This window comes from Hypanus sabinus, chromosome 25, assembly GCF_030144855.1.
Source record: "Hypanus sabinus isolate sHypSab1 chromosome 25, sHypSab1.hap1, whole genome shotgun sequence".
NCBI lineage: Eukaryota > Metazoa > Chordata > Chondrichthyes > Myliobatiformes > Dasyatidae > Hypanus > Hypanus sabinus.
The window spans coordinates 2,400,331-2,472,419 of record NC_082730.1 but is presented as its reverse complement, the minus strand read 5'-3'; the positions used below and the strand labels follow the sequence as shown (position 1 = coordinate 2,472,419).

Here is a 72,089-nt window from a genome sequence, read left to right as displayed (position 1 = left end):
AATCTGAATCTGACTCTGATATGCTTTTTCTAAAGAGCTCTATCAAGCATGTATTTGCCTTGGTTACATTTTTAAGCGTCTTATTAACATATTGTCGCATCTGTAAATAGCAATAAACATCTTGTTTTTCTAATAAGTGTTTCTCTTTAAGCATTTCAAAACTGAACGGTGTTCCTTCTTTCATTAAGTTGCAAAGAACTGTTATTCCTTTAGCTGTCCAGTCCTTAAATCTAGCATCCAATTTATTTGGTGTAAAATCTGAGTCATATGCACACCATTTAAGAATTGCAATATCTCCCTCTAGATTATATTATTTTATAGTAGTTTCCCATATTTTAACAATCAATTTCACCCATGGGTTATCAATAGTATTTATGTACCTTTGCAGGTTGTTATCAGCCAAAATTCCTTGAATGGGGATGGGAAGTACCCGCTCCTCAATGTTTTTCCATTGAGCATCATATGATGGGTTGCACCAACATATCACAGCTCTCAACTGTGCTGCAAAATAAGAATCTCTAAGAGAAGGTAGGCCCCATCCCCCCTTTTCCATTGCTTATTGCAAAGTTTTGAGATGAACTCTAGGCCTTTTACCCTGCCAGATATACCTTGATAGCATCTTGTTCCATTCATTGAATTGATTTTGATTAATCTCTATTGGTAGGGTCTGAAAGAGATATAGCAGTCTGGGCAGTATATTCATTTTAATAGACTCAATCCTTGAACTGAGACTGAGAAAAGGAATCAGGTTCCATCTTGCCACATCTTCCTTAATTTTTTATGTAAAGGCTGATAATTACATTCTGACAATTTAGCCAAATCTCTTGGAATAATGATGCCCAAATATTTGAAAGACTCTGTGTGCCATGCCCAGGGGTATCGAATTTCAATTTCTCTTGGTGGGCTATAGTAATATGAAAGTAATTGAGTTTTATCTATGCTGATCTTGTATCCTGATAATTGACCATATTGTTCAAAGGATTGCATCAATTTAGGCAAAGAGTATGTTGGTTGTCCTAGATAGATCAAAATGTCATCCACATAACAAGCCAATTTATGCTCTGTCCCTTTAATAGTAATTCCCCTGACATCTTCATTTTCTCTGATGTATTGAGCTAATGGTTCCAGATATAACGTGAAGAATAGTGGTGACCATGCACAACCCTGTCTCGTGCCCCTTTCTAGGGTAAGACTATTTGATAAATATCCATTGATTTTAATCCTAGCGGTAGGATTGTCATATAGTGTCTGTATAGTTTTAATAATTGTGTCTTGGAAATTGTGTCTATGTAAAATTCCAATTAACCAAATCAAATGCTTTTTCAGCCTCCACGCTTATCACTATTGCTTTGATTTTATTGTTTTGTATATGATCCATAATGTGAAGTGTCCTTCGTATCTTGTCTTGTGTCTGGCGTTGTCGTATAAAACCTGTCTGATCGTTATGTATCGGTATGGGTAGAAACTCCTCTAATCATTTGGCCATGATGGAGGTAAATAACCTATACTCTACATTAAGAATGGATATGGTCTAAATTACCTGCCTTCCATTTTATCCTTGCCTTCTTTCGGTACCTTCCAACTGGGTGGCATTTGTGACTTTTTTAGAGCACAGTTCAGTGTGGGGGGTAAAACAGGAATTAACACATTTTTAAATTCTTTGTACCACTCTGCCGTACACCCATCTGATCCTGGTGACTTGCTTAATTTAAGCCTACTAATTGCAGCTTTTAATTCAACTTCAGTTATGTCAGCAGTCATCCTTCTATTTTGTTCTTCGCTTAATGTGGGTGACTCTACAGAATTCAAGAAGGTGTCAAATTGGGTTATGCTTCCTCCTGGAACTTTGGAATATAGACTTTTGTAAAACACTTCAAAAGCTTCTTGAATTTCTCTTAGCTTATTTTTTATCATTTTCGTTCTTGGGTCCCTAATTCTATGAATTGTATTTTCTGCTAACTTTTTTTTTCAGTTTCCATGCCAGTATTTTCATTGATTTCAATCCACTTTCATAATGGCTCTGTTTCAGAAACATTAAGTATTTCCTGATTTCTTGCATAGCTAAATTATTTATTTCATTCCTAATTCTTTTAATTTCCCCTAATGTATCCTGTGCCAAATTCAATTTGTGTTTTTGCTCTAGTTCTTTCAGTCTATTTTGTAATTCCTCTAATGTTTTATTCCTTATTTTTTCCTATATGAAGATATTGCTATAATTTTTCCTCTTAAGATTGCCTTCAGAGTATCCAATAAAATGGGAGGTGAAACCTTTCCATTATCATTAAATTCTAAGTAGAGACCAATTTCTTTTTTAGTTTGTTCCTTAAAGTACGGATCATTGAGTAGACTTGAATTTAGTTTCCAAATAGTATTCTTTGGTTGTAGGTCAAAATCAACAGATAAATATATAAGTGCATGGTCACTTACATCTATTGTCCCAATTCCACAGGTGTTTATTTTGTCTTTGTCTTTTCCAAATGCTATAAAATAGTCTATTCTTGTATATACAGAATGTGGAGCCAAATAATGAGTGTAATCCCTTCTGTCAGGGAAAAGGTCCCTCCATATATCAATTAAACCAACATCCTCAAAAAGTGTATTAACTTTCTTATGTAAATATTTTGTTTCTTAGGTTTTTCTATTGGAAGAGTCTAAGTTTGGTTGTAATTGTAAATTTCAGTCTCCCCCACATATCAGGAGACCTTCTGTTTCCATTACCATAATATCAGTAATTTTCTGAAAGAAACCAATATCACTTCCCGGGGATGTGTATATATTCAATAGAGTAACTGAATTGCCGTCTATACTCCCCCTTACCAGAATATATCTTCCTTCTTTATCTCCAATTTCGAATATTTTTTCAAAATTTAGCTTACTTGAGATAAGAATAGCAACTCCTCTCCTATGTCCTGATTTATATGAGGAGAAAAACAGATTAGTGAAGCCCATTCTCTTTAGTTTTTTATGCTCATTATCACTTAAATGTGTTTCCTGTAAATATACTACATGGGCTTGTTCTTTTTTCATTTTGGATAAAACTCTCTTACGTTTGATTGGATTTAATAGTCCATTTACATTAAAAGAAAAGAATTTTAGCTATCTGTATTTATCTGTCAATGTATCATTGAAATTAGAATAAAACTTAATCGATCTACTCCCTGAACAAATAAGAACCAAGAAACTCAAATAATAACAAAAAAGGACAACGAACGTGTGATTCCAAGGCTGAGGTCTCTAGTAAGCGACCCTCCATTGAGCTAGAGGAAATGTCTAGCTGTGGGGGATAACCCCTCCTATTTGTGAGTTGAGGGCCCCCATTGCAGCATTCATAAAAGTCAGTGAACAAATCCATTACACAGAAAAGATTTCCCTGTGTACTCCTCCTATATATATATACATACATACATACATACATATATATACACACACATATACACATATACATACACACACACATACACGCACACCTCACATCTATATATATATATATATACACACACACACATAGACATGTATGCACACATATACATATGTATATGTATATATATATTCTCATTTTGGTGGGGAAAAAGGACTAAGTGAGTGAATAAAGAATAACAACTAAGTAATATAAAATCCACATTATAATAAGAATTCCTCGATAGGTATATCAGCATGTACTTTTGCTTCTGTTTAGCTTCTCAGCATTTTTAAAGTTAGCCAAACCTTATGACTCTTCTGAAAGGGGTGAGGACTGTCATTGGGAAACTCCCGGTCTCTTCCTGATATGTTTCTCTCGGCTTCCTCCCATCTCCTGCCTTCTTGATTCTTGCACTATTTCCCAAGCTGAGTGAGACAATTCCTCAGCCAAGCTTTCTTTCGTTTTGGTCATGCTGTGGACAACCCTCTGGCCTTCATGTCTGTAGTCGCCTCTTCCACTGTCTGGTACAACTGCGTCCCGTTGTCGTAAAACACTCGAAGTTTAGCAAGGTATGGAGTTTGAAATCTAATCTTATTTTGCTTTAGTACTCATTTTACTTCGGAGTATTCTATGCATTTCTGGAGGACTGCGGGGGGGGGGGGTAATCTTGGTCGAAATATATTAATTTATCCTCTAAAAACACTCTCTTCTTACCGCAGACCCTTCATAGAATCTCCGCCTTGGTGCTGTACCGAAGGGGATGTACTTTCTGCGGCTCTTGAGGAAATATGGTCTGCCTCAGGAATTGCTGCTGCAGTTCTACACTGCAGTCATTGAGTCTGTCCTGTGCACCTCCATCACTGTGTTGTTTGGAGCCGCCACCAAGCAGGATAGAACCAGACTACAGCGCACAGTGAGGACTGCCGAGTACATCATTGGAGCCTCCCTGCCCTCTATTGTGGACTTGTACTCTTCCAGGTTGAAGAAGAGGGCAGGGAACATCATAAAGGACTCCTTCCATCCTGCACATGGACTGTTTGAACTGCTTCCATCTGGTAGGTGCTTCAGATCATCCAGACTAAGACTAATAGGCACTGGAGAAGTGTTTTTCCTACTGCGGTCACTTTGCTGAACAGTTAACTGTCGGCTAACTTTCTTTTTAAATCTTTTTATTAGTTTTAAACAAACATAAATGAAACATGAATACAAAATGTTTGAGAGTACATAATTAATAGTTTAAACAGACATTCAGATGTATAATAATAAAAATATATAACCTTTCAAATTCAGAACATTAATGGCAAAGAAGTAAAAAGATAAAAAAAAGAAAAACCCCAAAAGAAAGAGAGAAAAAAGAACAAAAAAAACACTAACCAACATGGGCCATTGAATAATATTAAGTACATATACAGTAGTGCCAATAACTCCGAACCTCCATCCAATTAATTAAGGATAATATAAGTAAGGTTTAGGAAAAGACAATTCAACTCATGTGAAAATGTTGAATAAAAGGTCTCCAAGTTTCTTCAAATTTAACTGAAGGATCAAAAACCACACTTCTAATTTTTTCTAAACTCAAACAAGAAATAGTTTGAGAAAACCACTGAAATACAGTTGGAGGATTAATTTCTTTCCAATTCAATAATATAGATCTTCTAGCCATTAATGTAACAAATGCAATCATTCATTGAGATAAACGATTATTATCCGTCACTGGTAAACCGAAAATTGCAATAAGAGGATGCGGTTGAAAATTAATATTTAAAACTCTTGAAATAATACTGAAAATATCTTTCCAATAATTTTGTAAACAAGGACAAGACCAGAACATATGAGTCAATGAAGCAACATCAGAATGACATCTATTGCAGGTTGAATTAAGATGAGAATAAAATCGAGCCAGTTTATCCTTAGACAGATGAGCTCTATGTACAACCTTAAATTGTATTAGGGCATGTTTAGCACAAATAGAGGACAAATTTACCAATAATAAATTTTTTTCCCATTGCTCAGTAGATATAGGACAATGCAACTCCTCTTGCCATTCCTTCTTAATTTTTTCTGATACATCTAACTGTAAATTCATGATCATCTTATAAATGATGGCTACTAAACCCTTTTGATAAGGATTAAGGGCTAAAATTCTATCTGTAATGTCCAATGGACATTCTTTCGAAAAAGACTGTAACTCATTATACAAAAAATTTCTAACTTGCAAATATCTAAAAAAATGGGTTTTAGGTAAATTATATTTATTAGATAGCTGTTCAAAGGACATAATGTTATCATCCAGAAACAGATCATGAAAACATGTTATACCTTTTGTTTTCCATAAAAGAAAAGCTTGATCCATAGATGAAGGCCGAAAAAAATAATTAGATATTACAGGACGTGATAAAATAAATTTATTCAAACCAAAACATTTACGAAATTGAAACCAAATTCGTAATGTATATCTGACTATAGGATTAGTTATCTGTTTATTCAATTTGAATAAAGAGAAATGAAGTGAAGATCCTAAGATTGAAATCAGTGAAAAATCTTGCACAGATTTACATTCCAAATTTACCCATTGTGGGCAAGTAGCTATAGTCCATTTTTGTGTCCAGAATATTAAATACCATATATTGACTGCCCAATAGTAAAATCTTAAGTTTGGTAAAGCCAAGCCGCCCTCCTTCTTAGGCTTCTGTAAATATTTTTTACCCAATCTAGGATTTTTGTTCTGCCACAAGTAAGAAGATATTTTAGAGTCAATAGTATCAAAAAAAGCTTTAGGAATAAAAATTGGTAATACTTGAAATAAATATAAGAATTTAAGTAGTATCATCATCTTAATAGCATTAACTCTACCAACCAATGACAAAGATAGTGGAGACCACCTAATAACAGGTTGCTTAATTTGATCAATTAAAGGTAAAAAGTTAACCTTAAATAAATCTTTATGTTTTTAGTAATTTTAATACCTAGGTAAGTAAAATAATCTGTAACAATTTTATATGGTAAATGTTTATAAATTGGAACTTGCATATTTAATGGAAATAGTTCACTCTTGTTAAAATTCAATTTATAACCAGAAAAGTTACTAAATTGAGCAAGCAAAGATGAAATAGCAGGGATAGATCTTTCAGGGTCAGATATATATAATAACAAATCATCAGCATATAATGATACTTTATACGTCCTCTCCCCACGGGTAATACCCAGAATATTAGGTGATTCACAAATAGCTATAGCCAACGGTTCTAAAGCGATGTCAAATAGTAAAGGACTTAAAGGGCAACCTTGCCTTGTACCACAAAATAGCTGAAAAAAGGGGATCTTTGATTATTGGTAAAAACCGAAGCTAAAGGTTTATGGTATATTAATTTAATCCATGATATAAATTTTGAACTAAAATTAAATTGTTGCATTGTAGTAAATAAATATGGCCATTCAACTCTATCAAATGCTTTTTCAGCATCTAAAGAAATAACACATTCTGGTATTTTAGATGAAGAAGTATAAATAATATTAATTAATTTTCTAATGTTAAAAAATGAATAGCGATTTTTAATAAATCCAGTCTGATCTTCAGAAATAATTCGAGGTAATATATTTTCTAATCTAATAGCCAAAATTTTACTGAAAATCTTAAAATCCATATTTAACAAGGATATAGGCCGATAGGATGCACATTCAGTAGGGGCTTTATCTTTTTTAAGAATTAAAGAAATAGAAGCTTCATAAAAAGATTGTGGTAATTTACCTACACTTAAGGCATCTTTAAAAATTTTACAAAGCCAAGGAGAAAGTATAGAAGAAAAAGATTTAAAAAATTCTACGGGAAAACCATCTGGACCAGAAGCTTTACCAGAATTCATTGAAAAAATAGCCTTTTCTATTTCAGACTCCGTAATAGGTGTATCTAAAATTTTGTTATCCTCAACAGTTACTTTTGGAATATTCAATTTCCTTAAAAATTCATTTATTATAAAAGAGTCCTTAGTGAATTCTGATTGATATAAAGAGTTATAAAAATCTTGAAAGGCTCTATTTATCTCTTTGTGGTTAATCGTCAGAATACCATCTTGTTTACGAATCCTAGTGATCTGTCATTTATCTGAAACAATTTTCAATTGATTAGCCAGTAATTTACCAGACTTATCTCCATGCATATAGAATTGAGTTTTTGATTTAATTAACTGACTTTCAGTCAAAGAGGATAATAATAAACTATGTTCCATTTGAAGTTCCACTCTTTCTTTATAAAGTTCTTTACTAGGGGTCATTGAATAAATCTTATCAATTGCTTTGATTTTATCAACTAATGTTAATATTTTAGAATTAGTTCGTTTCCTAACTCCAGCAGAGTATGAAATAATCTGTCCTCGAATATATGCTTTAAAAGTATCCCACAAAATTCCAATAGAGATCTCTGCTGTAGAATTTGTTGAGAAAAACAAATCAATTTGTTGTTTAATAAAGTTAACAAAGTCTAAATCCTGCAATAAAATAGGATTAAACCTCCAAAATTTAGCATTGATATATGAATCCATTATTTGAATAGATAACTTCAGAGGTGCATGATCAGATATGGTAATACAGTCATATTTACAATCAGTAACATCTGTGAGTAAATGGTGATCAATGAAAAAGTAATCAATTCTTGAGTAATTATGATAAACATGGGAAAAGTATGAAAACTCTTTGTCATTTGGGTGTAGAAAATGCCAAATTTCACAAATAGCTGAATCAATCATAAAAGAGATAATAAGAGAAGCCGATTTATTCGGAAGAGTTTGGGTGGGCTTGGATCTATCCATCACAGGGTTTAAACAACAGTTAAAATCCCCACCCATTATCAGTCTATATTGATTCAGATTAGGAAAGGATGTAAATAAGCATTGAAAAAATTCAGGACAATCAGTATTTGGAGCATAAACATTAAATGAAACAACTTTTTGATTAAAAAGTAGACCAGTAATAGGCAAAAATCTATCTTGTGGATCTGAAATTGTTTCATGATGTATAAAAGAAGTTGATGAGTCTATAAAAATAGAAACACCTCTTACTTTGGCTTGCGAATTTGCGTGATACTGTTGACCCTTCCAAAACCTAAAAAAACATTGACTATCCACCTTCCTTACATGAGTCTCCTGCACAAAAATAACATTGGCATTCATTCTATGGAATACTTTGAATATTTTTTTCCGTTTGATCGGATGATTTAAACCATTAGTATTCCAAGAAACAAAATTAATAATCCTATCCATATTGACAATATTTATTACAGTTAACACATAAGGTTAAAAAAAAGTGAACTCATGAACCCAGAAGAAGGAAGTGAGTTCAAGGAGATACCGGTAGTCACGGCACAGAAACCATTTTTGTAGTTTCATATAGGCCCATGAAATAAAACTGCAAAAAGCAAGCAAAAAGAGAAAAAAGAAAAAGAAAAATCCCCCTCCCTCTACCCTCAAAACCCCAGGAAAAAAGCCAAAAAGAGGCAAGCAGGCAATCTAATACTAAAATTACCCCCATGTCTCAGGATGGCAACTCAGACAAAAAAAAAATTGAAAAAAATATGAACAACCCATATTATAAGAAAGGGTTAATATAACAAAAGTTAAAATATAAAATTAGTATATATATTATACATATATATATATATATATAACATATATATATATAACAAAAGGATTTTAAAAAATTAAATTGATAAAACCCATAAATAAATAATACTAAATTAGTATTTTAAATGAGAGTTTAAAACTTTCAAACTCATCAAAACGGATATGACGTTCCAAGCACTAGAGTCTGTCGGGAAGAAGAAACACCATTTTATTGTTATTTTTTTTTAAATCTTAATATTTAAATGTTAAAAATATAAAAAAGCTTATACAAACTTAAAAAAGGAACCCTAATCAGTCATTTTCAAGATTAATAAATTAATAAAATATATAAAAAATAATAAAATCAGAATGAACCAAAAAAAGAGAACTTTTACAATATATAAAAAATACATGTCAGCCATACCTAAAAAAAACATCATTCTGTAAGAGATCGAAATTTATAGACTAATTATTACATTAGTCAACCGATAGAGTGTCATTGTTCCAAAAAACTTTGAGCGTCCACTGGAGATTTAAACAGCTGAACAGTTCCGTCTTCAGAAGTAACTCTCAGATGTGCTGGAAATAACAGTGCTTGCTTGTAGCCTTTCTGGTGAAATTTCGACATAACCGGTCTAAAAGCCATTCTTGCCCTTAAAACTTCAGGGCTATAATCTTCCAAAATACGAAATTTAAATTCTTGAAAGTTAATCATACCCTTTTTCTGAGCTGCCCGAATCAGACGCTCTTTGGTATGAGGGTAATGGATCCGGAGAATTACATGTCGAGGTTTATCTGAATCAGAATGATAGCGAGAGACAAGGTGTGCACGATCGATTATTGGAGGAGAGTCCAGAACTTCTGAACCGAAGACATCCAATAGAAGTTTAGAAAAGAAAGCAGTAAGATCATCGCTCTCAAATTTTTCTGGAATCCCAATTAGCCGAAGATTTTGTCTTCAAGAGCAATTTTCAAGATCAGTAATTTTAGATTTATAACGATCCATCTGTTGAGAAGTCGAAGCTTGCTCTTGTTGCAAAGTTTCGATAATATGTTCTTTCTTGCGAGCGGCTTCTTCAAGTACCAAAATACTTGCTTGTTGTTTTTGTAGTTCCAGTGTAAGTGTTTGAAGTTCTCCTTCGAATGATTTTAAATGCTCATCATACGCAAAAAGCTGTTTGGTTATTTTTCTCTCCAGACCTGCAAATTTATCTTCTATAAGCTTTACAATAGTTTTTAAAGTTATCGGTTCTTTCGTCTGTTTCGATTCTTTTGCTTTAGACATTTCAGCGAGTTGAAAATAGATCGAATAGTTAAAAAGAAAATTTTTTTATGTTTAAACCCCTTTAGAATAAGTATAAAAAGATAATTTAAGGGGTGTTTGTAGGTTAAAAAGACGTAAAGGTTTGGAGCAAAGCCAAAAGCGGTTTACTCCATAAATGCCATCTTGAGACCCCAACTGTCGGCTAACTATAACTTGGATTGCACTATCTGTATGTATAATCTATATTTTCATTTATATTTATCATTATTATTGTTATGAGCAGAGAGACAACATCTGCCGGAAGTAAATTCCTTGTATGTGTACAGGTACTTGGCAATTAAAGTCTGATTCTGATTGATCATGGCTTTCTATCCTGGGTAGGTTTTGGGACTAGCGCACGGTGCGTTCTCTCAATTTCCAGCTTCATAGGCGGGGGAAGATCCAGCATGGCCCGCAGTAACTTTCCGACAAGCTCCGTCATAGACGGGCCCTCCGCTCCTTCGGGAACATTGTAGATTCTGATATTTTTCCGCCGTGATCTTCCCTCCAGGTCAAGAAGTTTACCTTGTTGGTTATGTATGATTTTTATTCTCTTGCTCAGTATCCGTTCCACGTTTTGAATGCAATCTTCCACCTTCTCAATGTGAGTCTCTGCCACCGCTATTTTTTGATTAACGCTGGTGAGCTCTGCCTTAATATCATGGAGCTGCTGCTTTATATCTTTCTGGACCTCCATTATTTCTTTCAGGATTTCGAACATATTCGCCGCTTCATCTGAATGAGGCCCAGCGCCCACGCGGTCGGGTCGGAGAGCCGCTCGCTGCACTCCTCTTGGACGCAGGCTCCACAGTGCCGCTTTTTTTTTATTTCCATTCCTTTTCCCCATTCTTGGCCCTCTTTTCAGTTCAAATATTTTTTGAAAAATATTATATTTGACGGGTTAATGGGGCTTAATATGCATTCTTCCGGAGGAGCTAGTGACTTAAGCTGCCATTCTCGATGATGACATCACCAGAAACCCGAACTTTATGAATCTTAATATGAATAGAGGGTTAGTAATGAAGATTTTAAAAAGGGCCCAAGTCAAGTCAAAGTCACATTGGAGCTTATTCAGTAGTCCTTCTTCCACCATCGGTCTTCTCCAACCGTCGCCGACCTTCGGACCCGCAGATCCCAGTCCACACCGTCCTGTCTAGCAGATCTCTCCACGCACGTCTTCCCTCTTCATCTCTCCTCGATAAAAGACCGCAAAAAAATATCTTTCCAGACTCACAAGACACAGCAACAATCTCTTTACTGGCTAACATGTATCCTGTTATCTCCAGCCATAGCCCAAACATTGCTGCTACAGAGAAACCATTACCTCAGCAGTGAACATTACAAAGAAGCCATTACATTAGCAGTGAAAACTTACAGTGTGTTACACTCTCCCCCCACCAAATTTAGTCAAGATAATTTGCCAACCCTTCCTGCAAAACACAAAGCCCAATCCAGGTGCAAAAGGCAGTGACATAACTCCCCAAAACAGTAGAGATCATGCCCTGTTCTCCAGGTGCTACATAGGTCAACCTACCCGGTGGTCTCCTAATTCTGAAACCTCCGTACCTCCTCACTTAACTCTTCAGGCTCAGACGTTACTGAAGATACTTCAGGTCTGCTTGGCGAATCTTCCCTCGGTCTATCATGCATGCCCCCCTACAACTCTTAGCCCTCTGTCCCGTGTCCAGGCCCTGCTTCCTCTCCTTTGGGGTCCTGCTGTAAACCAGGCTACCCACAGATAGCCACACCATCCCCCACCCCCGCCACTTCACCGGATTCAGTGGGAGAAGGGCCAGGAGTCTCTTCCTCAATCAATGGGAGAGTTAGCGAAAGGCAGCACTTACCACACAGCAGGATCATCCTCCAAATCAATATCAATATCCACTTAGGGTGTGGCCGCCCAGCGGTCAGCCAACCTGTGCTTTCCAGGTGTCCCCAAATTTCTTATGAGGATTCGGTCTCCCAGCAGGAGTTGGGAGAACCTCACTTTTTGATCATAACTCATGCGGCATAGACCTCAACTTCTCGACTCCAAACATGCCCAGTAACTCATGGATGAGTCTGCTCTTGAAATCTCATCCCTGATCACAATGGATCCACCTGGAAAAGCCATAATGAATGAAATACTTCTCCCATAACACTTTTGCCATCGTAGACACCCTCTGGTCCTTGGTAGGAAAAGCCTGAGCATATCTGGTGCAGTGGTCTGTGATGACTAAGACATTCACCGTGTTGCTGGCATCTGGTTCTATGGACAGGAAATCCATACACACAAATCCAGGGGCCCTGCACTCTGCAAGTGGTACAAAGGAGCTGCCCGCGTAGGCAGCGTTTTCCACCATATACAGCAAATGTGCAACTTGCAGTATTGCCATAGAACACTACAACACAGTACAGGCCCTTCAGCCCTTCATGTTGTGCTGACCTATATAATCCTTAAAAAAAAGTACTAAACCCACACTACCCCATAACACTCCATTTTTCTTTCATCCATGTGCCTGTCCAAGAGGTTCTTAAATACCCCTAATGTCTTAGCATCCACCACCATCCCTGGCAAGTCATTCCAGGCACTCACCACCCTTTGTGAAAAAAATTTACCCCGATGTCTCCCCTAAACTCCCTTCCCTTAATTTTGTACATATGCCCTCTTCTGTTTGCTATTGGTGTCCTGGGAAACTGGTATTGACTATCCACCCTATCTATGCCTCTCAATCTTGTAGACCTCTATCAAGTCCCCTCTCATTCTACTACGCTCCAAAGAGAAAAGTCCCAGCTCTGCTAACCTTGCTTCATATGACTTGTTCTTCAATTAAGGCAACATCCTGGTAAATCTCCTCTGCACCCTCTCCATAGCTTCCACATCCTTCCTATAATGAGGTGACCAGAATTGATCTCAATACAACCCCTGTAGAATGTGATGAGGATGGGGGGAGGGAGATGGACTTTCCTCAGTCTTTGCAGAAAGTAGACACACTGCTGGGCTTTCTTTGCAATGGAGCTGTTGTTGAGGGACCAGGTGAGATTCTCTGCCAGGGGAACACCAAGAAATTTGGTGCTCTTAACGATCTCTACCGAGGAGCCATCGATGTTCAATGGGGAGTGGTCGCTCCGTGCCCTCCTGAAGTCAACAACCATCTCTTTTGTTTTGTTCACGTTCAGAGACAGGTTGTTGGCTCTGCACCAGTCCGTTAGCCGCTGTACCTCCTCTCTGTAAGCTGACTCCTCGTTCTTGCTGATGAGACCCTCCATGGTCATTTCATCGGCAAACGATGATGTGGTTCGAGCTGTGTGTTGCAGCACGGTCGTGGGTCAGCAGAGTGAACAGCAGTGGACTGAACACACAGCCCTGGGGAGCCCCCCTGCTCAGTGTGATGGTGTTGGAGATGCTGGTCCCGATCCGGACTGACTGAGGTCTCCCAGTCAGGAAGTCTAGGATCCAGTTGCAGAGGGAGGTGTTCAGGCTCAGTAGGCTCAGCTTTCCAATCAGTTTCTGAGGGATGATTGTGTTGAATGCTGAACTGAAGTCTATGAACAGCATTCGAAAATAGGTGTCTTTTTTGTCCAGGTGGGTTAGGGCCAGGTGGAGGGTGATGGCAATGGCATCATCTGTTGAGCGGTTGGGACGGTACGCAAACTGCAGGGGGTCCAGTGAGGGGGGCACCAGGGTCTTGATATGCCACTTGACGAGCTTCTCGAAACACTTCATGATGATGGATGTGAGTGCAACGGGATGGTAGTCATTTAGGCAGGACACTGAATACTTCTTCAGCACGGGGACGATGGTGGCGGCCTTGAAGCACGTGGGAACGGTGGCGCTGCTCAGGGAGATGTTGAAGATGTCAGTGAGAACATCTGCTAGCTGGTCAGCACATCCTCTGAGCACTCTACCAGGAATGTTGTCTGGTCCAGCAGCCTTCCGTGGGTTGACCCTGCACAGGGTTCTTCTCACGTCGGCCACAGTGAGACACAGCTCCCAGCCATTTGTAGGAGGGCGGACTTCCTCACTGCCACGTCATTTTCTGCCTCAAAACGGGTGTAGAATTTATTCAGCGCATCTGGGAGGAAGGCATTAGTCGATGTTTCAGGCCGAGACCCTTCATCAAGACCGTAATGGCATCAGGACCTTTCACAGCCAACAGGAAGTCTGGTGCTTGTCGATTTAGAAGAGCCACCATTTTGGCAGTAACGTCATTGATGGCCTGGCTCATATCATACAGCTCTAGACTCTTCAGTAGCCAATCCCTCTAGTAGCACCGAGGGCATACTGACGCACACATGAGCCAGTCTGACAGATCCCCAGAACGTGGATGCTATTAACCAGAAATGCTGTGTTTCTGTATTACCTTTGATAGCAGCCCCAAACAGTAGGATGTCGAGCAGGGGATCCCAACCTTCTTGATGCCATGGACCAATACCATTACGGAAGGGGTCTGTGGACCCTGGGTTGGGAACCTCTGGTGTAGACAGAACATAGATTGGGGGTACGTAGATCTGGTTCAGGTCTAATCTCCTATTTCAGAAGGTGTACTGCTGGCAGACAGTGTTAGTTCTGATGGTCACATGCCCAGTAAGAACCATTAATGGGATTTGGAGGATCACCAGTCATATAAACGTATTTCACATACTGTTACCGAAGCCTCGTCCCAGCTCTTGGTGGTTACAGTAGGGGGCTTCACCCTAATCCTCATGAAGCAGCTTCCGAGATAGGGGTTTATGCAGGAAGGTTGATTACATCCTTCGAAACACTTGACTGGCAGGTGTCATTCCTGTGGACAGTGCCATTGCATGCTCCCTTCGCAGCTCTGGTCTCATTATTAAAGAATCAAACTCACTTTGGTTCAGGGTTAGGCTGCATTAGCAGACCAGCATCCCCTATAGCACACCCAACAACCCATCAGGTTAGTTATTACGTGGCATATATTAGTAAATAAGATAAAATGCTAGGTGTCAGTGTTGTTCTGTATTTAGGCAGAAAACAAATATACAGATTACCTGAAAGTTACAATGCCTAGCTAGGTTTTAAAAAGCATAAATGTGGGTAGATTCCCAGGTCCTGTCCAAGTATGCCCAAAGGTATTGTGGGAAGCCAGAGAAGCAGGGGCCTTTGGAAAGATATTGGTGTTGTCGTTTGCAGATGTGAGGATCTGAAATACTGGATTGAGGCTAATTTTGTGCTTTTATCTCAAAAGGACTGCAGGGACACACCTAGGAACTGCGAAGCCTGATGTCAGTGCAGGGAATGTTATTGGAAGGGGTTGTTAGACTCGCGCAAGGTGAGGACTGATTAGGTGTGGCCACATGGCTCTGTGTTTGAGAAATCATGGCTCATAATTCTGGTTGAAGTTTTAAAAGATGTCACCAGAGGATTATTATATACCCCCAGGGTTCATTTTCTCGGTGACTATCACCTTGAAATGCCGAAAGAATGAGACTGATTTTTGGACACTATTGGATTTCTGCTGACTACAAAAAATTGCTCTGTTACTATGGTGAGCAGCTCGTGTTTACATTTCTCTGGACTTATACAAGACACTACAGAACTTCTGTCAGCTTCTGGGTTGCCATGGTTAGAGAGAGGAAGAGTTACATGATGGACAGCTGGTGCTCAGTGTGTGTGTATTTGAGGAAGGTCAAGTACACAGAGGAGACGCACGGAGACTTTTGATGAAAGAGTCACTGAACTCTTTGAGTGGGTGTGGATCGATCGGGAGAGGTCGATCAGTGGTCATCACAGTGTGTGTAAGGGTGACCCTGTGGGAACTACCGATGTGTCCAACCCTTGCCTGGGTTGGTAGTTAACCACTGCAAGATGGGACCCCTTTAATGTCGTCACGCTTGACCAACCTGAAGGATTCAGAGGACAATGGGAAGATCAATGACACCTGTTTGTTTGGATTACAAGTATCTCTCTGTCAGCACAAATTCCGTAGATTGGACTGAACAGAGCTTTCTTACACACCGTCGTAAGACTGTAAATCTTGCCACCTGAGCTTGAATAAGTTTGAGAACTTTTTTTTATGCCTATATATGCATAACACTGCTAACCCTTGGTTTACCTTGTTTAAGTTACTATATTACGTAGTTACTGTTAAAACAGTGTTTGTTAACAGCAAAACCAGACTCCAGGTGTGTTCTTTTGCTGCTGAAACTTTAGAGAGTTGCGTGCACGTAAGAGGTATTTTCCCCAGGGTTGTGTGTACATAACAGGATTAACGAGGCTATTGAGGTAGATGCTGTTTGCATGGACCTTAGCAATTGGTGGCAAAGTGGACAGTGAAAAGAATTATTGAGCTTGATCAGCCGGGGAAATGGGCTGATGAATCACGGATGGAGTTTAATTTGGATAAGTATGAAGAATTCCTTATTGTTAAGTCACACAGAGGCAGGGCATACACATCAAATGGTCAGCTCTAGAGTGTGTTATGGAACTGAGAGAACAAGGGGCACAGGTCCATAGTTCCCTGAAAGTGACAACACAGGTAGATGGGATGGTGAACATTGAATCAGATGTAAATTCAGATTTATTTGTTATTAATCACGTTTATTGAAACATACAGTGAAATGCACCATTTACAATTACAACCAACACAACGTGAGGATGTGCTGAGGGCAGCCAGCAAGTGTCACCACAAGCTCTGGTGACAACATAGCATGTCCATGATGTCTTGTAGAACAACATGTAACCAACACAGAACAGGGAAAAACAGCAAAAACCCCTTCCCAACCCCCACTCAGACACACAGACAGGGCTCCATCCCCCGGGCAGGCCAGCCCATGGCCCCAAACCTCCAGACTGTGTCCCCAGACTCTCTGACAACCAGACAGCACCCCCAGACTCTCAGACATGGGACCTCTGACCTCCAGACTCTCAGACATTGGAATTCTGACCTCCAGACTGTGCCCCCAGACTCTCAGACATGGGAACTCTGACCTCCAGACTGTGCCCCCAGACTCTCAGACATGGGAACTCTGACCTCCAGACTGTGCCCCCAGACTCTCAGAGATTGGAACTCTGACCTCCAGACTGTGACCCCAGACTCTCAGAGATTGGAACTCTGACCTCCAGACTGTGCCCCCAGACTCTCAGACATGAGAACTCTGACCTCCAGACTGTGCCCCCAGACTCTCAGAGATTGGAACTCTGACCTCCAGACTGTGCCCCCAGACTCTGAGACATGGGAACTCTGACCTCCAGACTGCGTCCCCAGACTCTCAGACGTTGGAACACTGACCTCCAGACTGTGCCCCCAGACTCTCAGACATGGGAACTCTGACCTCCAGACTGTGCCCCCAGACTCTCAGACGTTGGAACTCTGACCTCCAGACTGTGCCCCCAGACTCTCAGGCATGGGAACTCTGACCTCCAGACTGTGCCCCCAGACTCTCAGACATGGGAACTCTGACCTCCAGACTGCACCCCCAGACTCTCAGACATTCAGCTCTGACCTCTGGGCTTCAACACCAGGACTCACTGATCAAGAGCCGCTGACCTCAGGACTTGCTGACAGACCTTGGGCCTCCAGTCCGGGGACTCACTGACTTCAGGAATCACTGACCCTTGAACTCAGGGATTGCTAGCCTCTGACCTCGGAGCATCCCAAACTGATTGTCCAGTTCCTTCCCCTAGCTGCTCACTTACTGACCTTGACCTCTCACTCCCCTCATCCAGGTCATTACAGCTGATCTAACCCAAAACTTCCCACTCTGTCACCCTGCTATTCCTGCGAACCTAAACCACAAAGAGTCAGCCACATCACTGCTCGGTGCCATTTGTAAAAAATAATGAGAGCAGTCGTGATGCCATTTTCCACCTGGACAAGACGTAGGTGAGACCTTTTCCAGCCATAACTCCACATCCTGGGAGTGAACCAGTTTGGAGGGTTGTTTGCTTGAGGTGGGGTATCAGTGAGAAGATGGACACTGGCGACAAACTCAATTTTTCAATTAATCATATACTGCTGGATAAGTGGGTGTCAACAGGCCAATTTTGTACAAGGAGAGTTACAGACAAGGGAGATCATGGAAGTGGGTGCAGACGGTTCGATTACTGACTGGGTTGTGGGTTCAGACGTGTCGATTGTAGACGGGGTTGTGGGTTCAGACGGGTCGATTACTGACGGGGTTGTGGGTGCTGATGGTTCGATTACTGACGGGGTTGTGGGTTCAGATGGGTCGATTATGTACGGAGGAGTGGGCACACATTGGGGATTACGGACGGGGGAGTTTATACAGACAGATCTCACAATTAAAGCTGATAAACTAATATTCAACACTTACAAAGTCCAGCAGGAATGTGCAGACACACTGTTGTCCCATTAGTCCCACCACAAGCTTCAACTTCCCGACTCAAATCCCCAAAACCTTTCTACAACTTGGAAAACCTCGATTCCTATGGCACCGATACTGGCACACCAACATGCCAGCCAGTGGTGATCTGATCGAGGACCCCACCTCACTCCTCCCGGGCTTTACTGCAGCTACCTGAAAATACTGGGCAGCCACAAATAGACTCAGAAGTCGACATGCCAAAACAGCACAAACACTACAGCGATGGGGCATCCGACAAACCCCAGCTTGCCCCTGTGGTACCACAACCCAGGACACCCTCCACCTGGTCCCAACATGTCCTCTCAACAAGGTCCAAGATGGCTTTGCCATGGTCCATCGATGCGGCCATGAGCTGGAGGACTGGCTTGGCAGAAACCAGTTAGACGTGTGAAGAGAAAAACAGCTGCCAAACGAAACAACATCAACAAAACCACAACCACGGGACACAGTGGATCCCCTGTATCTCCCCACCCACCCTCGGCTCCCCTCGAGGGTCTGTGTCATCCTTGTGCCGGAGCGAAGGGAGGGCGGGTCCGTCCTAGACTGCGGGACGTTGTCTACGGGCTCCTTCCCCAGCCGATCCCGGTGGTGGTCGGGCATGGAACATGACTGCAGCGTACTCAGTGTGGGGAGTCTCGGGATGAACCTCAGGACCAGCAAACTGCAACAGAAGAAAAGCCTGTCAGTCTCACACCAGTTCAGGGTTACTCAGAGAAGGACATGGAGACGGGGACAGGGAGAGTCAGGAGATGGAACACCCAGAGGTAGGAGACACGGGACTGGACCTACGGAGACTGGACAGGGCACATGGGAGAAAAACAAATGCAGAGAAACACACAAAGGGACACAGACTCGATAGTTCCAGTCACTCACGCATCACCAATCACAAAGTTCAAACACAGACACTGACCCAACATCAACACAACTTTCAATCTGAACAAACTGCTGACCAGCACAAGCATTAAATACGAGTCTGATCATCAGAAAACACACATAACTGGACATTAACCCAGAAGATTCTGCAGATGCTGGAAATGCACAGCACCACACAGAAACTGCTGGACAATCTCAGCAGATCAGACAGTATCCATGGAAATGAATAAACAGTTGATGTTTCCATCTGAGACCCTTCATCAGGACTGAGGCATATATGGGGTGGAGGACAGTGTACCCAGTGACTGGGTGTGTGGTGGGACAGTGTACCCAGTGACTGGGTGTGGGGGGGACAGTGTATTCCAGTAACTGGATGTGTAGAGGACAGTGTATTCCAGTGATGGGGTGTGTGGGGGGCAGTGTACCTTGGTGACTGGGTGTCACGGGACAATGTACCCCAATGACTGGGTATGTTGAGGACAGTCTGTCCTGGTAAGTGGGTGTGTGGGGGACAGTGTATTCCAGTGACTGGGTGTGTGGGGGGACAGTGTATCCCAGTGACTAGGTGTGTGGAGGACTGTGTAATCCAATGACTGGGTGTGTGGGGGGCAGTGTATTCCAGTGACTGGGTGTATGGGGGACAGTGTATCCCAGTGACTGGGTGTGTGGGGGACAGTGTATCCCAGTGACTGGGTGCAGGGGGGACAGTGTACCCCAGTGACTAGGTGTGTGGGGGCAGTGTACCCCGGTGACTGGGTGTAGGGGCGTGGGGTATAGTGTATGCAAGCGACTGGGTGCACGAGGGGAGTTGTTGTGCCCTGACAACTGGGCATGTTGTCGGGGGGGGTTGTGTTTTGGGCACGTGGAGTGATTGGTTGGTAGGGCACGGTGACGGGTGCTGGTGATGCTGAGGAAGGTATCAGGGGCCTGAGTGGTTCAGGTAGCCTGTTCCCTTTCTCTGGCTTATCGTGTCTGCCATTACCCTCACATTCCCCTTGGGGGGCTGCTGGCCGGTGCGACGCTTTGCATTCCACTGAATATCTGCGTAAACAGTGTTCTCCGCTGCTGGGTCTGCGGGACAGAAAGCAGAGATGAGAGGCTCCATATGGAAACCCTTTCCCACTGTACCTTATCTCACCCCTGCCTCCAATCCCCATGTCATCATTTTCCCAGTCCTACCCTGCCCCACCCGCTGTCCCTCCCTCCCCCCAACCACCAGCCTCACGGATTGGATCCACTTGCCCTCAGTGCCTGAAGACGTTTCTTTTCCAGCGGCTCTTCTCCTCCATGTGACCAAGAGAAGCACAATGAGAGAGGAGATCAGGAGGGCACCCAGTACGGACAATCCGATCACCAGAGGCAGTCTCGAGGACACAGAACCTGCATCAGGGAGGCAGAGAGGATTCTGCGATTAATCCCAACCTCACATTCCCAAAGACACAGAACCAATGGATTCACTCCATCCCATCTCACGCCAGGTAATATTCCTCGTTTCCCAAAGACCGTACATCAATCCCCGTCTCATTCCCCTCGAATATCTCCTCAGTCCCCTGCTATCCCCCTCGCATCACTCCCCTCCAACCCCTCCTACACTATGGTGCTCCCATGATACACAAAGGGAGGAGATTTTAGACTAATTTGCCAGAACTTGTGACGGGGATTAAGGAAAAGGTCGAGGAATTACACAAGCTCTTGTCTGTATTCCTAAACAAAACCACAAAGTATCCCAGACACACTGGAGACCAGTGGCCTATTGATGTGGAAGCTCAAACACACCAATACCGCTTCTGGTGATCGCACGAAGATTTGTCTTGTCAGACGCACCCTCCAATCAATCCCATAATAATGTTCCAAAAAGTCGAAGAAATGTGTTTGGTCTTTTATTAACAACCCACAAAACATACACTCTTAGAGCAACATAATTAAATGCAGTCCCCAGCTAGAAACTGCTGATAACAAAGCATGAACACGAATTTAAACCTGTCATGTTTACCATACCCTTCCCATGTGAATAGATGCCATAACAAACATAATAACTGTGCAACACGGGCTACAGTGCCGATTGGAAACAGAAGCCTGGCTTCTACAGTATTAATACAGATGGATAAATACCGGGGTCACAACGATCTAATCCCAGAGCTGGGGAGAGGGATCTATTAGGATACTGAATGCCCTAGCTATCATCGTCCAAACATTTACAGGATCTGGAATGGTTCCCACAGACTGGATGCAGCAAATTTGATGCCACCGTTTCAGAAAGGAGAAGGAGACAGAGACAGAGAGGAAAAGAAACCAGGGAACTACTGACCTGTCAGACCGCTACTGGACGTTGAGGCAGTGCTGGAATCTGTAATACAGGACGTATAGAAAACATTTCCATGACTAGACAAAGATATTATGTTCTGTAAATTCAAAACATTAAATGAATTCTAAGAAACTCATGAGAGTCAGAAAATACGGCTATAACTTCACGTCTACTTGAAGTGAGGTGTACACGTATCACGTGGTAGTGCGATAATGTATGCAATTTACATTTTTACATATAATCTGTAATTACTTACATGAACAAGAATGCTTAATCAAACTACATACAAATACTAACACAAGATTATTCAAATATTACAGAAATATTAAATACACAGCACTCCTCCCTGCTTAGCTATAAACTTTAACTCAAATGAGAAGGCATTTCATCTGCACTCAAAAAATATTATATGATACAACTACTATATGCAGACATTAGCAGAGTAAAGTTTAAATTCTTTTATTCAGGCTTAAAGATTTGCTTGCTGTGGAGGATTCCTTATTCTTGTGGGATAATGTCTGTCCTGACAAGGGGGATCACTCTGCTTAACAGGTGAGACTCGTGGCTGTGAAGCAATCTCAGGTTCTGGGGCTCTCTCTGTGCTAGTTGTAGGAGTTGACTCTGGAACTGCAGGAAGTGGTTCTGATAGGTAACTTCCTTCTTTAACTATTGACTCTGCTCTCCTCAATCGATCGATATGTCATCTCCAGATGATATCTGACTCAATTTTCATTGTGTAGGAGAGTGAAACATAGAATCATAGAAAACCTACAGCACAATACAGGCCCTTTGGCCCACAATACTGGGCCTAACATGTACTTACCTTAGAAATTACCTAGGGTTACCCATAGCCCTCCAATTGTTCTAAGTTCCATGTGCCTATCCAGGAGTCTCTTAAAGGACCCTATCATATCCGCCACCACCACCGTCGCCAGCAGCCCATTCCACACACTCATCATCCTCTGCATAAAAAACTTGCCCCTGACATCTCCTCTGCATCTACTTCCAGGCACCTTAAAACAGTGCCCTCTCATGTTAGCCATTTCAGCCCTGAAGGACAGATCGTGCCTAACTAGCCTGATAGAGTTCTTTGAGGAGGCGATGAGGCATATAGATGACGGTAGTGCAGTGGATGTGTTCTACATGGATTTTAGTAAGGCATTTGACAAGGTTCCACATGGTAGGCTTATTCAGAAAGTCAGAAGGCATGGGATCCAGGGAAGTTTGGCCAGGTGGATTCAGAGTTGCATTGCCTGCAGAAGGCAGAGGGTCATGGTGGAGGGAGAACATTCAGATTGTAGGGTTGTGACTAGTGGTGTCCCACACGGATTTGTACTGGGACCTCTACTTTTTGTGATTTTTATTAACGTCCTGGATGTGGGGGTAGAATGGTGGTTTGGCAAGTTTGCAGATGACACAAGGGTTGGTGGTATTGTAGATAATGTAGAGGATTGTCGAAGATTGCAGAGAGACATTGATAGGATGCAGAAGTGGGCTGAGAAGTGGCAGGTGGAGTTCAACCCAGAGAAGTGTGAGGCGGTACACTTTGGAAGGACAAACTCCAAGGCAGAGTACAAAGTAAATGGCAGGATACTTGGTAGTGTAGAGGAGCAGAGAGATCTGGGGGTACATGTCTACAGATCCCTGAAAGTTGCCTCACAGATAGATAGGGTAGTTAAGAAACCTTATGGGGTGTTAGTTTTCATAAGTTGATGGATAGAGTTTAAGAGATGCGATGTAATGATGCAGCTCTATAAAACTTTAGTTAGGCCACACTTGGAGTACTGTGTCCAGTTCTGGTCGCCTCACTATAGGAAGGATGTGGAAGCATTGGAAAGGGTACATAGGAGATTTACCAGGATGCTGCCTGGTTTAGATAGTATGGATTATGATCAGAGATTAAGGGAGCTAGGGTGTACAAGATACAAAGAGGAATAGATAGAGTGGATAGCCAGCACCTCTTCCCCAGGGCACCACTGCTCAGTACAAGAGGACATGGTTTTAAGGTAAGGGGAGGGAGGTTCAAGGGGGATATTAGAGGAAGACTTTTCACTCAGAGAGTGGTTGGCGCATGGAATGCACTGCCTGAGTCAGTGGTGGAGGCAGATACACTAGTGAACTTCAGGAGACTACTAGACAGGTATATGGAGGAATTTAAGGTGGGGGATTATATCGGAGGCTGGATTTGAGGGTCGGCACAACACTGTGGGCTGAATGGCCTGTAATGTGCTGTACTATTCTATGTTCTATGTTCTAAAAGGCCAAGTTCACTCAACCTATTCTCATAAGGCATGCTCTCCAATCCAGGCAACATCCTTGTCAATATCCTCTGCAATCTTTCTACAGTTTCCACATCCTTGCTGTAGTGAGGTGAACAGAACTAAGCAGAGTACTCCAAGTGGGGTCTGACCAGGGTCCTATTATAGCTGCAACATTATCTCTTGGCTCCTAAATTCAATTCCATGATTGATGATGGCCAATGCACCATATGCCTTCTTAATCACAGAGTCAACCTGCGCAGCAGCTTTAAGTGTCCTATGGACTTCGACCCCAAGATCCCTCTGATCCTCCACACTGCCAGGGGTCTTATCATTAATACTATATTCTGCCATCATATTTGACCTACCAAAATGAAGCACCTTACACTTGATTGAAATCCATCTGCCACTTCTCAGCCCAGTTTTGCATCCTCTGACTGCCAACCACATTATCCACAACACCCAAAACCTTTGTGTCATCAGCAAAGTTACTAATCCATCCCTCCACTTCCTCATCAAGGTCGTTTATAAAAATCACAAAGAGAAAGGGTCCCAAAACGGATCCCTGAGGCACACCACTGGTCACCGACCTCCATGTATAATATGACCCGTCTACAACCTCCATGCATAATATGACCCATCTACAATCTCGATGCAGAATATGACCCGTCTACAACCTCCATGTATAATATGACCCGACTACAATCACCATGTATAATATGACCCATCTACAACCTCCATGTATAATATGACCCGTCTACAACCTCCATGCATAATATGACCCATCTACAACCTCCATGCATAATATGACCCGTCTACAACCACCATGTATAATATGACCCGACTACAACCTCCATGTATAATATGACCCGTCTACAACCACCATGCAGAATATGACCCGTCTACAACCTCCATGTATAATACGACCCGTCTACAACCTCCATGCAGAACATGACACATCTACAACCAAGTTCTGGAGTGGTCCAGTTCTGTCCTTAAACTTTCCGAGTATCCACTTTTGATCATCTCTGTAGCCCCACTTGTGCCAGGACCACTTGTCCAGGAGAGAAACATTGAACCTTCTTGTTTGAGGAGACTTCAATCTGTCTTAGCTGTTTGTCCTGCATCCTCCTCCTGAGATGAGTTTGAGAAGATCCAAGTGTGAATGCCTGGGATGATCCAGGAACAGTATGGCGGGTGAGTTGCTGGTTGTGCAGTGTTAGACATTACAATATCCGAGGAGGAAATTAGCGAGCTTCAGGTTCAGGGTTAGTGTAGAGCGATCTGCTGACATTGCTCGCCGTGTATTCTTTATACTCTGCACAAACTTTTCCGTCATGCCATTTGTAGCCGGATGATATGATGCAGATGCAACATGTCTTTCCATTCATTTTTAGGAATAACTGAAACTGTTCTCCCACAAACTGTGGCCCATTGTTGATGACTAAGTGTTCCGGAATACCAGTCATAGGGTCTTAGTGTCATGGAGAAGTACAGCACAAAAACAGGCCCTTCAGCCCATCTAGTCTATTCCAAAAACATTTAAACATCGATCTGTACTGGGATCCTAGTCCTCTCCACCCCTACCATCGACGTACCTATCCCAACTTCTCATAAACGTTCATATTGAGCTCACATGCACCACGTGCTGGCAGCTCATTCCACACACTCATGACCCTCCATGTGAAGAGGTTTCCCCTTATGTTCTCCTTAAACTTTTCACCTTACACCCTTCACCCATCACCTCTGGATGTATTCCCACCCAACCTCAATGGGACAAGCCTGCTTGCATTTACCCTATCTATACCCCTCATAATGTTATATATATAAGATGATGAGTGGCATGGATTGTGTGGATGGCCAGAGACTTTTTCCCAAGGTTGAAATGATTAGCACGAGGGGGCTTAGTTCAATGTTGTGCTGACCATGTAACCTACTCTAGAAACTGCCTTGAATTTGCTCACCGCATAGCCCTACAGTTTTCTAAGCTCCATGTACTTATCTAAGAATCTCTTAAATGACTCTATTGTATCCGCTTCAACCACCTTCACTGGCAGTGTCCAGGGGTGTCAAACTCAAATACACAGTGGGCCAAAATTAAAAAATCAGTACAAGTCAAGGGCTGGACTGGTTCAGTGTTTATTGCAAAACTTATTGAAATGAATTTATTGTACATATTAACCTGGAACTAACAAAGCTTAGGTTGTTGCCTACAAAAGCAATATTGAACATTAGATAAATAAAAAATCAGTTGCATTTATTTCTTATGGCTTTATCTGCAGCTTTTCCGGAGTGATTTCTAATGAAAACATTTTTTCCACAGGCCAACACTCTGTGATTCATATTAGTCTAAGCCAGATACTTGGCATCTCATCTTGGATGCAAGTTCATCAATGTTTGGAGTCAGGCTCTGAGCTGAGGAAATCCTCAGAATTGAGTGAAGGTGTTCATCAGAAAGACGACTCCTGTGTGATGTTTTGTTTATCTTCATCAAAGAGAACAGTTGTTCACACAGATATGTGCTGCCAAACATCGAGAGCATTTGAGCAGCTTGGGTACGCAGCTGGGGCATTGTGTCAGGAATGAAACATAGAAACTGTGCAGCGCCCACCGAGTCATACTTTGCCTTGAGTGTGTCACTACATTGGAGTTCAATCAGCTCCATTTGTATGTTGGTTGGTGCGCTTTCCACGTCAGCTGCAAATGGATTACTGAGCAGTTCAAACCTGCTTTTTTTGGCTTCAAAGTCAGCAAATCGCCGCGTGAAGTCGGCACCAAGTATGCTAAGTTTTTCAGCAAACTTTGAACGTGGGAACACTGCGGTAGAAACCTGCTCTTTCATAGTTTGGCAACACGGAAAATGGCTCATGTTTTCTTGCTGCATCTGCGTCTCCCACAGGCGCAGCTTGGTTTTAAAAGCCCTCACTGCAGCGTACATGTCTGTGATCACACGACCCCACCCCTGAAGCTGCAGGTTGAGCGCATTGAGATGGCTCGTGATGTCACACAGAAACGCCATTTCACAAAGCAACTTTTTATCCCGGAGCTCTGTTGTGTCTTTCCCTTTGCTTTCCATGAACTGACAGATCTCCTCACGCAACTCGAAACATCTTTTCAGCACTTTTCCTTGGCTTAACTATCGCACCTCTGTGTGATAGGGCAAATCATTATATTCTGAACCCAACTCCTTCAGAAACGACCTGAACTCGCGGTGATTTAAACCTTTGGCTCTTATGAAGTTAACTGCTCGTGTTATGGTGCTCATTATATGTTCCATTTTCAAGGCTTTGCCACACAACGATTCCTGGTGTATGATGCAGTGATAGCTCACCTGCGCCGTTTTCCTCCCGCATCTTCTCCCGGATCCTGCCCACCAATGCACTCTTTTGACCGCACATCGCGGGCGCTCCATCTGTCGTCAGTCCCACAAGTTTATCCCAAGGCAGCCTCATTATATTTACACATCTGGATACCTCTTCAAAGAGATCTTTTCCAGTAGTTGTGCCATGCATTGATCTTAATCCCAAAAGTTCCTCTGTTACACACAGACTTGAGTCCACTCCACGAATGAAAATTGACAATTGGGCAGTATCAGAAGTGTTCCTGCTCTCATCCACGGCAAGGGAATATGCGATGAAATCTCTTCCCTTCCCCACCAGCTGTCGTTGTAGATTGGTGGCAAGCTCACGTACACGCTCAGCAACGGTGTTTCTGCTCAGGCTCACATTTGAAAATGCTTGCCTTTTACCTGGGCACACGACGTCGCAAACTTTCATCATGCAGTTTTAAACAAATTCTCCCTCAGTAAAGGGCCGGGCTGATTTAGCGATCCCTGCTGCCACAATAAAACTAGCCTTTACAGCAGCCTCACTTTGTGTTTTGGCTTTTGTGAACATAGCCTGCTGTGATGCCAGACTTCTTTTCAACTCTTTTACCTTCTGGAGCTTCTGTTTCTTGTCCAGATGCTTGTATTTGTCGTGGTGTTTTGTTTCATAGTGTCGTCTTACGTTATATTCTTTAATTACAGCCGCACCGTCTCCGCACACAAGACAAACAGGTTTTCCCTTCATATCTGCGAACATATACTCTGCCTCCCACCTGCCTTGAAAACCCCTGTTTTCAAAGTCCACCTTTCGTTCAGCCGTTTTTGGGGTGAGGGATAGCTGAAAGTTGACCACACATGACTAGCACCATAAGGATGCTGATGAGAGAGTAAGGCAAGCGCGAGCAATGCACTGGCAGTGCATTGTGGGATTTGTAGTATTTGTGGTGCGTGCAATATACCGGCGGGCCAGCTCTAATAGAAAAAAAATATTCATTAATGATATTCAGGAAATAAACCAGGGAAACCGAATAAACACTAAAAACCCTGAAAACCTGGTACCTGAATAAACTCAGCATTAGCCATATCATACGCCATAGGTGCTTCGATTACTGGGGCCAGCTTTAATAGTAATTAGATATTATCTCGCGGGCCAAAGATAATTCCACCGCGTGCCGGATTTGGCCCACGGGCCTTGAGTTTGACATATATGCCATACACCCTCCACTCTTACTTACTTAGAAGTAAGTACAAGGGGGATGTCAGATTTAAGACTTTCACACACAGAGTGGAGGGTGTGTGGAATACACTGCCAGTGAAGGTGGTTGAAGCGGATACAATAGAGTCATTTAAGAGATTCTTAGATAAGTACTTGGAGCTTAGAAAACTGTAGGGCTATGCGGTGAGCAAATACAAGGCAGTCTCTAGAGTAGGTTACATGGTCGGCACAACATTGTGTGTCGAAGGGCCTGTAATGTGCTGTAGATTTCTATGTTCTATGTTCATGTTCTCTCTCAAATCACTTCTCAATCTTCTGTGTTCCAAGAACCTTTTTAATCTTTCCTTATAACTCAGGTCTACAGATCCAGCAACGTACTTGTAAATTTTCTCCGCACTCTTTCATACTTACTTAAAACTTTGCTATAGGTAGGTGACCAAATCTGCAGACAATACTCCGAATTAGGCCTCACCAATGTCTTAAACAACTGTAACATAACATCCCATATCCTGTACTCAATACTTTGATTTATGAAGGCCAATGTGCCAAAAGCTGGGATGCCTCTTTCAATGAATTATGAGCCTGTATTCCAAGAACCCTTTGTTCTATCACACTCCCCATTAGACTACAATACATTCTTTTAAGAGACTCTTAGATAGGTACATAGAGCTTAAAAAATATAGACATGACTTACCATGCACGAAGCCATGCCAACTATCCGTAATCAGTCCTTATCTATCCAAATATTTACATAACCAGTCCTTTAGAATACCTTCCAATAACTTTCCCACATCTGATGTCAGACTCACTGGCCTATAATTCCCTGGTATATGTCTAGTGCATTTCTTAAACAATGGAACAACATTGGCAATCTTCCTGTTCTCTGATGCCTCACCTGCTGCTAAACATGTTTCAGATATCTCTGCTGGGGCACCAGCAGTTTCTGCACTTGCCTCCTGTCAAGCCCAAGTGAACATTTTGTCAGTCTTTGTGAAGAGGCTTCTCAATAGAGTCTGTAGTGGAGGCTATTGGAAACATTTCTAGCCACATTGTAGCTGCATTTACCACTACCAAGAGATTAGTGCCCATGAGCGATCTGGCAAAATGCACATGAATCCACTGCAAGGAAAATGCAGGCCGTTCCCAAGGATGGAAGTGTGCTGTTCTGCTCTTGGCATCTTCTGGATATGTTGGCATCCTGTTCAGTCCACGGTTACCCATTCAATCTGCTGATGAATCCTCAACCACCAGACAACGATTTAAGCCAAGGCTTTCATTTTCACCACACCTAGATGACTGGAATGTATCTCTTCCAACACGTTAGCTCTCGGCTTTGATAGTACAACAACTCTCAATCCTCAATGGGAGCGGCCCATGGCATAAAAAATGTTAGTAACCCCTGCTCTACAGTACCCAGCCAGATAGTGTCGGAGAGCAGGATAGATTCAGACTGAAGGTCCTCTACTCTGTCCTGTCACTCCTGGGACAGAGTAACCACCATCCTCTCTAAATCCCAACATCTTCCTCTGATACTCACCAGGTGTGTGCGGTTTACAGATCTCCCGCAAACGGATCTGAGCTGTGTCCACACTGACGGGGTTCCCGGCTTCAGACCTGTACACAACGTCCTCACTCTCTGGTGTGTGATGAATCTCCAAGGTCTCTCCTTGTCCCCAGAGGTGATGGATGATGTTGTTCACCACAGCTTCTCTGCCCCTCAGCCATCTGAAGCTGGTGTTGTCACCCGAAGTCACCGAGCAGGTCAGGGTGAAGTTACAGTCTCCAGTATTGTTCTGAACCGTGATGTTTGTTCCTGACACAGGCTCCGTGACGGAGAGATGAAAGATGAGTAGGGGAGACTCTGCCTACTGTCTAATGGAGTGACACAGTCTGTGTGGCTGCAACTAATTCTTCCTTTTCCCCAGTTTAAACTTTGAATTTTTAACTTTTATTTGTTGGATCTTAGAGGGGAATAGTTGTTACTATGTCACAATCTTTCAGGAAAGCAGCTTCCTGAATCCAGCAATAGAAAAATCAGAGGACATGCCGGCTTGGGCTGAGTATCTAGAGCGTTCACTGATGGTTCTCGACAAGAAAATAGACAACAACACGGTAAAACCTGATGCTACCTCTTCTGAGATGAAGTTGTTACGACAGAGTTTTCAATTTGTGCATGAAAATATTATTTCCCTGAATTCTGAACTTAAAGAAGTGAAGCATCAAATAGCAGATATTTCAGCCTGCTTGGAAAAGTCTCAACATAAGATTATCGATTTGGAAGCAAGATCTTGTTGGAATAATATTTGAATTGTTGGACTGAAGGAAGGATCTGAGAGCGGGGATTCATTGGACTATTTCGCTAACTTGTTTCAATCTCTGTTTCCGGATATTTTACCTCAACCTCCTGATATCAAAAGAGTGTATAGAATTTTCCCTTTGAAATCTTGGGATCTGAATAAACCAAGGTCAGTTTTGATCTGCTTCCTTCATTTCAAATTAAAGACCAAATCATAAAATATGCAAGGAAACACAGAGTTTTTAAATTTAAAGGTTCTGAGATTCATTCTTATGAAGATTATCCATGGGAATTTTGGACCTGTGGTCTAAATTCGTTCCAACCATGAAGGTAGCCTATGTTAAGGGATTATTACCATGACTTCAATATCCAGCCCGATTGAAATTATTTCCCAAAGTTTCGACTCCACGTGTTTTTCTGGACCCTAAAGAGGCATTGGACTTCGTTAACTCTATTTCAGTTGCAGTCGAGGTTTGAATGGCTTTAGGTATGCTGAATAATTGTTATTTCAGAAAGAAGATAAGCTTTGAATATCTCTGATTGGCTTAAGATATCCTTTGATCGATCGGCCATTTAAAAAAGATGTGAACTTTTTGATGTGAATGATGGATGACTTTTCCGAAATCTGTTTGGTCTACTGAGCGAATTAACACAATGGACAAATTGTTTGATTATTTGTTTTAATCTTCCTTTTTTCATTAATGAGGTGATAGTTTTCAGAGTTCATAAGGACTTTCTCTTATATATACATAGTTGGGATTGCTTAGTAGATAGATACTTAGTTTTTTTTCTAAAAACAGTCTTTCCTTGGGTGTGTAAGTTAAATGGAAAATGGTGCTCATTTTTCTTCACTAGAGATTACATAAACATTTTTCTCTTTGATTAATTTTATTGCTTTGGTGTTTTTGAAGATTGTTTCTGCATTCCCCAGCCTGTTTTTAAGGATTAAATATAAACATTTTTTTCTCTGAATTTTTATGCTGGATATGGGGAGTCAGATGGTGTAGAACAATACAGCACAGTACAGGCCCTTTGGCCCATGATGTTCTGCTCACCTTTCAATCTACTTCATGATTAATCCAATTCTTCCGTCCTGTAGAGAATTCCATTCGTCTTTCATTATGAGCCTATCTAGGAGCCTCTCAAATGTCCTTACTGTGTCTGCCTCTATGACTACCCATGGCAGATCTTTCTACACACCCACTGGTCTATGACTAAAAATAAACATCTCTGAGATCCTTATACTTTCCTCTAATCATTGTAAAATTGTGCCCTATTGTATTAGCCATTTTTGCTGGGAATCTGTTTCATGTTTTAATGATTACTCAGCCTCACCAGAGTCCACTGTTCCAAAACAATAATAGTCTGTAAAGCAATGGAAGGCATAAAAGTAAATTGATATTTAAATTGCATATATATCAGTTAGAAGCAAGGCCTGTAAGTGGGCAGAACCAGTTAACATGACTTGATATGGTGGTGTGTTGCTTTGTATTGTTTAGCATTTTATATTTAGCAAAATATTTTTTTCCTCCGCAGGGCTTTTTCTATTTTAGGGCCATATGTTTTTTTTCTGTAACTGGGGGAGGAATTAAGGAAATCTTTTAAAACCACTGTTATAAAATGGGCAGCTTGCAGAGTCTCTCCCTTTTTTTACTCTATGAGGAGCCATTTCAGCTTTTTTTTGCCAAATTTCGAGCTTTTTGGGGTGGTGGAAGGATTGGGGTTAGTTTTGAGTTATAGGATTAACTGTAAGATTAATTTTAGTTTTCTTTTTTGTATTTTTCCCATTACAGAGTTCCAGAGCATGCATGTTTTGTATATGGTTATACTTATCACCGCCAGTTTTAATTAGCCCGTGCTGGTATGTGTGTATTTATGTGTAAAATAAAATAACAATTTTTATAGAAACTAAACAGATAACCCTTATAAATTGCAATGTACATAGTTGGAATCATCCTATTAAGTGAAAGAAGACTTTTAAAATCATTAATCAATTCCAACCCGATATAATTTTTGCTCAAGATATGCATATCAAAAAGGGTGATCAAAATAGATATTTTAAAATGTGGAAGGGCCTTCAATTTCACACTACTTGTCAAAATAAAACAAAGGGAATGTCTATTTTTATTAAATCTAATATTTTATTCATCTAAGAAGACATTGTGTCAGATATTAATGGTAGATTTTAAATTATTAAAGGAACAATTTGTAATAGAAAAAATGTTCTGGTTAACTTATATGGACCTAATGTAGATGATCTTTCTTTTTTTATAAAATGTATTTGCTTTATTGCCCAATTTAAATTAATATATGTTGTTAATGGCTAGTGATTTCAACTGTTGTTTAAATCCTTTGATTGACAAGAGTTCAACCAATCAGTGGCTTTCGAGTTGTTCTGTATCACTTATTAACTCTTTTTTAATTGATTTTGGCCTGGTTGAAATTTGGAGACATTTACACCCTAATGATAGAGATTATTCTTTATTTTCACATGTTCACAACATTTATTCAAGAATTGATTATTTTATAGCTGATCCCCAATTTTTGTCCAAAGTACAGAAATGTGAACATGATGCTATAGTTTTCTCGGATCATGCACCTTTAAGCTTAGCTATCAAATTGAATGATGTCGTTATTGTAAATTTGCCTGGATTTTTTCCAGAAAATTTATTACAAAGTTCAGATTTTGTCAAATTTATTGAGACTCAGATAAAAGATTTTTTTCTTTTTAATAATAGGGGAGATGTGTTGAAATTGATTATATAGGATTCATTTAAGGCATATTTGCATGGTCAGATAATCTCCTATGTTGATAAGCTTAAGAAACAGACAAAGAGTCAGATAAGATTTCCAAACAAATTAAAGACTTGAATAATATTTATGCTCCTCTCCAAACATTGATTTATTCAAACAAAGAGTTGAACTCCAATCACAATATAATTTATTATTAATTTATCCTATTGAAAGAAATTTGCTTAAATTGAAATGTCAGTTTTATGTGTTTAGAGATAAAAATAATAAGCTATTGGCATCTCAACTAAAAGCAGCTAGAGCTAAAAGACAAGTTTTAAAAACCCGTAAGGGAGATGATAGTTTAGCGTGTAATTATGAAGATATTAATAAAATTTTTCAAAACTTTTATATTGAACTTTATAAATCTCAGTTTCCAGTTGATTCTTCTAAAATGAATGCCTTTTTACAAAAGATTGATTTTCCTAGAATTTCTGTTCAAGATCAACAAACTCTTGATGCTCCTGTTACAGAAAATAAAATTCAGAAAGCTATTTTTTCAATGCAGTCTGGTAAAGCTTATGGACTGGATGGTTATTCTGTAGGATATTATAAAAAAATTGAAAAATTGCTTTCTTCATGTATGTTGGAAATGCTTAAAGCTTCATTTTTGATAGGTGAGTTACCTCCCTCATTTTATGAAGCTTCTATTTCTTTAATTCTTAAGAAATATAAAGACCCTACTGACTGTGCTTCATATAGACCCATTTCATTATTAAATGTGGATGATAAAATTCTTTCACAAATAATGGCTAATCAGCTGGAGAATTTCCTAACTAAAATTATCTCTCAAAACCAAAGAGGTTTTGTTAAGGGCCGTTATTCCTTCTTTAATGTTTGGAGACTGTTAAATGTTATATATTCATCTTTTTTTAAGACTCCCCAATGTGTTGTCTCTCTTGAAGCTGAAAAGGCATTTGACAGAGTCGAATAGAAATAATTATTTAATGGTTTAGAGGAATTCGGCTTTGGTATTAATTTTAATAAGTGGATCAGAATAATAGATAAAAGCCCTATTGCTATTGTTATTACTAAAAATTGCAGATCTATTTTTTTGGCTTTTGCGGGGTATAAGACAAGGATGTCTGTTAAGTCCTTTGTTATTTTATTAGAAGCTGAAACCCTTGGCTATTGCACTTCATGAAGCTAAAGGTATTCATGAAATTCTCATAAAAGGGACTGTTCATAACGTCTCCCTTTATGCTGACTTTCTCTCAGTTTATATTTCGAATCCTGAAGAATCCATTCCTAGTTTATTGAAACTATTAAACGATTTTGGAAAATTTTTGGGATATAAACTAAACCTTCATAAAAGTGAATTATTTCCCCTAAATGATTCTGCTTCTCTATATGATGACATTCCTTTTAGAGTTACAGACTCATTTAAATATTTATGTATTATTATTACTAAAAATCATAAAGCCCTTTATAAAGCTAATTTGGTTCCTTTAGTGAATTTTATGAAGCAATTATTTTGTAGATGGAATCCACTTACACTTTCATGAGCCAGCCGAATTCATGGTTAAAATGATGATTTTACCAAAATTTTTATATGTATTTCAAAATATCCCTTTTTTAACTAAGAAGTTTTTTGATCAGATTGATTCTATTATTTCATCTTTTGTTTGGAATAATAAGAGAAAGAATTAGTAAATATCACTTACAGAAATTAAAAGAAGTTGGAGGTCTTGCTCTGCCTAATTTAAGAATGTATTATTGGGCTGTTAATATGCGCTTTGGTTACATTGGGCTGATAAAAACGAACAACCTTGGGCTAATTTGGAATTGAATGCTATGAAACAGTTTCATTTAACCTCATTATTAGGAGCTTCTCTACCTGTACAACTGGCCAAAATTACTAGTTTAAATTTATACCCTGTGATTAAGCAGTCATTATGAATTTGGTTCCAGTTTCATAATCTTTTAATCTCAAAAAATTTAAACATTTAGTTCAATTTATCGAAATTATTTATTTAAACCTTCATTTAGTGATCCCACCTTTCTTCTTTGGAGGAATAAAGGAGTTTATTCCTTCATGGATCTGTTCCAAGATGGCCGATTGATGTCTTTTGAGAAATTAGTAACTAAATACCCTCTCTTGTATTCACATGTCCTGCAATATCTTCAGGCCAGCCACTTCTTACAATAATATTTAAGTAATTTTTCATATATACAGGATTCTAACTTGTTATATATTATTTTAAAAATGAATCCTTTAGTGAAGGGTTTTATTGGGAAAACTTATAATTTATGTTACAACAGCACAGTTACCCTTCACTTCAGATTAAGCAGGATTGGGAGAGAGAGCTTAACATGGCCTTGATAACAGAAGATTGGTTGCAGATTTTGAAGTTAGTTAACTCTTCTTTGATCTGTGCCACTCACTCTTTAATTCAATTTAAAATTGTACATTGTTACTAACTGGCAAAGGTGAGACTGTCTAAAATGTTTTCTAATGTTGATAGTCAGTGTGACAGATGTAAAACCGAAACAGCCACTTTGACACATATGTTTTGGTTATACTCTGTATTGAAACATATTTGGAAGTCTATCTTCCCTACAATTTCTAGTTTTAAAATTAAATTTACAACCTAATAAATTGACAGTTTTATTTGGTATAATCCCTCAATACATTCATGGTATTTTTCCATCAGACCAACATGTAGTTGCACTTGTTACATTATTGGCCAGAAGGGCTATTTTGTTGAAATGGAAAGATGCTTCTGCTCCTACTTTGGTAGAATTGTTTTCTCAGGTGATGTTATCTCTTAGTTTGGAAAAAATCAGAAGTTGAACTTTTGATCCTCGATTCGATTTTGAGAAAAGGTGGGGTTCATTCGCCCACTACTATCATGTGATTTGAGTTAATTAATATGGTTTCCTTCCGATTTTTCTTTAAATGGATCTGAGTTGGCGGATTGATGCTTTTCTTTTATGGAAGCTTGTGTGATGTATAACTCCGGGGTTGTGCTCCCAGTGGGGCTTTTTTCTGGCTTTTTTTTTCAGTTAGTAGTGTTTTATTCTTAGTTCATAAAGGTTCTTTATTTTCCTTATTTTTTTCTTTCAAAAAATATTCTTAAATCTTTATTTTTTCTTATTATTATCAATATATTGCTTAGCTTTGTTAATCAATTATTTACTAATTTAATTCTTCATTGTACATAATGACATACTGATTTAATGTATTTTTTGTTAATCTTCAATAATAATTAATAAAAAAGATTTAAAACGAAAGAAAAGAAAGATGAGTAAAGGAGATCCTCGTGGACCCCTTGAGGATCAAAGTAAACTTCAAACTGATCCCAGTTCATTTCCACCCACCAGTTTAACCTTTCCTTCACCCTTCAGTTCCTGCTGAAGAAAATTCCCACATGTGCCCTGCACATTTTTTGCTTTTGCCACTTTGGAACTGACTCAACAAAGAAGGTAAACATAAGTAACCTCGAAGTTAACCTTAATTGAATTCTGACTGCCAAATCTCTTTTCACCTCCAATGTCTGAAATCTCTCCCCAGGTCGAACCTGTGCTCTGGTAAAATTACTAAACCATTATGCAATGCTGAAGAAGACTGATTTCACAGTTTGAACTGTCCCTCCACCTATCTTGCTTTTGGATACAAACTTGGTGACAACGCCATCTTTTAAATACCATTGTGTTTCAGGGGAACACAAAGAGATGATTCTTCACATAAAGGGTGGAGAGAGTGTGGAATGAGCTGCCACCACTAGTGGTGGATACAATTTTGATCTGAATTTTGAAGAGAGATTTGGATAGGTACATGGATAGGAGAGGTGTGGAGGGCTATGGAGTCAGGGTCCGGTCCGGAATCAGCATTCCGGGTTTTGATCCGGTCCGAGGGCTCCGAACTCCGGGTCCTGCAGTTGATCCTCCCATCACCCGTGATCTAGTTAGGACCCTCCTGGCTCAAGGAGTCACACCTGTAACTCATTGAGCTGCAGGCGTTTATAAGGGGCCTTGGGACTGAGACCAGATGGGTGGTCATTTTGTTCTGTTTCCCCACCGGCTCTGAACTCTTCTCTGCATTCTGTTATCCTGCTATCCTGCCCAGGCTCAGATCTACTCTTCATCATGCTTCTCTGCCCCATACCAGTACTGCCAGGTTGGTCTGCTCCCCCACCTTTCTTCCCATGCGTTGGTCCCGCTTCTCCGCTCATTTGTTTTGTTCGTGCGATCGCGCTGTCTGCCGGCCATTTCCAATTTTCCTGTTATCATGACTGTTGTGTTGGTCATGCTGGACCTATGCCCGTTCCTACCCCTTGCCTCCATCGGGCAGGCCTGGCTGGTCTGCCACTGCCTGGCGGGGGTTCTGCCCCATCCTCCTCTTCTGCCCGAAACCTGGGATTGTGCCCCGCACCCGCCTAGGGGTCTGCGTCGTGCCCAGGCCTCCGGTTTTTCTGCCTGGGAGGCGAACCTACCCGGGACATATGCGACCCGCCCAGGGAAGGCTCATTTCTGCCCCGTCCTCTTCTGCCTGAAACCTCAGATTGTGCCCTGCACCCGCCTAGGGGTTCGTGTCATACCCAGGCCTCCGGTGTTTCCGACTGGGAGGCAGCTCTTCGCGGGATATATGTGGCCCGCCCAGGGAGGGCTCTCCGCCAGCCTATCTAGCCACCTAGACCTGTCTGCCTGCCTCAACCCCGGGGACCTGTCTGCCTGCCCGAACCCCGGGGACCTGTCTGCCTGCCCCAACCCCGGGGACCTGTCTGCCTGCCCGAACCCCGGGATCACGCTCCGCTCTGCCTGCCCGAACCCCGGGAGCCCGCTCCGCTCTGCCTGCCCGAACCACCTGAACCCCAGCTCTACCCTTAAGTGCCATGGCATCCCCATCCTGCCCTCCCCCTAATACTTCAGTGTCTGCGTCCTGCGTTTGGGTCCATCCAGCTGCGTTCCTGACATATGGTCTGGGTACAGGTCAAAGGGACCAGTCTGCTTTGTCATGGACTAGATGGGCTGAAGGGCTTCTTTCTGTTCTGTAGTGTTCTATGACTCCATGACTCTATTTCCTTCAAACATTTCATTCTAAAGTGAAAAGTCTTCATGTCTAAAGTGAAAATTTGTGGTCACAACACTGTACCCTGATGAACTCCACTCAAAACTGACAGCCTTCCTGAAAAGGGCCCCATTTGTCCCCACTCCCACACCCCTGCCAGTCAGCCAATCTTCTATCCATGCTGGTACCTTGCCTCTAACGTTGAGTTCTCTGATGTATAAACCGGAGAAAGTCTGCTGGTGCTGGAAATCCAAAGCAACATGCACAAAAAGCTGGAGGAACTCAGCGGGTCTGTCAGCATCTATGAAAGTAAATAAATACTGTCCTGGTTCAGGTTGAACAGAGAGTGACAAAGTACAAGTACTTTGTGGGAGACTCAAGACTACAGATGCTCCAATGTGTAGTCACACCAGATGTTGTAGGTCAGACAGTATCAACTGACAGACAGTGGTACATATTTGCTGGAAGAGGAATAGAGAAATTTTGCTTGCTTAGTGCTCGGTGTAATGAGAGGCTGACACAGGTTAGCCAGATGGAATCACAAGAGAGACGATGGATGCTGAAAATCTGGCACAACACACAAAATGCTGTAGGATCTCAATGGGTTGGGCAATATCTTTGGAGGGAAATGGAACGTTGACATTTCGGCTCAAAGCCCTTCATCAGACTGGTCAGCCAGATAAGCCAAAGCCAATGGACAGAAAACAGAAATAAAAGAGAATCTGCAGATGCTGAAAATCTGAGCAACACACAAAAAATGTTGGAGAAACTCAGCAGGCCCGACAGCATCGATGGAAAAGAGTAAACAGTCAATGTTTTGGGCTGAGAGAACAATTGTTGATAAACTCTCAGGTGGTGATGAGAGGGCATACAGGATTGAGATATGCCAACCAGTGGAATGGTGCCAGAGCAACAACCTGGCACTCAACATCAGTAAGATGAAAGAGCTGATTGTGGACTTCAAGAAGGGTAAGACGAAGGAATACATACCAATCCTCATAGAGGGATCAGAAGTGGAGAGAGTGAGCAGCTTCAAGTTCCTGGGTGTCAAGCTCTCTGAGGATCTAACCTGGTCCCAACATGCAGATGTAGTTATAAAGAAGGCAAATCAGCAGCTATACTTTATTAGGAGTTTGAAGAAATTTGGAATGTCAATAAATACAGTCAAAACCTTCTATAGTTGTACAGTGGATAGCATTCTGACAGTCTGCATCACTATCTGGTATGGAGGGGCTACTGTACAGGACCAAAAGAAGCTGCAGGAGGTTGTAAATTTTGTCAGCTCCATCTTGGGTCCTAGCCTATAAAGAACCCAGGACATCGTAAAGAAGCGGTGTCTCAGAAAAGCTGCGTCCATTGTTTAGGACTTCCAACACCCAGGACATGCCCTTTTCTCACTGTTACCATCGGGTAGGAGGTACAGAAGCCTGAAGGTACACTTCAGTGATTCAGAAATAGCTTCTTCCCCTCTGCCTTTCGATTCCTAAATGGACATTGAATCTTTGGACACTACCACACTTTTTTTTACATATACATTATTTCTGTCATTGCACATTTTTGATCTATTCAATATATGTAATTGATATACTTGTTTAATTATTATTATTTTATTATATTTTTTCTCTCTGCTAGATTATGTATTGCATTGGACTGCTGCTGCTAAGTTAACAAATTTCACGTCACATGCCGGTGATAATAAACCTGATTCTAATTCTGATCAGGACTGAAAAATAGATGAGAAGTTCGAGCAAGAAGGTGAGGGAGGGGAGAAAGAAGTACAAGGATGCCGTCCGTCTCCAGGTGCTTGATTTAAGACTGTTTCTCGAGAACATACAGAGTGAATTGTCCTGCTGTATCAGGGATTTTTAATGCACATGTCACCTTTAAAACTTCATACAATGCATATCGATGTAACAGCATCAATGGAAAAGAGTACAGTTGACATTTCAGGCCAAGACCCTTCAGTAGGAATGGAGAAAAAAAATGAGGAATAGATTTAAAAGGCGGGGGAAGGGAGTGAGAAACACAAGGTCATAGGTGAAACCCGGAGGGGGAGGAGTGAAGTAAATAGCTGGGAAGTTGATTGGTGAAAGAGATACAGGGCTAGAGAAGGCAGAGACTGATAGGAAGGGATAGAAGGTAATGGAAGAAAGAAAAGGAGGGAGGAGATCCAGAGGGAAATGATGATTGGCAAAGAGGCAAGGTGAGAGAAGGAAAGGGGGATGGGGACCAGTGAAGGAGAGGGCAACTTCGAGAAGTTTGAGAAATCAGAAATCCCTTTCTCTCAATTTCTCCATCTCCTCCGTCTCTACCACATCTGCTCTCAGGATGAGGCTTTTCATTCTAGAATGAAGGAGCTGTCCTCCTTTTCCCTTCCTCCACCATCGATGGTGCCCTCAACCACATCTCTTTCATTTCACGCACTACTGCTCTTAAACCAACTTCCTGACAGGGATAGGGTTCCACTTGTCCTTACCTACCACCTCACCAGCCTCCGTGTCCAGCACATAATTCCCCAGATCTTCCACCACCTCCAACGAAATCCCACCACCAATTCCCCCCCCTTCCCACTTTCTGCTTTCCACAGGGATCGCTTCCTACATGACTCCCTTGTCCTTTCATCCTTCCCCACCGATCTCCCTCCTGGCACTTATCCTTGCAAACGGAACAAGTACTACATTTGCCCCTTCACCTCCTCTCTCACTACCATTCAAGGCCCCAGTCCTTCCAGATGAAGAGAAACTTCACCTGTGAGACTATGGGGTCATACACGGTGTCCGGTGCCCCCAGTGTGGCCTCCTGTAAATCAGCAAGTCCCGATTGGGAGACCGCATCGCCAATCAACTATGCTCCATCCACCAGAAAAAGTGGGATCTCCCAGTGGCCGCCTATTTTAATTCCACTTCCCATTCCCACTCCGAAATACCTATACATTTCCTCCTCTACTGTCATAACGAGGCTATACTCAGGTAGAAGGAACAACACTTTATATTCCATCTGGATAGCCTCCAATCTGATGGCATGCACATTGATTTCCCAAAGTTCCGGTAATGGCCCCTCCCCTGTTCCCTCTCCCACCTTATCTGTTCCCTGCACATCACCTCCCTCTGGTGCTCCTCCCCATTTCTCTTTTTCCATGGCCTCCTGTTCTCTTCTGTCAGACTTCCCCCCTTCTCCAGCCCTGCATCTCATTCACCGATCAACCACCCAGCTCTTTATTTCACCCCCCCCCACCCCCGCCACCTCACATAGCACCTTGTGTTCCTCTCTCTCCTCCCCCCACTTTTTAACTCTCCTCCTCAGCTTCTATTTTCCAGTCCTGCTGAAAGGTTTCAACTCAAAACCTCAACTGTATTTTTTCATTGATGCTGCCAGACCTGCATTTTGTGTGTGTTGCTTGTATTTCCAGCATTTACAGATTTTCTTGTTTCTTTTATGGAATCTTGGTTAACCTTTTCCATGCCAGATGCAGTGATTCAAATAGACGGGTTCACAATACATTGTCAAGATAGGTCAGTCAAGTCTCTCAAAAGCAGAGTGCTACATAACTGGAGGGTACCTTGTGACTGTCTTACGACCATGATATAATTGAATATCTGGTGAGCATGATGTAATGGTCTTGTGATAGTGGGATGATGTAATTTTCTGGCAGTTTGAGGTCATGTGATGACCTGTTTCAATAGGTATAAAACGGAGAAGCCCTGTTGTGACACAGGTCAGTTCGTTGTTTAATTCGTCAGTGACTCCGTTATGCTGCGTATTTGTCTCATGACGCAGTTTTTGTTTTAAAGTGGAGTTTTAATTTCTACCTTAAGTTTAAAAGGGTATTGCCAGCAGTTTCGCCACAACACTGCCAGTTCAGTTCAGTTGGAGAGTGAAGAATTATCAAAGTTCAGGAAGCCGAATGATCGAGTAAAGTTAGCGTCGTCGGCGGTAATACAGGATCGACCTTATGGAATCTTCATTCAGAAGGTAGTAACCTGCACCCAAGATAGCTCCTGCATTGTGAAAGCAGAAGGAGCTGGGGCAATGTGTCATTTGCCAAAGGAAAAAGGTCAGCCCCTTTAAGCCGTTTTTACTTCCTTTGCCATGAATCCATTGGGCAAGGCATATTTCAGCTGGGATCAGCAGTAACATCATATCATTGAGGAATTTGTTACTTCAGGAAAGTCTTTCCTAATTGATTGTATAAATCACTTGGACTTTTGTGTTCATTTCTTTAAGAACTGTGTTCGCATTTTATCATTTTAAGAACTGTATTCTCATTTATCTCTTTAAGAACTGTTCGAGTTGCAGTATAGCAGTTAACTTCCAGTTAAGTTAGTCGTTTATTTACTTTTCATTTGTTGTTGAGCTGTGTTTTAAATAAATGTTTTATTTATTACAAAAAAACCTGTCTCAATTCTATATTTGTTGTTGCTGGGATCATAACAAGAGTGACTTGATAAAATCACTAAGTTATTATTATCAACAAATCACCTGAAGTACCAGAGGAAATAATTCACTGGGCCACTGTTACACTAAGTTCAAAAGTACCTACTGTGCTATTCCACACTCACACTTCAGAACTCTGATCACCTGGCTGTACTTCTACTCCCTGAGTACAGGCAGAGATTGAAGACTGCAGCGCCAGTAGTGAGGAACAAGTAGACAAGGAAAGCACAGAAGTGCCTGCAGGACTGCTTTGATCAGTGGACTGGACTGTATTCGGGGATTTATCTTTGAATTTGGATGACTGCGCCACAGTTGTCACCAACTTCATTAAAGCCTGTGTGGATGTGTGTGTGCCTATGAAAACTTGCTGTACATTCCCAAACCAAAAGCCATGGATGAACCAAAATGTTTATCATCTGCTGAGGGCTGGATTGATGCTTTTTAAGTCTGGTTACTCATCTCTGTATGATTTGCAGAGGGCTATTTCAAGAGTGAAGAGACAATTCTGAACGAGGTTGGAGGTGACATCGGATGTACAACAACTCTGGTCGGATTGCAGGACGTTACTTTCTACAAAATGAATCCCAATAACATGAATTGCAGCGATGCTTCACAACCAGACATGCTCAACACATTTTATGCTCGCTTTGACAGGGAGAATAAAATTACAGCTGTGACTCCCTGCTCACCTGGTAACCCTGTGATCTCTGACTCGGAGGCCGATGTCAAGCTGTCTTTCAGGAGGGTGAACCCTCGCAAGACGGCAGGTCCTGATGGAGTACCTGGTGAGGCTCTGAAAACCTGTGCCAACCCACTGGCAGGAGTATTCAAAGACATTTTCAATTTCTCACTGCTACAGTTGGAAGTTCCCACTTGCTTCAAAAGGGCAACAATTGTACGAGTGCCCAAGAAGAGTAGTGTGAGCTGCCTCAACAACTGTCGTCCAGTTGTGCTCACATCTACAGTGATGAAATGCTTTGAGAGGTTGGTCACGGTCAGATTCAACACCTGTCTCAGGAAGGACATGGACCCACTGCAATTTGCCTATCGCCACAATAGATCTACGGCAGATACAATCTCAATTGCTTTCCACAGAGCCTTGAATCTCCTGGACAGTGCAAATACCTACGTCAGGATGTTGTTTATTGACTATAGCTACGTGTCTAACACCATCATTTCCACAGTAGTGATTGAAATGCTACCAGAACCTGGGCCTCTGTACCTCCCTCTACAACCGGATCCTTGACTTCCTAACTGGAAAACCGCAATCTGTGCGGATTGGAAACAACATCTCCACCTCCCTGACAATTAACACTGGCGTTCCACAGGGATGTGTGCTTTGTCCACTTCTGTACTCTCTCCATCCCATGACATTGTGGCTCGGCACAGCTCAAACAGCATCTGCAAATTTGCAGTTGATACAACCATTGTTGGCAGAATTTCAGATGGTGCTGACGAGAGGGCGTACAGGAGCGAAATAAATCAGTTAGTTGAGTGGTGTTGCAGTAACAACCTTGCACTCAGTGTTAGAAAGACCAAAGAGCTGATTGTGGATGTCAGGAAGTGTAAGACGAGGGAACACAAACCAATCCTCAAAGAGGGATCAGAAGTGGAGAGAGTGAGCAGTTTCAAGTTCCTGGGTGTCAATATCACTGAGAACCTAACCTGGTCCCAACGTATCAATACAGCTATAAGGAAGGCAAGACAGTGACTATACTTCATTAGGAGTTTGAAAAGATTTGGTTTGTCAACTAAAACATTCAAAAACCTACAAATGCACCATAGAGAGCATTCTGGCTGGCTGCATCTCCGTCTGGTATGGGGGGTGGGTGGCGGGGCTACTGCGCAAGATCAAAACAACTGCAGAAACTTGTAAAATTAGTCAGCTCCAGCATGTATAATGAGCCCAGCCTCTGTATAATATAAGACATTTTCAAGGAGTGGTGCCCTAGGAAGGTGGGCATCCATAATTAAAGATCCCTACTACCCAGGACAAGCCTTTTTCTCACTGTTACCATCAGGAAGGAGATACAGAAGCCTGAAGGCACACACTCAGTGATTCAGGAACAGCTTCTTCCCCTCTACTATCCGATTCCTAACTACACATTGAACCCATGAACACAACCTCACTACTTTTTTGTTTCTGTTACTTTGCACTACTTATTTTAACTTAACTATTGAATAGAAATGTATATAATTATGTAACTCAGTTGTTCTCTATATTTATTTATCATGTATTACTATGTACTGCTGCCATAAAGTTAACAAATTTCAAGACATATGCCGGTGCTGTTAAATCTGATTCTAGTTCTGACTGTATTGAAGTGGCAGAGCCTTGGCCCAAGAGTGAAGGAAGACATGAGGTTTGACCGATTTAAGTGCTGGGCTGAATGGGAAAGGTTGGGTTCGGGCCAAATCGTGGCTGTGAGGCCCGGACCCGAGGGTGTATGTAAACAGCAGCACCCTGTCCAAGAGTGAGGAATGAGCTGTTTGGATGATTTCCCTGCCGGCCAGATTATAAAGGTCAGGGTGTCGGGGCCAAAGGTAAGGTACAGGCCAGTGTTCACCACACGGCACAGTGAGATTTACTCATCTCTGCGCTGAACTGAGGCCGCGGCCCACAACTAACAGGCTCCTGGATCAGCTTCCGTGATGCCCGGCTTCGTGGCTGTGGACTCACTTTCAGGATCCTCAGTTCTGAATGTTATTTGCTTACTTTTATTGTTCGCTCGATTTCTTTTTCTTTACTGCACATTAGGTGTTTGTTTGATTGTCTTTTCTTAATGGTTTCTTAATGGTTTCCTTGTTTCGTGGCTGCCTGTAAGGAGACAAATCTCACGGATGCATATAAGAAAAATACTTTGATAATAAATGTATTTTGAACTTTAACCTACTAACTGGTAAATCTTGGGCTGTGGTACATTTGTTCAGGTTGGAAACAGGCAACAAGAGGGAGTAAAGAAAACATTTTGACATCATGATGAATTACTGTAGGAGTGAGTCAGTTGTGAGTTGTTAAGGTTGTTATGGCCGGGGTTGGTAGTGGGGATAAGCTCCCACTACCTATGAAATTCTCCCAATGGTGTGTGTCTCAACAACCAAGTCCAGCTCCTGACCCTCACGTGTGGCTTAGCTACAAAGCTCCATGGAACCGTTTCTACTGACAGGAAGAGGGGTAAAGGTGGGTTACTACAGCGGGTTAAACCAGTGGCTTCGGGCAGATGGAGAAAGAAAACTCTGATCTCAGACCTCCACGGCTTTACAACTATACCCACTCATGGGGAAGGCTTCAGGGAAAAACGTGGAGCTGGAGTCCCTAAGGCAGTTGAGTTTAATGTCTGGTAACCCCAGTGATGCTGCTGGTGCCAAACTGTATCAGTCTCTGTTGTTCCTTTGGGTTTATCAGATGCGTGGAGAGGGGGAGCTTGTTACATGGGCAACAGCTTGTTCTCCATATCGTACTGCCCAGGCTTGTATATCTGGACAGCTAGGATGCAACATCCACAGTCAACCCTGACCAATGGAGGCCTCTGAGTCAGGAACCATATTGCTGTGTGTGAGTGTGCTGTTGTGTCCGTGTACTGTGTCACTCACTGGGACACTATATTCAGTGTAATGAATACACAGGGTCTCACTCAGCACAGCACAGCATGAAGGCTGAGGAATAAACACCTTGCTGAGCTCAGACCTCAGTCTGGGGAATTAACAAGCAGTGTCCTGGGAAACAGATGGGATAACTGTGATCCCTGAACATGACAGACCAGGCCTTTGACCTGGGGATAGAGTGTGTAACTGTGACCCACAGATACAGACTGTCCAGCCCATTCACACCAGGTCCATTCTCCCTGTGTGCTGAGCTCCCTCAGTCTCAGACACATGAGATTCTCCATTGTTGGTTCGATCCCTCCCGGCTCCTGACTCAGCCTCGGTGGATGTGGCGGGTGTATCCTCCAGACTCACTACACTGGGACCGTGAGCCCAGCCCCAGCCACGGGTAGTCAGTGGGGTTCAGTAAACAGAGAAACACACAGGATCTGCCCTCACCCATCCATTAGGGGTGTTTCAGGAACTGGTGAAACCCGGGCCCCTCTGCAGTGTCTCACTCACCGTACACCTCCAGTCGCACTGTTGATTTGTTTTCAGCTCCTGAATCTTTTGTAAACATCACCTCATAATCACCGGAGTCCTCTCTCCGTAGATCATGGATTTCCAGACTGAAGTCCCCGGGATGAAGAGTTATCCGTTGCTTGTACTCGGTACCGAAGGAGGTAACGCTCCCCTTTGAGTACTTCACTATCTGGGTTCTGGGTGATACCCGATTCCACTCAACCTCAGTAACGTTCTGTTCGACTGGGATCCCAGGAGATAAGGAGACTGACCGTCCCCGAGTTCCGTTCACAGTGGTCGGGGAAGCCCCAGTCCCAGCTGAGGAGACAAGAGGAGACAGTCAGCAGATGAGCTCAGTGACTGGAGGAGGAATCAGAGCTGTGAGAATCACAGATAAAGCAACAGGCCATTTGGCCCATCGTCTGTCTCCCAGCCCTGTGAGAGCTGGCCCACAGATCCTACATCACACAGTGAGCCTGTGGGAGTGGGGAACTGAGAGAAGACCCTCTGCAACTGGCCCTGAGGGAGAAAGTTACAGCCTGCAGCCATGTTGGGGGGGAGGGGAGGGGAGTTGGAAAGACGGGGTCTTTGAAAGCAGTCCCGAAAACCCATTTCAGCTCAGCTCAGCTCAGAGCCCGAGCCATTGCCAGTGTCTCCTCTTTCTCTTTCCTATTCGATCCTCCCCTCCTCTCCCCACCCTGCTCAGATCCCACATCAGACTCCACACTATATCCTTCCCCACCCAGGGAATCTGCCCCTTGTTGTCCCTGATACCCTCTTCACAACCAACTCTGGAGCTGTGTGTGTGATCAGCACATTTACCAACTGAGCCCCACTCCACTGTGTCAGCTGACTCCCAGCCCCCACCCTGGAACACACCAGGCGCAGAATCTGCCCAACCAAGAAAGGACTGGCTTTTGCCCGCTGACCCCAATCAAAGTTTCAAAGCTCATTTATTATCAACTTTTGTTTGCAGAATACAACCCTGAGATCCATCTTCTCACAGACAGCCACGAAACAAAGAAACATCGTGGAACCCGTTCAAAGAAAGCATCAAACACCCAATGCACCAAAAAAAGAACAAATCGTACAAACGGTAAAAAATGAGTGAATAAACATTGAACCACTGAGTCCTTGAAACGGACTGTTCAGTTTAGTTCAGTTCAGTTCAATTTAGCACTGTGTTGTTCATTGACTGCAGGCCGCAGAGCCGGTCCACCCAAATCAAAATCACTCAAAATAGCAATAAAAAGAGTAACCAGAAACAAACATACCATGAACTACAGAGTCCAACCCACAAACTGTGCCGATTAAACCTTGCCCAAGGTCTAAGCCTCTGGCAGGAGAGGGAGAGAGAGAGAGTGCAGTCACACACAGGCTAACAGGGATGATCACTCACTCACCTTCCGCCCTCACTCTCATTGATCTGAACCTTCCTCAACGCTTTAATCGGTGAGTTGGTTGAGAACTGGAGCCGATCATGGGTTCGTGCTCTGCCAATAGGCCGCACATTCTATTCTCAAACATGCCAAATTCCCTCAGAGACAGCAAAAGCACCAGATCACTCATTCGGCCCAAAACACATTATCATACAGTAATTACAGGCTCCAATCACACACAGATCAGTAGTGGATGCATATTTAAAAGAAGGAGAAGAAGTAGACGATCTTCCATCCCTCACACCTGGGATCTGACTCCCCCTCCTCGGAGCACTGGCACTGGTCTATCTGGTGACTTTACTTCCTTTCAACCAGGGAACACTTTCGACATGTGAATCACACGTACCTTCTTTGGTCTCTGTTCATGTTTGGATTTGGGACACAGTCAGTGGCCGTGTTCTGAAATCTGTTCCCATTTTCACATGTTTCTCATAACATTGAAGGACACCATTTGGTCCACCAAGTCTGTGTGATTTTATCAATCCCATTCCCTGTCATTTCCCTCTATTGTAACCTCTCACACAAACCCAGTAACATCCCCCGATAAAATAGGCCAAAGTCAACATGGTTTCCTTGAAGGAAAGTCTTTCCTGGTGACTCTGCTACTAAACAAGACAGATTTCCATGGTAGTAGCATGGATAGAAGACTGACTGACTGGCAGAAGGCAAAGAGTGGGGAATAAATGGGTGCTTTACTGGTTGGCTGCCGTTGTCTACTGGTATTCCACAGGGGTCAGTGTTGGGTTCATTACTTTTCCAGTTATGTGTTCACAATCTGGATGACAGAATTGATGGCTTTGTGGCCAAGTTTGTAAATGATGTTTCAAGATAGCAGTGAGCTGAGATTTATGGGGAAGTCGTGGCTTGTTTTGGGTTTTAGGAACAGGGATGCAGGGGAATTAGGGGGCTTGGAGGAGAGGCCAGATTCTTAAGTCTCTGCTGTATGATTGAAGGACAGCGACACAGAAAGGGGACAACTGCGAGCCAGGCTGACTGTCGGACCAGCAGACCGACTTGGACAATGGATGATAGTTCTCGCAAGGTCGCCAAGCGGTTGGCAGGTTTCAGAGATGGAGTTCTGTGTCAGTAGGGGGAATGGCAACCAATGACTCCTGAGTCTGCAAATCAGTAAGACCGGAGTTCAAGGCCTAGTATTCAGGGTCCTGTCATCGTTGAGCCCAGAGTTCAGTGAACAGTGGGCCTTGTGGTCAATGCTGAGGATCGAGGCCTAATAGTCAAATTACAGAACTAGGGGCCGGTCATCTGGTCCCAGATCTATGAGTCTTTGGGGTAATGTGCATGTCCTGATCTGAGACTACTGGGATAATCAGAGGACCAATGTCTGCAAGTCTGGATCCAGATCGAGTCCATGGATAATCTGCACGTTTGGATTCAGATCGAGTCCATGGGGTAATCTGCATGTCTGGATCCAGATCGAGTCCATGGGGTAATCTGCAAGTCTGGATCCATATCGAGTCCATGGATAATCTGCACGTCTGGATCCAGATCGAGTCCATGGGGTAATCTGCATGTCTGGATCCAGATCGAGTCTATGGGGTAATCTGCAAGTCTGGATCCAGATCGAGTCCATGGGATAATCTGCAAATCTGGATCCAGATCGAGTCCATGGATAATCTGCAAGTCTGGATCCAGATCGAGTCCATGGGGTAATCTGCAAGTCTGGATCCAGATCGAGTCCATGGGTAATCTGCAAATCTGGATCCAGATCGAGTCCATGGGTAATCTGCAAATCTGGATCCAGATCGAGTCCATGGGTAATCTGCAAATCTGGATCCAGATCGTGTCCATGGGTAATCTGCAAATCTGGATCCAGATCGAGTCCATGGATAATCTGCAAATCTGGATCCAGATCGTGTCCATGGGTAATCTGCAAATCTGGATCCAGATCAAGTCCATGGGTAATCTGCAAGTCTGGATCCAGATCGAGTCCATGGGTAATCTGCAAGTCTGGATCCAGATCGAGTCCATGGGTAATCTGCATGTCTGGATCCAGATCGAGTCCATGGGTAATCTGCATGTCTGGATCCAGATCGAGTCCATGGGTAATCTGCATGTCTGGATCCAGATCAAGTCCATGGGTAATCTGCAAGTCTGGATCCAGATCGAGTCCATGGGATAATCTGCAAATCTGGATCCAGATCGAGTCCATGGATAATCTGCATGTCTGGATCCAGATAGAGTCCATGGGTAATCTGCAAATCTGGATCCAGATCGAGTCCATGGGGTAATCGGCAAGTCTGGATCCAGATCGAGTCCATGGGGTAATCTGCAAGTCTGGATCCAAATCGAGTCCTTGGGGTAATCTGCAAGTCTGGATCCAGATCGAGTCCATGGGGTAATCTGCAAGTCTGGATCCAGATCGAGTCCATGGGTAATCTGCAAATCTGGATCCAGATCGAGTCCATGGGTAATCTGCAAATCTGGATCCAGATCGAGTCCATGGGGTAATCTGCATCTCTGGATCGAGATCGAGTCCATGGGGTAATCTGCATCTCTGGATCGAGATCGAGTCCATGGGGTAATCTGCATGTTTGGATCCAGATCGAGTCCTTGGGGTAATCTGCAAGTCTGGATCCAGATCGAGTCCTTGGGGTAATCTGCAAGTCTGGATCCAGATCGAGTCCATGGGGTAATCTGCAAGTCTGGATCCAGATCGAGTCCATGGGTAATCTGCAAGTCTGGATCCAGATCGAGTCCACTGTAGGCTGGAGGCTGAAGAATATGGACCGTCTTGATCAGAATCAGAATCAGGTTTATTATCATCGGCATATTTTGTGAAATCTGTTGTTTTGCAGCAGCAGTACATTGCAATACAGATTGTAATTTTGAAAAATTATAAATTACAATCAGAAATGTATTTAACATTAACTTACAGTAAGTAAGTAGAGCAAAAAAGAAAACAGAGAAGAGAAAAAAATACTGAGGTTGTGTTCACGGGGTAATTGTCCATTCAGAAATCTGATGGTGGAGGGAATGAAGCTGTTCCTGAGGGTTTGAGTGGTGTCTTCAGGCTCCTGGACCTCCTCCCTGAAGTCAATGAGAAGAGGCATGTCCTGGGTGACAGGATTCCCAATGAAGGAGTCCTTGTGTATATTTAAAGTGGAGATTGACAGGTTCTTAGTGAGTAAGGATGTCAAAGTTTACAGGGAGAAGGCAGGACAAAGGGGTTGGAGGGAAAGTAAATCAGCCATGATGGAATCAGCAACTTCATAGGCTGAATGACCTAATTCTGTTCCTATGTCTTATGATCATATGCATCCCTTTGCTCCTTTGATGAGAAACACAACACGGACAAACAGGAAATTGTAACCAGTGGTGGGAAATTCATGAGGAAGTCTCCTAGGGCATCCAACAGTACAGCACAGGAACAGGCACTGCAGCCCACCATATCTGTGCCAATTTTAATTCATCCCATCTGCTTGCACATGTTCTACAGTGTATCAGCCTCTACCCCATTGATCCATGTGTCTGTCTAAATGTCCCTTCAATGTTACTATCATGTCTGCTTCCACCACATCACCTGGCTGCACGTTGAGGAGCCCACCACACTGGCCTTGTGACTTCTCTTTAAGCTTTCTCCCCATTACCTTAAAGCTCTGCTGTCAGGTGTTTGACATTTCCACCATGGGTAAAGGACAGTCCACTCAACCCATACCTCTCATAATATTAAATACTGTTGTCAGGCCTTCTTTCAGCCTCTGTCACTTCAGAGAAAGCAGCCCAGCTTTGTCCAAACTCTTTTCATAGATCATATTTTCTAATCCAGGCAACAGCCTGACAAACCTCTTCTACACCCTCCCCAGAGCCTCCACAACCTTCCTGTAATGCAGCGACCAGAACTGCACTCAATACTCCAGATTTGGCTCAAACAAAGTTTTAATTAGCTGCATCATGACTTCTCAGTTTTCACACCCAGCAGCTGAACAGAGAAAATGAGCAGTGAGTTGTTTAGAGGAGATTATGAATATAACTGGGGCCTCTTCTGGGAAGGTTCAACCTGTACAAAAAGGACGGGTTACATCTGAACCCAAAGGGGTCCAATACCCGAGCAGGCGGGTTTAATAGAGTTGTTAGGGAGGGTTTAAACTAATTTGGCAGGGACATGGGAACTGGAGTGATAGGGCTGAGGAAGGGGAAAACAGAAATAAATCAAAAGATAGCGTGCAACAGAGATGATAGCAAGAACAGGCAGGAGATGAGGCCTAATCACAGCCAGTGTGATGAGTTACAGGGCAATAGAATGGTGGTGCAGTTAAAACAAAAAGCAACAAATAATCGACTGAGAGTGTTGTACTTGAATGCACACAGCATAAGAAATAAAATGGATGATCTTGAAATTCAGCTACAGATTAACAAGTATGACATTGTGACCATCTCTGAAACTTGGCTAAAGGATGGCTGCCATTGGGAGCTGAACGTTAAAGGATATACGTTGTATTGGAAAGGTAGGTTAGTAGGGGTGCTGTGGCCCTGTGTATAAGTATTATTAAGTCATTAGAAAGGAATGACATAGGATCGGAAGGTGTAGAGTCTCTATGGATTGAGTTAAGAAATGGCAAAGGTAAAAGGAGCCTAATGGCAGTTGTATACACAGCCAGGATGTGGATTACAAATTACAGCAGGAGATTGAAAAGGCATGTCAGAAGGGCAACGTCTTGATAATCGTTGGGTATTTTAACATGAAAGTGGATTAGGAAAACCAGGCCAGTACCGGACCTCAAGAGAGAAAATTTGTAGAATGCCTAAGAGATGGCTTTTTAGAACAGCTTGTTGTTGAGCCCACTAGGGGATTGGCTGTGCTGTATTGGGTGTTGTGCAATGATCCAGAGGTGATATGAGAGCTTAAGGTTAAGGAACCCTTAGGGAACTATGATCGCAAAATGATCAAATTCACTTTTAAATTTGTTAAGGAGAAACTAAATTCCAATGTGTCGATATGTCAGTGGAATAAAGGAGATTACAATGGCATTACAGGGGAACTCACCAAGGTTGACAGGAAGGGGACACTAGCAGGATGGACAACTGAGCAGCAATGGCTGGAGTTTCTGTGAAAAATGAGGGAAGTGCAAGACAGATAGATTCCAAATAAGAAGACATTTTCGAATGGAAGAAGGACACTACCGTGGCTGACAAGTGAAGTCAGAGCCAAAGTAAAAGCAAAAGAAAAGGCATACAAGGAAGCCAGGGCTAGTGGGAAGATAGAGGATTGGGAAACATTTTAAAACTTGCAGAAGGAAATTAAGAAGGACATTAGGAAGGAAAAGATGAATTATGAAAGAAAGCTGGTGACTAATATCCAAGAAGATACTAAAAGGCTTATTAAGTGTATAAAGGGTAAAAGAGAGTTGAGGGTAGATATAGGACCAATAGAAAATGACACTGGAGATACTGTAATGAGAGAAGCAGAGATGGCAGAGGAACTGAATGTGTATTTTGCATCAGTCTTCACAGTGGAAGACACCTGCAGCATACTGGACATTCAAGAGTGGCAGGGAAGTGAAGTTTCTGCAGTGAAAATTACGACTGAGAAGGTGATCAGGAAGCTTAATGGTCTGAGGGTGGATAAATCTCTGGACATGATAAAATGCACCATCAGGTTCTGAAGGAAGTAGCTGGCAAGGTTGCAAAGGCATTAACAATGATCTTTCCAGGATCGCTGGATTCTGGCATTGTACTGGATAACTGGGAAATTGCAAATGTTACTCCAGTATTTAAGAAGGGTAGGAAGCAACAGAAATGAAACAATAGACCAGTTATCCTGACAACAGTGGTTGGGAAGTTGTTGGAATCGATTGTTAGGGATGAGATTATGGTGTACCTGGAGGCACATGACAAGATAGGCCAAAACCAGCACCGTTTCCTGAAAGGAAAATCCTGCCTGACAAACCTACTGCAATTTTAAGGAAATTACAAGCAGAGTAGACAAAGGAGATGCAGTGGATCTGGTGTACTTGGATTTTCAGAAGGCCTTTGACAAGGTGCCACACATGAGGCTGCTTTGCAAGATAGGAGCCTGTGGAATTACAGGGAATTACTAGCATAGGTGGAGCATTGGTTGATCAACAGAAAACAAACAGTGGGAATAAAGAGATCCTATTCTGACTGGCTGCTGGTTACCAGTGGAGTTCCACAGCGGTTGGTGTTGGGATCGCTGCTCTTTATGATATATGTCAGGGATTTGGACTATAGGATTAATGGATTTGTGGCTAGATTTGCCGGTGATGCAAAGATAGGAGGAGGAGGGGCTCCTTATTTTAGAAAGGATAGACTGACATCGGAGAGGGTTCAGAGAAGACTCACAAGAATTATTCCAGGAATGAAAGGGTTACCATATGAGGAATGTCTGGCAGCTCTTTGCTGTATTCCCTGGAGTTCAGGAGAATGAGGGGGGATCTCATAGAAACATTATGAATGTTAAAAGGCCTGAACAGATTAGATATGGCAAAGTTATTTCCCATGGAGTCTAGGACAAGAGGGCACAACTTCAGGATTAAAGGACATCCATTTAGAACAGAGATGCGGAGAAATGACTTTAGTCAGAGGGTGGTAAATCTGTGGAATTTGTTGCCATGAGCGGTTGTGGAGACCAAGTCATTGGGTGCATTTAATGCAGAGATAGATATGTTCTAATTAGCCAGGGAATCAAAGGGTATGGGGAGAAGGCAGAGGAGTGGGGGAGAGCAGAAGAATTGGATCAGCACAAGATGGAATGGTGGAGCAGACTCGATGGGCTGAATGGCCTACTTCTGCTCCTATATCTTATGATCTTATGGTGTAACAGTTGAGGGTAGGGCAGTGGATATTGTTTACATGGACCATGGAAAAGCATTTGACAAAATTTCTCATGGCCAGCTGCTCCAGGCAGTTTCATCAGAGACAAAGGGCCAGAGTCAGGGTGTCCAACTAATGTTGCCTGCTAACTCATTTCTGCCCCTGTCTTCCCCCCCTCCCATGCCTCTTCCAACCATCCCTCCAATCCACCCAACATCCTTGTCATGTTCCTTTCCCACAAAACGTCTCTGCAGCTGGTCCCAGCTCCTGAGTTTGGAAGGGTCCTGGCCCACTCTCCCGTACTTCTGCATCCCTTCCACACGGTTGAGCAGCTGGTCCAGAATTAGCAACGGGTTGGCTCTGTAGTTATTCAATGTAGATTTGAAATGCAAAAAATGGTCAGATGAATCCCATGAAAAGAGCAGAGAAATATGTCTCCAAATTCAGGGAGCACAAGACATAGAAAGAACAGACGAAGGATAATAGTGATTACCTCTGTGCTTAAAAAAAATTGGTGCCAGGATTCCCCAAAGGGTAATTTTCAGGCTGAGTCAGTGGTGAGGAGGGCCAAAGTAATGTGAGAATTCATTTCTAGAGGACTAGAATAGAAAAGCAAGGATGTAATACTGCAGCTTTATGAGGAACTGGTGAGGCCTCACTAGGAGAATTGTGAACAACTTCCAACTGGTGCCGCTTACAGCAGCCATGTTGTGAGCTCCGATCCAACTGTACAGTATAACGTTGATTTCTGCAATTTCCTTCGCATTTCATGTTCAAGTAGCTAATAGTCACATCAGATACAATAGACTGACCCTCCTGAACATCAGGAAGATGGCATTTACCCACCATGTAACTGATGCACCATCAATAACTCTTGGAAATGGGAGGTGAATGATAGGCTTTTATTAGCAGCAAAATGGAGCACAGCATCTCGGAGACTGAGGGAGGAGCAGTGCCTCCAATCGCCTTTATACAGGGGTCTGTGGGAGGAGCCACAGGAGCAGTCAGCTGAGGGACGTGTCCAGACAGGTATACATAGTTTACCACATTCACCCCCCCCCCCCTTTGTTTTAAAAGAGAGTCCCCACGGTGCGAAGTTTCTTGCAAGCATATTTACAGGTTAAGTCTATCAGGCGGTCGAGTCTGTCGCTGCGATCTACGTAGCACCGGTGGTGATTGCACCCGTGACGGTGGTGATTGTACCGGTGACAGTGGTTGTGCTGGCTCTGGCCTAACTGGAGGTGTCAGCCCATTATGTGTCAGTAATCCCTCATGCGTGTGCGAGGCACCCGGTATGGGAGTGTTGTGAGGAGTCTGTATAGGGCTTGGTGTGCGCGGTGTCTCTTGAGTATATACATCGCTGGGTACGGGGTTCATAGTCACCGTGGAGTGTTCAGGGTAGGGGTCTAGTGCTCCTGCGGGCGCCAGGTCGCGGACGGAGACCATGTCCTCCCGCCCGTCAGGTAAGACCACGTAAGCATACTGGGGGTTCACATGAAGTAAGTGAACCCTCTTGACCAGTGGGGAGTATTTATTGCTCCTCGCATGTTTCCGGAGCAGCACTGGCCCTGGGGACATCAGCCAAGCCGGTAGGGTGGTCCCAGTGGCAGACTTCCTGGGAAAAGAAAAGAGTCACTCATGAGGGGTGGCATTGCTGAACAGGGAGCGGATGGAGTGGAGTGCCTCGGGGAGGACCTCCTGCCAGTGAGAGACTGGCAATCCCTTTGTCCTAAGGGCTAAGAGTGTGGCCTTCCACACCGTGGCATTCTCCCTCTCCACCTGTCCATTGCCCCGGGTATTATAGTTTATGGTCCTACTAGTCGCAATACCACTAGCCAGCAGGTACTGGCGCAGCTTGTCACTCATAAGGGAGGACCCTCTATCAATATAGATATAGAAGGATATCCGAACAGAGTGAAGAGCTGGCGCAGGGCTTTTACGACGGACGTGGCAGTAGTATCGGGGCAGGGGATGGCAAAGGGGAAACACGAGTACTCGTCGATTATGTTGAGAAAGTAGACATTGCAGTCAATGGAGGGAAGGGGGCCCTTAAAGTCGACACTCAGTTGCTCAAAAGGGCGGGTGGCCTTGATAAGTTGTGCCTTTTCAGGACGGTAGAAGTGCGGTTTGCACTCAGCGCAGACTTGGCAGTCCCTGGTCATCATCCTGATGTCCTCAAGGGAGTACGGCAGGTTCCGGGCTTTCACGAAATGGTAAAGTCGGGTGACCCCCGGGTGGCAAAGATCTGCATGGAGGGCGTATAGCCAGTCGAGCTGCGCACTGGCACACGCTCCCTGTGATAGGACATCAGGGGGCTCATTGAGCCTTCCAGGCTGGTACAGGATGTCATAGTTGTAGGTGAAGAATTCTATTCTCCACCTCAAAATTTTATCATTTTTGATTTTGCCCCGCTGTTGGTTGCTAAACATGAACGCAACTGAGCACTGGTCGGTCAGCAAGGTGAACCTTTTGCTGGCGAGATAGTGCCTCTAGTGCCTAATAGCTTCCACTATGGCCTGGGCTTCTTTCTCCACCGTGGAGTGCCGAATTTCAGGGCCTTGAGGGGTACGAGAGAAGAATGCTACCGGCCTTCCTGCCTGATTGAGGGTAGCAGCCAGCGCGAAGTCGGAGGTGTCACCCTCTACTTGGAAGGGAATGGTCTCGTCCACCACATGCATCATTGCTTTGGCAATGTCCCCTTTAATGCGGCTGAAGGCCGTGTGGGCCTCGGCTGAGAGGGGAAATGCGGTGGACTTGACCGGGGGCGGGCCTTGTCTGCGTAGTGAGGGACCCATTGGGCATAATAGGAAAAGAAGCCCAGGCACCGTCTGAGGGCTCTGAGGGTGGTGGGAAGAGGAAGTTCCAACAGGGGGCGCGTACGGTCGGGGTCAGGGCCAATGACCCCGTTCTCCACAACATACCCAAGGATAGCAAGTCAGGTGGTTCCAAACACACATTTGTCCCTGTTATAGGTAAGGTTAAGAGCTTTAGCTGCTTGGAAAAATCATTGGAGGTTGGTGTCGTGATCCTGCTAGTCGTGACCGCAGGTGGTGATGTTATCCAGATATGGGAATGTGGCTTCAGTTGGCACTGGTCAACCATCCAGTCCATTTCCCTCTGGGAGACAGAGACACCATTTGTGACAAAGAAGGGGACACGCAGGAAGTGATAGAGCCTGCCGCCCGCCTCTAAGGCGGTGTAGGGGCGGTCCTCTTGGTGGATGGGGAGCTTATGGTAAGCGGATTTCAGGTCTATGGTCGAGTACACCTTGTACTGCGCTATCTGGTTGACCGTATCCACGATGCGGGGTAGGGGATACACGCCAAGCTGCGTGAACCTATTGATGGTCTGGCTATAGTCCACGACCATCCTATTTTTCTGCCCGGTCTGAACAACAACCACCTGGGCCCTCCAAGGACTTGTGCTTGGCTCAATGATCCCCTCCCTGAGCAGCCGCTGCACCTCTGACTGAATGAAGGCCCTGTCCCCCGCGCTGTACCTCCCGCTTTTAGTTACCACAGGTTTACAGTCAAGAGTCAGGTTGACGAACCGCGGTGGGGGAGGGATCTTGAGGGTGGAGAGGCTGCAAGTGGTGTCGGTAGTGCAGCTGTTGGCATGGTGTTGGGTGGGATGTGTGTGTGTGGTCAGTAGCGGGGTATATGACGAAGTCCCACAAAACTGAGGATTTCTGACAGTGATTGGTTGGTGGGGCCCGTCATACTCCATTGTCACACTTTTCAGGTGGTTCTGGAGGTCGAGCCCCAATAGCACAGGGGCACACAGTTGAGACATGACCAGTAACGCAAAGTCCCGATATTCTGTACCCTGCACCACCAATGTCGCTACACAACCCCCCCCCAGATGTCTGTGGAATGTGACCCAGAAGCCATGGTGACCCTCTGGTTTACTGGCTGTGTTACGAGTCTGCAGCGTTGCATCGTGTCCTGGTGAATAAAACTCTCAATGCTGCCCGTGTCAAACAGGCAGCTAGTCCTGTGCCCCTCCACCAGGATGTCCATCTTTGACCTTGTGGGGCGCATTGGTCGAGGGTCACGGAGGCCAGAGTTGAATCCCCATCTTGGTGCCCGGTAAGCACCCATGGGCCGGAGGTGGGGCGAGGTGGTGCCGACAAAGATGGCCGCCCCCATGCCTCACATGTGGCGCTGCTCGGCCCTGCTCGTGGTTTGGACTTACATGCCTTGGCGAAGTGGCCCTTCTTTCCGCAGCTGGAGCAGGTAGCTTCTCGGGCCGGGCAGTGCTTTTGGGGGTGCTTTTCAAGTCTGCAAAAGTAACACTCCGTGGACTTGCGACTGGCAGCAGCGGTGGTCGGTTTCGGGGAGTTCGTGGACTCGCGACTGGCAGCGGCAGGTTGCGGGGTCTGCAACGTCCACGGGGCCGGCGGATGATCACGCGGCTGGACAGCATCAGTGTTGTGCAGAGCGGCCTCCAGCGTGTCGGCCAGCTAAATCGCCGACTGTAAGGTAAGATCGGCGTGTTCCAGCAGCTGCTGGCACACGTACACTGACCTGATCCCCGTAACTCTTACTAGCAGCTCCGCATGCTGTTCCGCCGTCAGTCCCCTGCAGTCGCAGGCCCACACGAGTGTCTGTAGGGCCTGGACAAACTCCCCGCTCGACTCGCCGGTCTGCTGCTGCCGTGTCGCTAAGTGATGTCTTGCGTAGACGGTGTTCTCCGGCCTCCGGTATTGTTTCCTGAGGGCATCCATCACACCCTGGTAGTCCATTTTGTCTCTGATCATGGAATAGACCCTTGCACTGACTCTGGAGAGGAGAACCCTGCGCTTTGTGGCAGGGTCGGTCACATGAATCTCCTCCAGGTACGATTCGAAGCATGCTAGCCAGAGTTCAAAAGCATTGACGGCTTCCTGGGATTGTGGGTCGAGATCCAATCTGACTGGTCGTAAAATGCGCTCCATGTTTTAAAATTGCTGCTAATAAAATTGATGCACCATCAATAACTCTCGGAGACGGGAGGTGAACGATAGGCTTTTATTAGCAGCAAAATTGAGCACTGAAGGGGGGAGCAGTGCCTCCATTTGCCTTTATACAGGGGTCTGTGGGAGGAGCCACAGGAGCAGTCAGTAGAGGGGCATGTTCAGACAGGTATACATAGTTTACCACAGTAACACACACAAAGTGCTGGTGGAACTCAGCAGGCCAGGCAGCATCTATAGGGAGAAGTACAGTCAGCATTTTGGGCCGAGACCCTTCGTCAGGAGTGTGATCCACCATGTTACCCACCATGTGCTGCCTTTCCTACACTGGGAACCCCTGCTTGCCTGATCCATGGTAGACTCACCTACAGCACCGCCGTTGCCCCAGAAGTGGAGTCGGAGGCGAGGGAAAAGGCCCGGTGTCCTGGTGAGGCTGAGATGGCGTGCAAATTGGCCGTCACTCCCTAGTGTACTCCTGGTTAACGTAAAGTTCCTAGATCACAAGCAGTGCAAGCTGAGAGCCAGAATCTCCTATCAGCGGGAAAAAAAGGAATAATGTTTTGTGCTTCATGGAGAGTCGTGGAGATCCCCGATCATGCCATCAAGCCCTCTGGGTTCTCCCTGTTCCAGGCTTACAGGTCGAAGAACCTCTCTGGGAAGAGTGAAGGAGATGTGGAATGCTTCATGGTCAACGATGTTTTTGTTCCGCAGACCTGGAATACCTGGTGCTGTTGTGCAGACCTTTCTGTCTGCCTGGAGAGTTCACGGCTGCTATCATCACAGCGGTGTACATTCTGCCGCGGGCTGATACTCACCTGGCTCTCAAGGAACAATCTGTGCAAAGTCATCAAGGCAGCGAAACAACAGTACAAGGACAAGATCCAGACACAATTTTCCACCAGCAACACCCACGGCTTATGGCAAGATCTGCACGCCATCACAGAGTTCAAAGCTAAACGCGGTGGAGTTTCCAACATCACTGCCTCTCTCCCAGATGAGCTAAATCATTTTTACGCGGGATTCGCTGTTGCCGATACTGAGCCCCTGGGGAGACATGCTGATGACACAACCAGCAGCTTGGTCATCTCTGAGGCCAAAGGACACAGGTGTTTCCAACGGGCGGACAGTCGCACGGCTGCGGAACGGGACGGCATCCCAGAGTAGATACTCAGAATGTGCGCAGCACAACTGGCAGATGTGTTTACAGACATTTTTAATCTCTCCCTCTCCCCGTAAAGTATGCCCTCCTGCTTCAAAACATCCACCATTGTTCCTGTACCTAAAAAGAACAAGGTCACAGGTCTTAATGACAGGTGTCCTGTCCCACTCACCTCAATAGTAAGCAAATGCTTTGAGAGGCTGCTGAAGGATTACATCTGCAGCAAACCAGACTCCTACAATTGGCCTACCAACACAACTGATGGACAGATGACGCAATAGCCTCAGCTCTAAACGTTGTCCTTACACATCTGGAGAAGGATACTTATGTGAGAATGCTGCTCTTGGACTACAGTTCAACATTCAACATAATTCCCCCCAGGCTTGACAAGAAGCTCAGAGACCTCGGCCTTCACCCTGCCTTGTGCAGTGGGATCCTGGACCTTCTGTCAGATCGCCAGTGGGTGGTAAGAGTGGGCTCCCTCACCTCTGCCCCTCTGCCCCTCCACACAGGTTCTCCTCAGGGCTATGTCCTACGCCCCCTCCTTTACTCTCTGTATACCCATGACCATCTGCCACCCACAGCTCCAATCCGCTAATTAATTTTGCTGATGACACTACAGTGCTTGGCCTAATGTCAAATAACAATGAGGCAGCCTGCAGAGAAGAAGTCATCATCCTGATACAGTGGTGTCAAGAAAACAAACTCTCCCTCAATATTACAAAAACAAAGGTGCAGTTTGTGGATTCCAGGAGAAATGGAGACCGGCTGACCCCTATTGACATCAATGGATCTGGGATTGAGAGGGTGAACAGCTTTAAATTTCTCGGCATCCACATCACCAAGCATCTCACGTGGTCTGTACACACCAGCTGTGTAGTGAAAAAGGCACAACACGCCTCTTTCACCTCAGACAGTTGAAGAAGTTTGGTATGGACCTCTAATTTCTAAAAATTTCCTACAGGGGCACGATTGAGAGTATCCTGACTGGCTGCATTACTGCCTGGTATGGGAACTGTACCACCCTTTATCACAGGACTCTACAGAGATTGGTGCGGACAGCCCAGCGCATCTGTGGATGTGAACTTCCCATGATCCAGAACATTTACAAAGACAGGTGTGTAAAAATGGCCAGAAAAATCATTGGGGACCCGAGTCATCCCAACCACAAACTGTTCCAGCTGCTACCATCCGGGAAATGGTACCGCAGCATAAAAGCCAGGACCAACAGGCTCCGGGACAGCTTCTTCCACCAGGCCATCAGACTGATTAACTCACGCTGATACAATTGTATTTCTAAGTTATATTGACTGTTGTACATACTATTTACTGTAAATTGCTATAGATTGTATGTTGCACATTTAATGTAAAGATTTTTACTCCTCGTGTATATGAAGGATGGAAGTAATAAAGTCAATTCAATTCAGCAGTTGGGGAAGGATGTGCTCTCGTTGGAGAAGGTTCAGAGGAGGTTCACAAGAATGATTCTGGGAACGAAGGATTCTCATATCAGGAGCAATTGTTGGCTTTCGGCCTGTTCTCACCAGAATTTAAAAGAATGAGTGGGGAATCTCACTGAACCCTGTCAAATATTGAAAGGCTTAGAGAGAGTGGATGTGGAGAGGATGTTCCCTGTTTTGGGGGGAGTCTAGGAGCAAAGTGCACAGCCTCAAATTGAGGGGTGTTCCTCGTGAACAGAGATGAGGAGGATTTTCTTTAGCCAGAGAGTGGTGAATCTGTGGAATTCGTTGCCACAGTTGGCTGTGGAAGCCAAGTCATTGAGTGTATTTAAGGTGAAGTTTGATAGCTTCTTGATTAGTCAGGGCATGAAGGAATACAGGGAGGAGAAATGGATCAACTATGTTGAAATGGCAGACCAGACTCTATGGCAAAATAGCCTATTCTATTCATATGTCTCATGGTCTTAGGGAGTCTCAGGATGAACTAGACGATTATTACCTGCTCTACCCCTGCCTTCCTCAGGTTTCAACAATGCCCATGCCAAGTGGCATCTCCTGAGTACTTGCTGAGGCCAAAATCAGCCAGTGCCTTGCCACAGGCGGAGGCTCCCAACAGCACCATGGGAGAGGGATGGTGGGGGGATGCAGAGGGGATCAGCAGAAGATTGATGTAAATGTACCATGAATTGAACTAGCAGAAGGTCTAAGAAAACGTCTCACTCACTCTGTTATTGGTATAAGATACACAGTTGTACAAAAGACAATGAGATTAATGAACATGGAGAATAAAGATGTTGAACACGTGCATGAGGTTTACAAGAGTTTTCCGCATTCACTCTAAAAGCAGGGATGCCGTTTTCATAAATGTTATTGCAAATATGTTGGAACCTTCGTTAAAGGAAATGTATACTGTTATCTGTGTGAAATGAGAAGTGTTTGATAAAATTGTGAGTGTTTTGCAATATTGCTTAGGGCAATTTCAACATCAAAGCATTAGAACTGTTAAGGGGACTTGTTTGAGGACTGGCTACTCCCTGGACAACTGGTTTGTTCAACCTCTGTTTGCTCCTTCTGTTTTCTAATCCAGGCAACAGTCTGGTGAACCCGTTCCGCACCCTCTCCAAAGGGTCTACATCCTTCCCGTAAAGCAGTGACCAGAACTGCACAGATCTTCCCAATGTGGCTGAAACAACGTTTTATATAGCTGCATCATGACTTCCCAGTTTTCACACCCAGTACATCGATTTCAACATTTAAGAGAAGCTTGGACAGTAAAGTTATGGAGGGCTATGGTCAATGGGAGTAGGCAGTTTAAATGGTTCAGGATAGACTAAAAGGGCCAAAGGGCCTGTTTCTATGCTGTACTTCTCTATGACCGGAACAGAGAAGGCGAGCATTGAGAGTCCAGAGGGGATTAATGAAGATAATTGATGATGGTGGGGCAGTGGATATCGTTCACATGGACCACGATAAGCATTTGATAAGGTTCACAGAAACAGAGAGAGCCAGTGCCAAGATGCTCAACTAATATTGCCTAGTAATTCATCTCTATCCCCTTTCTTCCCTCCTGTCCTTCCTCCAGCTCAGCACCCTTTCTTCCTTCCCCACAAAACAGCTCTAGACCTGATCCCAGTTCCTGGTTCAGAAGGGTCCTGGGCCACACACCCTTACTCTGCACCCTTCCAAACAGTTGAACAGCTGGACTGCTCCATTTCCAAATTAGCAACAGGTTGTCCCTGCGGTTACAGCCTGAGCAACTTCCACTTTCCTCGTAGGCACTGAGAAGTAAGCTTCTCTTTTTCTGTGCCTGACTCTTACCCCGACAGCACAGACGGAGCTGTAATCTGGATCTAACCCTTCCTCTGAGAATGTGATAGTGTGAAAGTTGTGGCAAGGTGAGGGTTAAGCAGATGCGTGCAAACGGCCCAGGCAAGAAAGGCCATTGAGGGTCGTAGCTTCCCTTTGCACACAGGGAGCGAGGGCCATGTAGGCATAAGGATCCAAGGCACACGCACCAACTAAGGGACAACTACTTAACTAACATCGAGGTCTTGTCAGTTTCTCGATTGTAGTTTTTATTAACTTTTAGCATCTGCATTGAGAATAGCGATTGATTCTGCAGATAAGGAATTTGACCAGACACAGTTTACCAAATGGTCAACATCCGTAACTGCTTGTCGATTAGTTATAAAAATGTCATTTCACAGTTCTGAATTCATAAAGTTTAGTGACAGGGCCATGTTGTTCTCCAAGAGGGACAGTGTGAGTGAGGAATGACTGTGAATCTTCAGTGTCCAGTTAATCGCAACAACAATGGGACAGTCTAGAGGCTGTTTCACAATGTATTTAACTTGTACCTTGGGAGTGTGTGAAGAGACATTGTACAGGAGTTTCACTCTCCATTTACCCGGCTCTGTCTCTCCCCGGGAATTTGTGATGCAGAAATGCCCAGCCAGAAAGTAACACAGACTGGAGAGAAGGAAGTGAAATACAAAGACATGTTATGAATAAAACTCACATGCGAAGACGGAGATGGAGAGAGTCAGGCAGGAACAGATCAGCAGTGGCCCAATGATCATCTTTCTCAGGGAATGGTCAGCGGATGCTGGGCAACAGCACAAATATTCTTCTCACTGTGGATCCTTGGCAATGTGCAGTTCGCTTGTGCAGCAAGAAAGTAGAGGCTCAGTGTGAGGCAGAGAGGTCAGCTGGAGGAGGTGTGTTCTTAAGTAGAAAGCCACAGTATTGGATGTCAAGAGCAAACTATCTGTCGACAGTGTTTCTGCGAGAGGAACTAATTACTCAGAAATAAAACTCCACAGTATCTTAGGGAGATAATTCCAAGCCACCCTCCACCATCCCGGCTGTAAAAAGAAATACTCCCTACCTCTGTCCGGAATGACTGACTCCTCATTCTAAGTGTATGACCACTGGTCTAGACGATACTGCCAGGGAAAACATTCCCTCTACACACACCGTCCCAAGGCCTAGACATTGGATGCTTCAGTGAGATTATCTCTCGATTTTGAAAATTACAGAGAGGACTGACGCCATCAGCTTCATCTCTCTCCATGGGACAAAGTCCATCAGCACAGTGCTGTTTGTGGGATCTCACTGTGCACATTGCCTGCTGTGTTTCTCTGAACGTTAAAAGACTTTTGACCAACCGAGGTAGGGGTTGCAATCATATCCCTATTTGGACTGTGAGCCATTACTGCCAGGATGAGAAGTCTGCAGGGCCCACAGTGAGATGGAGTCAACAGGCAGGACACACTGGAGTAACATGGCCTCACAAGGACAGGTGTGTGACAGTGTATCCCAGTGAATGGGTATGTGGGGGACAGTGTACCCCAGTGACTGGGTGTAGAGGAGAGTGTACCCCAGTGACTGGGTATGTGGGGACAGTGTACCCCAGTGACTGGGTATGTGGGGGACAGTGTATCCCAGTGACTGGGTATGTGGGGTACAGTGTACCCCAGTGACTGGGTGTATGGGGGACAGTGTACCCCAGTGACTGGGTGTGTGGGGACAGTGTACCGCAGTGACTGGGTGTGTGGGGGACAGTGTACCCCAGTGACTGGGTATGTGGGGGACAGTGTACCCCAGTGACTGGGTGTAGGGGAGACAGTGTACCCCAGTGACTGGGTATGTGGGGGAGAGTGTACCTCAGTGACTGGGTATGTGGGGGGACAGTGTACCCCAGTGACTGGGTGTGTGAGAGACACTGTACCCCAGTGACTGGGTATGTGGGGGACAGTGTACCCCAGTGACTGGGTGTAGGGGAGACAGTGTACCCCAGTGACTGGGTATGTGGGGGAGAGTAAACCCCAGTGACTGGGTGTGTGAGAGACACTGTACCCCAGTGACTGGGTATGTGGGGGACAGTGTACCCCAGTGACTGGTTGTTGGGGAGACAGTGTACCCCAGTGACTGGGTATGTGGGGGAGAGTGTACCTCAGTGACTGGGTGTGTGAGAGACACTGTACCCCAGTAACTGGTTGTTGGGGGAGGGACAGTGTACCCCAGTGACTGGGTGTGGGGGGACAGTGTAATCCAGTGAATAGGGGTGAGGGACAGTGTACCCAGTGACTGCGGGCATAGGGACAGTGTACCCCAGTGACTGTGTTTTGGGACAGTGTACCCCAGTGACTGGGTGTGTGGGGATTGTGTACCCCAGTGACTGGGTGTGTGGGGGACAGTGTACCCCAGTGACTGGGTGTTGAGACAGTGTACCCCAGTGACTGGTTGTTGGGACAGTGTACCCCAGTGACTGGTTGTTGGGGGAGGGACAGTGTACCCTAGTGACTGGGTGTGGGGGGGACAGTGTAATCCAGTGAATAGGGGTGAGGGACAGTGTACCCAGAGACTGCGGGCATAGGGACGGTGTGCCCCAGTGACTGTGTCTTGGGACAGTGTACCCCAGTGACTGGGTGTGTGGGTGACAGTGTACGCCAGTGACTGGGTGTGTGGGTGACAGTGTACTCCAGTGACTGGGTGTGTGGCGGAGAGGGTACCCAGTGACTGGTTGTGGGGGGTAGGGACAGTGTACCCAGTGACTGGGGGCATAGGGATGGTGTACCCCAGTGATTGTGTGTTGGGTCAGTGTACCCCAGTAACTGGTTGTGGGGGGAGGGACAGTATCCCCAGATCAACTTCAGGAGTGTTTCCCAAGAGCCGGTGATGTTAGAGGGAAGAGGAGGGTTGGAGTGTTCAGGGAAGGTAGGGTGGGAGGGAGATAGATGCCCTGAGGACCCAAGAGCTGATGGTGAGGTTTGAGGGAAGAGGAGGGTTGGAGTGTTCAGGGAAGGTAGGGTGGGAGGGAGATAGATGCCCTGAGGACCCAAGAGCTGATGGTGAGGTTTGAGGGATACAGGGTTGCAGAATGGTGGTGGGGGAAGGGGTGCTGGGAGGATAGTGGCAGCATGTAACATCTCGAGGTTCTGGTGGTCAAAGTCCAAGATGGAACTGGAGCTAGGGGTCACACGATTCGCAGTTTGAAGGTGCCCGGGGTTGTAGGAACGGCATTGATGGTGGTAGAATACTGGTTCTGAATCTGTTCAGGTTCATTGGAGCTGGTGTTGGTGATGGTCGTGTTGTGTCATGCTCCAGAGGAGCCCAGAGCCGTCCGAGCAAGGAATGGAGTCAGAGTGATTCATAATTTGGGGACGTCCGATGGAATTGAGGACTGACCAGGAGTCAGCAGTGATCGTGATCTGGGGGGGGGGGGGGGTCCAGGGCCGTCGGAATTGGAGTCTAACATTTGATCCTTGCTGGGGGTGAGGGGTGAAAAGAACCGGCTGCTGAAGGCATGGATCTGGCAGAGGATAAAATATTAGAGCGGTCTATGGCAGGCAGAGGAAAGAGAGACCCAGGGTTGTGGCAGAGACTAAGATAGGGCCACCAGATATCTCCAAATAGCAGAAAGGGTGGCACTTAGAATGCAGAGGGAGAAGCAGTCAATGGAATGTGAGTACCTGGGGTCCTCGGCAGATCTGAACCGAGAAGACCGAAAGCAGATCTGGAAGTCATGTGGCACAAGTTGGTGATGAAGGCAAGCTCCCAGGAAGGATACGTGGCTGTGGTAGCGGGTCTGGGTGAGCACGTTGTCAAAGAGTTGGAGGGTAACAGAGACCACAGAGAAGAACCAGTGAGAGAGGGTTTCATTGAACACTCGTTGGAGGGAAGATTTAAACCTCTTCAGGGTAGGCATTCCTCAAAGAGACTTTGCAGTGGACTAAGCACGAGAAAATCTGTAGATCTGGAAATCCAGAGCAACACACAGAAAATGCTGGAGGAACTCAACAGGTCAGGCAGCGTCCATGGAAAAGAGAAAACAATTGATATTTTGGGCTCTTCACCTCTTAACCCAGGTCAGCCATTGTAGATGTTGAATAGATTTTGTTCACTCAGACAGCCCCAGCTGACCTGCGCTGAGCAACTGTGCTGGGGAGGGAGTTCACCGATGTGAGTGAAAGAACAATCCTAGTGTTTGATTCCTTCAGGCCCACAACTCTGTTCTAGCTCTACTTTCAGCTTCCACTTCTCTGCGTGAACGTCTGGCTGCAGGAGATGACACAGTGGAAGCTGTCATCTCAAAGACCAAGGATTGGACTGATGCCCAACACCTACCCCAGAAGATGTAGGTGGAGCAGGCGGGGTAGACATCTAAGCTCCCTGAACATTTGAGAGGTGTAACAAAATTGTGGCAGAAGGGCCGACAACCTTGACCACCGTCTCCTACAGACCTCAATATTCACGCTGAGATGAGAATGCTGTAGCTCTTCACCCTATGGATTGTCAGCGTTTTGAACATCGACGGGGCTGCAGGAGCCACTACAGCTATGCAACTGAGGGCCCCACCACAGGGGCTATCAGAGCCACAGATCACTCCTGCACAGACTATTACACAACTAGTGGAACAAAACTATGCACAAAAATAACAAGTGCACAGGAGATGGAGATTCATTTGGGTGGGAATGGAAGAGCAGGCTTTGAGTGGGGGCGCTGCTAACTTCAACCCCTCACTGGTGCAGATGGAGGCTCCCACATTGCTCTGTTCTCTCTACTCTCACAACTGTGTGACTGTGCACAGCTCAAACCACATCTACAAATTGCCAATGGCACAGCTACTGTTGGCAGAATCTCAGATAGCATCAAGAGGTGTACAGTAATGAAGTCAATCAGCTGTTTGATTGATCTTGCAATCACAACCTTCCACTCAACTTCAGAAAGACCAAGGAACTGATTGTGGACTTCAGGAAGGAGAAGCGGGAGAACACACACCAGTCCTCATTGAGGGATCAGCAGTGGAAAGAGTGAGCAGATTCACATTCCTGGCTATCAACATCTCAGAGGATTTGTCCCACCCAGGCCCACCATATTGATGCAATCATGATGGAAGTGTGCCAGAGGCTCTGCTTTATAAAGAGCTTATGTCACCAGACCAAACACCAGCAAATTTCTACAGGTGTCTCATGGAGAGCATTCTGACTGGTTGTATCACCGTCTGGTATGGAGGCTACAGTACACAGGAGTGTAAAAAGCTTCAGAGGGCTGTAGACCCAGCAGGGCACAACCGCTCTCCATCATCCCAGATGTTTTCCAAAGGCGGTGCTTCAAGGAGGCAGCATCCATCATTAAGGACCGTCATCATCTGGAACATGCCCCTTCTCATTATTACCGTACAGGAGCCTGAAGACCCACACTCAACTTTCTAGGAACAGCCTAGAAGTTCCTCTGCTGTCTGAGTTCTGACCTGTCCATAACCTATCAAAACTACTTTGTCATTCCTCTTTTGCACTCATTGTGATTGTACCCAAGAGTAATTTTCTTGCCTGCACTCCGCTGCTGTCACAGTGCAACACATTTCCTAACTTATGGCAGTGACGATAAACCTGATTCTGATTCCAAAATGGGCCGTCTTCACTTGGTTAAGAGAGAAAAAAGTAACCTCCTAGAACTGGTGGATGTTGTCCTGAATGGACTGGCCTGGGAAGATGGAGAAATGGTCAGAGTGGATCATTTGGGTCAGAATGGAGCTCAGACCTCGGGCCATCACCTGGGCAGAGAACCTATATTCTATACTGAGTACAGTCTGGGTGCCAATTTCTCAAACAGTGGAGCCCTTCACCATGAGAGGGGCATCTCCCTTCTCACCAGGCTTTCTCCTAACAACCTGGTGAAGTCACATCCCAGGAGATCCCGAAAGAACCTGAGGGTTTTTGAGAGTCGGCCCAAAAAGCCGCAGGGATTTGCCTCTCTGGAGCTGAATGAGGGCACTGGTCAGCTATTCCAACATCAGAGGGGCATCTAGTCATTGGTATGTCCTCCACAAAACCCTGCGCCCATCCTCACTGGATGGGTCTGGTGAGAACAGTCTTGTTAATGGAGCAGACTGTCATAACAATTCTCAACAGATCTGTACACTGCACTGATAGACTGCAAATCACTCCATTCAGCAGCCTGTGTACTGTGGGACCATCCACAACTTGGGATGTACGCCTGAGCACGTGGCATTGACTAGGTCTCCTGTTTGTTTCCATGCCCAGGTGTGGTCAGGAACACATCTCATTCAGACTGTCGGAAAAACAGTATTCCTGTACATCATAGAAACTGTGATACCACCTACTTTACAACCCACAGCCTCAGACACTGCCCATAAATTGTCTCCCATTCCAACATACAAGTTGCACATAACCTTTCACAACTTCTTTTCACACCAGTTGCAGAAAAGCTGACACATCTTCAGGAACTGGAGCACCTGTATTGAACCAAGATCTCTATAGAGTCAGAAAATAAAAACACATGAAGAATTATAAAATAGCATGCAACCAGCAGGATGCACTGCTGATGAGGACAGTTCAGAGGAGAGGGAAGGTAGGAGAATCTGCCAGATGTGCAGGAATGTCCTGTGTGATGTGATGGATCTTCAGTGCTGTCCCTCGTGCTTTGGAGAAAAACATCTTTCTCAGGCCAGTCCAATGGTCCCCAGGCTGCACAGAATTCACAGAATTCAAGACTGCAAACTGAAAAACATTCTCCCGATTAACCAGGCTAAGCAATCAGTGCTCTGAAACACAGTCAAAGTTTTGAAACTCAGAATTCTTTCAAGAAGAACTCTCTGCCAAAGATGAAATCCAACTCTGTTGTTCTTCATAACTTTCATTAGTTAACCCCTAGCATGACAAACAGAGCTCCTCTCTGTGACTAACACTAAGAATGTGTGATGGAACATGATAGAGGGAGCTTCACTCTGTGTCTGACCCGTGTCCTGGGAGTGTGTGATGGGACAGTGTAGAGGGAGCTTCACTCTGTGTCTGACCTGTGTCCTGGGAGTGTGTGATGGGACAGCGTAGGGGGAGCTTCACTCTGTGTCTGACCTATGTCCTGGGAGTGTGTGATGGGACAGTGTAGAGGGAGCTTCACTCTGTGTCTGACCAATGTCCTGGGAGTGTGTGATGGGACAATGTAGAGGGAGCTTCACTCTGTGTCTGACCCGTGTCCTGGGAGTGTGTGATGGGACAGTGTAGAGGGAGCTTCACTCTG

The 72,089-nt window shown here is 44.2% G+C and overlaps 1 protein-coding gene across 1 annotated transcript; it reads right to left on the bottom strand.

Moving 5' to 3' along the window:
• Nucleotides 1-16,873: 16,873 nt before the first annotated feature.
• On the bottom strand, nucleotides 16,874-65,698 carry LOC132381253 (uncharacterized). The gene is made up of 6 exons (XM_059950633.1): nucleotides 65,563-65,698; nucleotides 47,241-47,558; nucleotides 21,807-21,845; nucleotides 20,741-20,878; nucleotides 20,481-20,569; nucleotides 16,874-19,286 (listed from the first exon to the last, which is right to left on the bottom strand). The coding sequence occupies exons 1-6, from the start codon at nucleotides 65,621-65,623 to the stop codon at nucleotides 19,164-19,166; spliced, it is 768 nt and encodes a 255-aa protein (XP_059806616.1). The 5' UTR covers nucleotides 65,624-65,698; the 3' UTR covers nucleotides 16,874-19,163.
• Nucleotides 65,699-72,089: the final 6,391 nt, after the last annotated feature.

What these genes read in the sequence shown, in the direction of transcription:
- LOC132381253 (XM_059950633.1), bottom strand. Translation starts at nt 65,623, where the DNA reads ATGATCATTGGGCCACTGCTGATCTGTTCCTGCCTGACTCTCTCCATC. An exon ending in GTCCAGTAGCGGTCTGACAG is followed by an intron (nt 20,879 to 21,806) that starts GTCAGTAGTTCC and finishes TCCCTGATGCAG; the next exon opens with GTTCTGTGTCCTCGAGACTG. An exon ending in CCCCCAAGGGGAATGTGAGG is followed by an intron (nt 19,287 to 20,480) that starts GTAATGGCAGAC and finishes CTTCTGTTGCAG; the next exon opens with TTTGCTGGTCCTGAGGTTCA.